Source organism: Lepidochelys olivacea, assembly GCF_965140295.1.
Source record: "Lepidochelys olivacea isolate rLepOli2 genome assembly, chromosome: 5".
Classification (NCBI taxonomy): Eukaryota; Metazoa; Chordata; order Testudines; family Cheloniidae; genus Lepidochelys; species Lepidochelys olivacea.
The window spans coordinates 80,968,939-81,041,027 of record NC_140415.1 but is presented as its reverse complement, the minus strand read 5'-3'; the positions used below and the strand labels follow the sequence as shown (position 1 = coordinate 81,041,027).

General features: G+C 42.4%; 1 protein-coding gene across 2 annotated transcripts; it reads right to left on the bottom strand.

Annotated features, from left to right (window-relative positions):
* Nucleotides 1-17,690: 17,690 nt before the first annotated feature.
* Nucleotides 17,691-70,133, bottom strand: GRAMD2B (GRAM domain containing 2B). 2 transcript variants are annotated; one of them, XM_084628629.1, is made up of 14 exons: nucleotides 69,824-70,133; nucleotides 48,648-48,770; nucleotides 46,744-46,831; nucleotides 45,130-45,196; nucleotides 43,024-43,127; nucleotides 33,776-33,871; nucleotides 32,635-32,706; nucleotides 32,419-32,499; nucleotides 31,640-31,751; nucleotides 27,743-27,865; nucleotides 27,467-27,554; nucleotides 26,746-26,850; nucleotides 22,721-22,814; nucleotides 17,691-18,978 (listed from the first exon to the last, which is right to left on the bottom strand). In XM_084628629.1, exons 1-14 carry the CDS (start codon nucleotides 70,015-70,017, stop codon nucleotides 18,937-18,939), a joined length of 1,389 nt encoding a protein of 462 aa, XP_084484755.1. In that variant the 5' UTR covers nucleotides 70,018-70,133; the 3' UTR covers nucleotides 17,691-18,936. The 2 variants fall into 2 exon arrangements, with proteins under 2 accessions (XP_084484755.1, XP_084484754.1); XM_084628628.1 differs by lacking the exon at nucleotides 22,721-22,814.
* Between the last annotated feature and the right edge of the window lie 1,956 nt (nucleotides 70,134-72,089).

Below are 72,089 nucleotides of genomic sequence, written 5' to 3'. Positions count from 1 at the left end.
GGCACTAGGAGCTGAGAGTGAGAACATGGACGGTTGGAGGACTGAGATGTACAAGCATTATTAGACACCAGGAGGAAGGTCCTATGGTGAGGATAAAGAAGGTGTTGGGAGGAGGCCATGGGGAAGTAGCCCAGGGAGTTGTAGCTGTCACACAGCTGTTCCAGGAGGCACTCTAGACAGCTGCATACCACACGGCCCTGGGCTGGAACCTGGAGTAGAGGACAGGCCCAGGTTCCCCCCCAAATCCTCCAAACTCCTGGTCAGACACAGGAGGAGTTGACCTGGACTGTGGGTTCAGAAAAACAGCCAAGCTGAGGGCTGCCGTGAAGCTCCAAGGCGAGCAAATCTGCCAATAAGTGCAAGACCCACCAAGGTAGAGCAGGAACTTTGTCACAATACACACTACATAAATGTATACTGCTAATGACAAAAATAGACTGCAGGGTGCAGGGGAAGGGGTGGAAGGGAGGTATGAATGATTAAAGATGTATATATTGCAAAGGATGTTGTTCAAGAGGTTATTTCTACACGGGGCAGGTGGGTTGCAAGTACCTTTGCAGTATCCTTTACATAGTTCTCAATGTGTAGTGAGGTCTGGTTGGCTAGTGTTCATGTATCAATGAAATCTTGCATAACGAAGCTGTAAAAGTGCAAATTCCTTTTCAATGTGAAAAGGAGACTACATCTCTTTATTGACTAACAAAATTGTGCTGAACTTTACATGCACCTGGAAGTCGAAAAACTATCTATGAATAAATGAGTTAGTTTGCCAATCCCAGCTGCTGCTAATATATTTTTTCCAGTGTTAGGCATCTGGCCTTAATTTGGAAGTGATCAGTAATGGATACCCTGTATAAACAATTTACACAGAGTTGTCCATAGCATCATTTTTACATTAAATATTTTGTGGGGGTAGTAGTGGGAGGAAGAGAGTGAACTCACCCACCATTATGTAACATGGACAATTTCCAATCTCCTGGAGTAAGGAAAAACACTTGTACAGTGAGCTGTGTGGACTTAATCTTCACTTTGTTGTCCTCTAGGTGGCACTGTTGGTCAGAACAAGACCTATTAAATAGAAGCAGAGTGCATTTGGTTTTTAAGTTCTCCTTCTGAGTCGTGAGGTCACACTGTGGAACAGCCTTTGCATTCATTAGGCAGATGGATAAAAACACCAGCCTCTACTTTTATGAGTGTCTTTTACATTCTGCACAGCTGGGAACATTACTTCTTTAGCTGATAATTACAGCTACTTCACTCTGCTTAAGCCTCAGTTGATTAATACCATTCTTATATAAAACATTAGCTCAAAAAAAGTCAAAGATGAAAATACTATTTCAGTTTAATTGCAGTCAAGCACCCATCCTCCATGGAAAAGGGCAAACCAAATTAAATACCTTATTCCATGCTTTACTTCTATTTGTTTTGGGGATTTTTGTCCCCTTTTCAGTGCAAGAATCCCCCAAACTGGGTTGAGCGCTCTTCTGTGTGGAATAGAAACTGAGAAAATTCCACTTGTGTACCATAGAGGAAGAAATACTTTTCCAGGAATGAAAGTTTTATACCACCTATGTAAATTGGTAATAATAATTTACACTCCCAGAATATCTTCTGTCCAGGGATCTCAAAGCCCTTTGCGAACTATAATGAATTTAGCTTTGCCATTTCATTGAGGTAGGGAAGCATTATTATCCCAGTTTTACAGATGGTGAAATGAAGGCAAAAAGGTTAAGTAACTTGCCAAGATCACACTCAGAGACAGAAAGCCACGAATAAAGCTCTCTTGCCTCTACGGCCTATGTTTAATTCCCAAACCATTCTTGAGTTTTCAAGGTTTTCACCTTGAGGTTTAAAAAACAACCCCCCCCCAACCCCCTAATAGGCCTATGGTCAGCATGTGATTTAGACTAGGCTATAATGATACAATGTTCTGAGCACAATAGGTGTCAAATGGAAATGGAAAGTGTCTGAGGATATTGCTACATATCACTGCATTGTCTTGAACTTTAGTCCTAATTTAGAGCTGGCTTCCTCCTTACTGATGCAACACTTATTTTTCATGGACCATTGATGAAATATTGCAATCTTGATTCCAAAGAGTGAACATTTCTAGGTTCCCAGCACTATCTTTTATTATTAAACGATATTTACATGTAGTGTCATAAGTGTGCATAGCACTTAACCTAGGCCCAGATTGTGAACCCCTTGCTTACTCAAGTAATCCCATTGGAGCCCATGGGACTACTCATGGAACTACTTGCTAGCATGAAAAAAAGGTTCACGATGCCAACTCCGAGTGAGTAAACGCATGATCCCTCCTCCGAAACTGATCACAACACGGGAGGGCTCTAAGGCAGATAACAGGCAGTAGGATGGAAGAAGAAATATGTAGATTAAGGTTATGTGTTTCTTGGGCAGTACATTATACATCCTGCTACAGTACCCAGCACTCTTTTTTTGCCTAGGGGGAGTTTTCGGGGGGGGGGGGGGGTTGGCTTAAAAAGAATTTAGCAGATTATTGTGAAGAAGGAAGATGCATGGCATACAGGATCAGGGAGGCCATCCTAAGCATAGGAGGCAGCTTAAAAGAAGGCAGGAGAGAATTACGGGAGAAGCAGAAAAGGTGACATGGAGAGAGGTGGATTGGTAAAGTTTGGGGTCCGAACACAAGAGTGAAGAGATACAGGCAAGGGCAGAACCTTGAAAGTGAGGATGAGGAAACTGAAACTGATAGGGAGAGAATGATAAAAGGGAGGATGTGGTCATAGTGGTATACAAGACAGATGAGTTTGGCAGCAGTATTTTAGATAAATCTAAGGTTATGTTAGGAAGCTACAGTGGAGAAGGTTACAGTAGGGCAAGTGAGAGATTATCAAAATTTGGACATGGCAGCAGGAATGGAAGGGATGGGACTGATTTTGAGTGTTAAAAAGGAAGAAATGACAAGATTTAGCAAATGCTTGAAAATGATGGTACAGGACACAGAGGAATCAAGCATGACACGTAGGTTACAACTCTGGGGAGTGGGCAAAATTGTGGAACTATCTACCATGATGGTGAAAGAATGGGAGGACTTGGGACAGAGTGAATCATTCTGTTTTTAAGATGTATTCTGACCTTTACAAGAAAAATGACTGCAATATCTCTTAGCCCAGGGCTTGTGTAAGTTTGCTCTGTGGTTTTTGTCAACTCTGATGTAACAATCCATGTATTTCAAACCTGGCTACAGCTGTACATTTGCTAACCTTATATTAGCCAATATTTGCCTAAAATACTCCAGTTTGCATGCTGATTATGTTGTTTGCTATTCCAGTTGATTATCACCAGCTCCTTAAAGAAAAACAAATAGATTAAACTGGGGGCTTAGCTCTGTCTATTCGATATGGACTGTTCCAACAAAAGGACTAGTGCATGGGTTAGGTGTATTTGTTTTGCAAAAGTCTCTTCTTTTTTAAATTGCACAATTATCTGTTACCTATGGTGAAAAATTCATACTTAAATCTGAACATTAACTTATTTCTCCATTTTTTTTTTGTAGCTGGGTTATGAAATTGGCAAGTGGAGCCCTATTAATTTTGCAAATCTTAAGCAACTTGCCCATAAAGTATGAGTTGAACAGGAAATAGAACATATATTTCCTGCCTTCAAGCTGTATGATTTAACCACTAGAGAAGCTGCTGCTTTGTCATAACGTCCGGTTAAACCACAAAGATGTCACAGTACTACTTTTTATCCCTGATGACAACGGGCCTGAGGCAGCTTCTACTAGAGTTAAGGGGAATTCAGGCCTTGTCTACACCATGCGTTAGTTAGTTTTCAACACACTGGCAGGCACTGGGTGATTTGCACCCAGCTGGCGCATATTAAAAGTTCCCTAGCACACATCGATGTAGTCTCATTACAAAACTGCATTATATCAGTGCTTACTGGAGAGCTTCTAGTGTGTGCCAGTGTAACCCATGTACCTCCTGGGTGCGGTGTTCTGTCCCATCTAGTGGCACCGAGACCACTTAGAGAGAGAGATAAAATGAGTCTGCTCTACTGCCTTAGCTAACCGCCAGTTGACTTTTACCTCATGCAGTAGAGGTTCATGCACTAAGCTCCAGAGGCGCCACGTTCGATCCCATCCACTGACAACTGGGGCCTGTCGGCATCACACCAGCAGGGTCCATGAGTACAGTTAGTGCACAATATGCTTGTGTACACTATAATTTGCGCCCCAACTAGTGCACACTAGCACATCCTGTAGACAAGTCCTCCAGTCCATCAGCTCATTTTTTCAGAAGTCCTATAGTCTGAAATACCTTGTCAACAGCAACTATTACATGCCTACTTTTGTTTTAAGCGCTCATAGATTCCAAGGCACCAGAAGGGACCATTTTGATCATCTAGTCTGACCTCCTGTATAATGCGGACCATGCAATTCCCCCAAAATAATTCTTCGAGCACCTCTTTTAGAAAATCATCCAATCTTGATTTAAAAATTGTCAATGATAGAGAATCCACCATGACCTTTGCTAAATTGTTCCAATGGTTAATTACGCTTTCTTTTAAAAGTTTACACCTTCTTTCCATGCTGACTTTGTCTAGCTTCTACTTCCAGTCATTAGACTGTGTTTATACCTTTTGCTGCTAGACTGAAGTGCCCATTATCAAATGTTTGTGATTAGAACAGAGTGTTTGTTCACTCCAGTAAAGTGGTAAGTTGCTTATGTACTGTTTCTTGAAAGGGAACAGCAAACTTAACTTCTTTAGGTGTACCAGGAGAGGGCAGGACACTTCCAGGCAGATGGGTTTTGGGGACATTAGGATGGGGAGTGTGTTTGAGGTCACCTTGCATAAAATAAGTGGGTGACAGAGAGTAGAGTGGGACTGTTTGTGTTGTAGGCAGGTTGCTGGGGGTCAGAGTGCTGAACCCAGGCTGCACAACCCACACACAGGGGCTTTCGTGCTTGTCTGCTGACTGTTGGTATCCAGACTGAGCCACAGCAGCAGAGCATTTAAGGCACCCAGGATTATAGGGCGCGTGGTGACACAATCTTTCACTAATCTGGATTGCACCCCAGAACATCACACCATTGTGTGCTTTATCTGGTAGAACACTGATCCATAAACTTTCAAGATCATTTTCTTCTGAGTTAGCAGTGACTTGGAAACAGGTAATGCCTTTCTTGACACACAGTACCACTTCCCCTCCCTTTTTGCCCACTCCAGCCTTCTTAAATAGGTTATATAGCCATTGATTTTAACATTTCAGTCATGGGACTCATCCCACCAGGTTTCAGAAATACCAACTAGAGCAAATTTATGCTCAAACAAGAAGAATTAGAATTGTTCATTTGTGTCCGATCGCTGGCCATCTTGAAATCACCCATACAGCTGAACCTAGGAGAGCCTCTCTCACTCCCTCGGAAACTCCCCTGTTAGCTGTCTCAGTTCACAGCTCTCTAGTTTGCCTAGCAAATAACTTTTATATCAAATCTCCCTGCTTAGCTCAGCTCAATACCAGAGGGTGACTAGCCATTCAGACACTTCAAAGAGTGGGGTTGATCAAAACTCCAAGGATTAGAGCCTCACGTCCTTTACCAAGGGACCAACAAATGGATCTGTCTCAGCTGCTTACTCAGGGGCCTATGGCCTGGCTACACAACCTATACACAGAGAGCAAACAAACACCAGAAGCCATGGACACTTAGGACAGTGTAGCATTAATAGATATGAACATGTCTGGCAGCAAGTTTCCAGGCAAGTATTGCTCAGTTTAGGTGGTGTTATAAGACACAGGCAAGTGGCTTTAGCCATCTGAAAAGTGCAATGATCTCCAATAAATGTACTACTTGGTATGTCTTATTCCTACTAAATTCCTGGATCAGTCACTCTGTTCTCATTTACTAGCCCTTGAATTGCCCAATGTTATTCAGACTGTTGTGCAAAATGAAATGCTCTTGTTCTTTTCCTCTGAAATCACCTACACAATCATGAACGCTGACAGCGTTAGGAACATTAGTGCCCAGCAGCATTTAACCTTTCAATCAATGACCCTTGTAGAATTTGGCTGCAAAAGTATTAATTTCATTTTCCCCAAGGAATCGCCACATGCAGTGGGCCTGATTTCCTCGCTATGCCTTATCATGTGCAGTCACTTACACCTCTGCAAAGGGTCTATGTTCCTGAGCCAGAATTCTCCACTCACACCAACTCATGAAAGCATTTTACACCCACTTTGACCAGGTGTATGTGATTTTGTGGCACAGCCAGAGCTGTAACTAAGCATTTTAATGCCTGAGGTGAGCTATTATATTTGCACTGCTAGAAGTGATGCGATTTCTGCCTTCCATTTAGCACAGAGGTTTTCAAAGCGTGGAGTGTGCCTTCCTAGCGGGATGCACCCCACAGTTTGAAAACAGTCATCTCCTGCCAGGAGCTGGCAGACTGGAAGCTGGTGGGAGCCACCTGGTCCACTGGGGCCCCTGGCTCTCCACGCTGTGGGAGCTAGGGTGCTGGCTGGCTGCCCAGCAGCCCTCCCTGCCCTGCTTCCCAAGCCAGGCCACCTCTGCACAGCTGAATGCTCCCCAGGCACAGCAGGTGCCATAGCTCCAAGCTGTGCCCCTGACATGCTCTTGCCTGTGCCCCGAAGGAGCTCGGTGCTGGCCAGTGAGACCCCCTGGGACCCGGCCCCTATCCATGGAGCCTGGCTGCCATGGGATGGTCCCAGAGGTGCTCCATGCAGTACTCCTCCCACCTGCCTCTCAGCAGCCTGGTCACACCCCTTAGCCTCCTGGGGACCTGCTATTGCAGCTGAGTCACTGTCTCCACACTTGCTGTGTGCAGAGAGGAACCGCCCTTGCCTGCCCTGCCCCACCCCATGGCTTCCAGGCTCACAGTCACACAGCCCAAGCTCTGAGCTCGGCGCCGTGCCCAGCCCAGGACTTGCTCCTGCCAGCTCTGGAAACCAAGGCCGAGAGAATGGAGCAATCCCTAGGGTTACCATATTTATATTCCCAAATAGAGGACACTGCCAGGGGGAGAGGGAGGTGGAGGTGTGTTTGTGTACTGGGAGGGACATTTGTGGGGTGTTGGAATGGGTTTTTGGAGGGCACTGGAGGGGGTACCTACTGGAGGTGGACTGCCAGTGCTGCGAGGGGGGGATGGGCTGGTTTAATGGTTGCTGCTGAGGGAAAACTGCATGCAGGGTCCCCACTTCCCCACATTCCCGTATCTCCTTCGCTTTCCCATCCCATCCTCCTTCCCCACTGCCCCCCCTCCCTCTACCCACTCCCTTTCCTCTCCTCACTGTTCTCTGCTCCCTCCACTCCCCCAACTCCCACATCCCCCTCTCCTTGCCCCATCCTCCTATCCCCTTCTCTTCCCTTGCCCTATCCCATCCTTGTTCCTTCCCCCTTGCCCTGTCCCCTGCCCTCCCAGGCACTCACCTTTGAACAGAAAGCAGGATGAAGGCCATATAGGGCACTTAGCACATGTAGAAGGGGGAGACGAGCGGCACTAGGACCCAGGAGGTGGCGTCCAGCTGCAGAGGCATTGAGAAGCAGCTCTGGACCAGCCCCTCCACTCCTGGCCAGGGTCTCTGTTTGGGGGGGCAACGCCCCCCAAACTACATCCATGGACTCCAGCCCACGCTGCTGGGCCCAATCCTGTTGGGGGAGGGGTTGATGCTGCTGGGCTGGATCCTGCACGGCCCCATTTTTGCACCCCTTGCCCCGGCTGGCTCTGTGCCCTGGGCAGCTGCCTCTCTCACCCTGCCCTAGTTATGGCCCTGGGCACAAGATAGTGGGGAATCAGGGTCTTTGCAGTTGGAGACCTTTGGCACAGTAGGGTCTCTTGTCCTGTTCTGTATTTTTAACAATACTTTTCAGACATTTTGTCCTATAGAAGGCATGAAGTGAAGAGGCTTTCTTCTCCTCCATCACAGTACAGGAAGTCTGGTCTAGCTGAGCATGTCCAGGTCATAGTTTGGTTAGTGAATCCAGCTGGCTATTGTAACCCACACACCCCCTGGGTGTGGTGTTCTGTCCCATGTAGTAGTGGCATCAAGAGAGAGGGAGAGAGAGGGGGGGAGATATATATAATTAAATGAGTTTGCTCTACAGTATTAGCTAACAGACCATTGGACTTTAGCTCATGCTGTAGAGGCTCATGCAGTAAGCTGCAAAGGTCCCCAGTTCGATTCTGATGACTGGGGTCTGTTGACATTACACTTGTTTTTTTTTCTCCCATAGTGAGCTTTCTAATTGTTTTGTTGATCAGATTGTTCATTTGGACTGAACTGATCACAGCTGTGGCTACAGTGGACAAACACCATGGTTTTACTAGTAATTCACAAAGTTCCATTTTCTTTTCCCTCTCCCTCCCCACCAAAAGCACATTTTAATAGTTTTTGAACATGCCTATGCTTTTGCCTCACGCTTTACTAAGCACAAAAGGGTTTGAATCGCAGTATGATTGATAACCATAGTTAAACAGAACATTAGCCTAATGACATGTAACTCCAGCATGGTTGTTAACTTGTGTACAAGTTTATTCCTTAAAAGGGAACGGAAGTTGCCAGGCTTTAAGTTCAAATGAGTAAAAGACAGACAGGTCCCTCTTGTTCTCATGTGGCTTGTGGCTGTGGCTGTGGAAGCCCAAAGAGAAACATGTAATAGTGAGCTAGTCCTGGGGCATAAGCAGTGCAATTGAATCTGCAGAATAACATGCACATTTCACACCCTCCATGTGTCTGTCCATATGTAGGGTCAAGCAGGCACACGTATGAACCAGAACAAAATCCATATAAAGTGAAAAGGGTGTAATGTATAATTAAGTTGTTTTATTATAGGGGGAACTGTACTTTATATTCTGTGTTTTAACCTTTTTACATACAAAAAAGTACATTTCTGGATTTGGGGGGGATGGAAGCAAAACTCCTCTACTGCTAACAAAAAGACAAAAAAATTATACCAAGGAACCCAGAAACAAATCTGTCCTCCTCAACAAAGAAAATTCAGGATATGCTAATAGCTAATTCAAAAAATAGGAACTGAGTGATTAAGAACTAAAGGGGAAGAAAAAAAACCAGGTAAATAGAGGCAGTGAAATGATTGATTGAAGTACTGTGCTTAGTGTTAAATGAACAAATTAATAACTAGTCACTCACAATGACCAAAGCCATCAACTGGGGAGTGTTGAGAATGTGATCATGGTTTCATACGGGAGAACGCTATACTGCTCTAAACCTCACATATTCATAAAACTATGCTAATATTATACTTGTTATGGCAGACATTCTTCAGATTTAGATATTAAAGGGCTGTGGTCAGTGTTTTAATCTGGTTTCTGATGGTGAGAGGCAATATAACACAAGGTCTTGCCTCTTGTGGAAAAAAAAATTATACATTATCCTCAGCTTCACATCTTATGAGGGCCTGATTCCTGGACTATAAACAATAGAAGAGTAATGAGCAGAGCTGTGTCGGCAGCATGATTTTAGAGCTCAGTACCACCAGAAATCAGTCTGAAATGATTACATATCTCCATTTCTACGTGGAATGAAGTTCTATAATTAAATAGGGAATAAAAAAAGAATAATAGCAGAGCAGTTTTTAAAAAAATTTGCTATGCCAAAACTTTCCAAATCATTTCCACTTACTAGAGGCTGTGGTTGAGTAGTTCCACAGTTAATACAAATAACAGAGGATAGGAGAGAATAGTCTAATACAGCAGTTACTATAAGAGCATTTACTGTTGGTCTCTAAAAAGTGGCTGGCCAAATTATGCTGAATATCTTGTTTTCATTTATTGCATGACATTAAAAGATTGGAATGCATTTAATGTGTTTTTAAGCTAACATAACCATCCTCTGGGTCCCAAAGAGATGTTATGAAGTTGCAAATGGGAAAAGTAGTTTGTGTAATTGTGAAAGGGAGGAGAGCTGGCATAGACATACTTTTTATGAAGATGTAGTTCACATTTGTGAGCCTCCCCTATTTAATAGTATCTGTGTTCTACCACTTGAATGCTTAGAAAAGCTGAACATCTACAAATAAACTATACATCATGATTAAAGACTACTGAGAATTGTTTCTGAAGGGAAAAAAACAACACCACCACCTCTGAGGCGACACCAAAAGATTTGGTGAAAGCGAATGTAGGCTTGGTTTTCAATAGAAGACATGAGAGCAGTTCTGGCAATTACTTTCCCATAAGACTAACTTCCATTGCTACCAACATAATAGAACAAGTTTTGAGGAAAAGTTTGAAGAGTAATGCTGGTAGAAATGGGGACTTGAGTGGAGCTGGATTTGCTTACACCAATAGTGCATTTGGTATCACTTTTCTGAACTTTTAGGGTGAAATCCTGAGTACTGTTGAAGTCAATGACAAAACTCCCATTGACTGTAATAGGGCCATGATTTCAATCTGAGGCCTTTTCTTCACTGGGAAAAAGGTAGCGTGTGTATATGTGTGGAGGCTAACACCTGTTAGCTAACACAAAATAAAATCCTAGTGAAGGCAAGGCCAATGTAGTGTTCGCATGTTATCTCTTTGAGGTAAATCTGGGCTCTCCCCTACTGTGTACCTCAACTGACTAACACTCATGAAAATGACAAACTATATTGTCTACATGAAGATGTTACCAAATATAAGCTAATGTGGTAAAAGTGCTGCCATCCTTTTGGAGCGCTCAGAGAATAAGGGCTTATCTGCATGGGGAAGTTGACTGACAGCTATTTTCCCCATGCAGACACGCCTTAAAAGAACCACAGGTGTAAAGCAGCATGGCTTTATAAAGACCAAACCTCAGCCAGCTAACTGGATAGCTTTTTTGGTAGAATTAGCAAATTAGTTAATGAAGGGGAGACAGTAGATTTAATATTTTGATGTCAGTAAAGCATTTGATGAAATCCCACTTAAAGTAATTCAAATTGGATGGCATGGAAACACTGGGATGTAGATCAGTAAACTGGCTAAAGGGTGAACACAAGGGGTAATGATAAATGGTAAAGTATCTGTTGGGAAAGGTGTCTAGTGGAGTATTACAAGGATCAGCGGTAGGTTTAGTCTTAAAATGTGGGTAACTTGTCAGTACCATGCTCTGTTTCAAGTTGGATACCATGTAGTAATTGTTTTAGACGTAGTTGTTCACATGAGAATCATGAGCCAGTGTCACAAACTGCATTCCATGAGAAAAAGTCAACAGTTCATCACATACGTGTTTGGAATTAAACATTGGTACAAAGTGACTTCCCTGTACGGCTTGCCTCAGCTCCAGCTTTTGTACAGAACAAGAACACACTGGAGGATTAGCATAGTCCTTCAAAGTCATGGGCACTACCATGCTGGTGGAACAGTTCCAGAGCCTTGTTTTGCACCATACACCAGGAACCAGGTACAGCATGTGAGGCTGTAATGAACTGGTTAAGCCACCTGTTAACTCTTTACTTTGGAAAGAGCACTTAGTGCTATCTGCAGATGTATAGATAAGAGCTAGTTTTTAATTTTGCACTTGGCAGCACATCCAAATGATTGCTCTCTAATCTGCTACTAAGTACTGGTAAAGTGCCTTCTCAATGGAAAATTACCTCATCAGTATCATTATGTATGAAATGCAGTTGAAGGGCCCCTTCAATCTACAGTCCTATTTCCATGCTACCTAGGTTGCCAAAGACCAGGAAACTTGTTTATAAACAACTAATGGAGTTTAATATGGACACTTCCATTTCGTCATGACTTGAGTAACTGAGGGACAGCCTTTTACTGGGCTTCCTGTATGACCAACAAGGGTGGGTTTTTAACTTCTCTGAAATAAATGAGTATGTGACTAGTAACCAGATCAATTCAACACAGTGGAAGACAAAGTGTCATGTACATAGGAAAAAGATTACTGCCATTAAACACAATACACAAGATGATTATGCACACTATAGTTTTTGTTTTGCTATTGTTACTTAAATAGGTACCTGAATATTAAGTGAAAGTTGCTCTGGGAAGGAGAGAGAGAATAGAAAAAGTGAGATGTATAGGTGGGAGAGATGTGCATAGCTACACCTTGGGAGGAGATACCTATAGGCTATATGACGTCTTGTAGTAGATCCTTGTTCTTTCCATGATATATAGGAATGCACTCTCCATGGCAGGGCAACCTCAATGGAAGGTAGTGGTGTCACGTCTTTAAAACCTCTTCTCTGGTGGTCTTCCTAAGCTAGAATTTGGAGTGTTTCAGGGCGCACCATGTATGATCTAGTTATTTAGTAAAGCTTTTACCTGTTTTTTAGTAACAGGAGGTTTGCAGGGATGGGGAGGGAGGTTGTTAGTAAGCAACCTACTAATAGGCTACCATCTATTCCCACAATTTTGTGAAACCCTGATTTTACCAAAGTTCGTTCTTCCCTGCATTATAAAATTTCTGCTACAGGTATAGCAGCCAGCAGGAATTTGGGAGGAGCTCACTGATTTCAAGCCACAAATTTGAGAGGCAATAAGTAAGATTAGCCGTTCTATGTATGCTAGCAAATTGAGAGTGTTAAATAAGGGTTCTGCTATTTCTCACCTGGCAAACTGCAATTAATGTGTAGCTGGTGAAATCCTTCCAAATAAAGAAGTCATTGTTATGTTTATAAAAAGCATATGACAGAGTGATAAAAGGCCCAGTTTGTTTGCTTCAGTTTCACTTATAATTAGTCGTCCTTCTTTCATTATCTTTATTGCAGGCTATTCCTCCTTAATAACTTCAAACTCTCAATGCTCTTAAGTGCAGCAGGTCACCAGTAACTGCAGCTGACACGTCAGGTGATAAACTAATAACTGTGCCGAACTAAAGGTTCATCTAGAGATGATCAGATGACTACAAAATCTATAGCTATAAAGGTATGTCTACACAGCAGGTGGAAAGTGTAATTCCAGGTCAAGTAGCCATAGACATGCCTAAAAATAATAACATACACAGCAGTACTGGCAGTGGCTTGGGCTAGTGGCTTGAGTACGTATTCAAAACAGTTGTTCTACAACCTGTCCCCTCTCAGATGTAGAAGGAATGTGATGAATATTCTCTCTCTCTCTCTCTCACACAGAGTCATTTCATGAGCAACTCTGATAGAGATGTAAGGCCCAAGGCAGGGGCAGAAGGGTCCCAACAGGTGGACAAAACCCAGATGGAACAGACAGGTGAAACTCAAGTATTCTGCCTTAACATACCTGGCAATAATCTCACATGTTTTACTGCAGCAGGGGATGATCTGATCTTTATTGACTAGACCAGGTTCAGAGCTGTGAGATAGAGGGCCTACGTGTTCTTACTAAATGAACCTTGCAGAGATTTTATGGGCCCTTTCCCAGCAGCTCTCTATTTCCCAGTCTGGGGAGGGCATTGCACCGTAATTGGCACTTACACAACACCTTTTGGCTCTAATCCCATAGTGCTATTGAAACATTTATAACACACTTGTGAAGTAATCCACCATTATTCCAGATTTACCAGAAACTGAGACACAAATGATTTGCTGAAGGCAGTGTGCAAGTGACACTCCCAGGATCAGAAGACAAGTATGAGTTCTGGCCTTCACCCACAGCAGAGCAGTGCAGCACAGCACTTACTTCTCCTGCATTAGAAAGAAATTAGATTACTTGGATTCACCTTACCTTGAATTGTGCCATCTGGGTTAAAGAGACAAGAGCTACACAGAGATCCTCTTCACCCACCTTGTATCTCTCTAATACAGCCACAACAACATGTAGGTTAAAGGGCAGCTGGCAGCCTAAAGACCTATTAAAATAAATTTGGATTACTCCTTTACTGCTGCAACTGTTTGTTCTGGTCACTGTTATCTCATATATGTGCTTAGAGAACAGTATGGTTAGTGATAAATCTTTAGCTTACCTGCTCTCCTTCCCAGGCTTCTGTAAGACTTCATTCAGCATATTATAAATATCCTCACAAAGCTTTTTCATAGCAAAAACATGACATACTTGCAGTTATCAGGGAGTAATAGATCTGCTGTGTTCAGTGAGTGGCAACAGTTGCTAGGAAGTTCTCTTGATTTTATAGTACCCAATCGTCAGTTCTTAAAGGCACAGTACTTCTATTAACTGATACCTAAAACACTATTACTACCACTTCCGAGTAAACAGATCTGTCTGGTGGGCATAAGGGAGGTGTTGGGGGATATAGAGCCCATTTTCATGTTATGTCAAAACAACAAAACAAAGCAGAAACTGTTCCAGGCTGTTGTGGAACTAGCACAGGGGAGGGGAAAGAGAATCAGTCTTGCCCAATTACCCCATCAGTTCTGGAGATGAAAGCTATGGAAATTCTTTCAGTCCTAATGTACCTGAGGAGGGGATAGACACAGACCCTAGGAAAGTCCAATAGGCCAATTTGCATTTATAACTAGAACTCCAGGAGAAGTGAGGGCTTGTGTATGCATGAGTGAGAGTTCTGGGAAGCTGCTCTGTGTTAGGCTGGTATAATGTGAGAGCAAAGGGTTATGGCTAGCTAGGCACTTATGTAAAATTAATATTGACAGCCCTGTGCTATGGACCAACCTATTCTTTACTTAAATAATTGATGTCATCTTACTTCTTAGCTATTGTTATATTAGCTTTGACTTTTTGTGAGTTTCCTACCCCAAGTACTGTAAATCGTTTGCAATTGTTACTTGCTTTAGGGTTATGCATCCTTTTCAAGGGGCACCATTTCCCCCACCTGCATGGGTGTGAAGTTGACACCACATTGAATCCTTATGGACCATCCTCAATCCTCATGCTGTACATTATTTCATCCCCAGGGTGAGGATAACAAGTCCTTGCTAGAAGAGTACAGTAGGCAGTCAAAATTTTTAAAAGTGGCTGATGGTTTTGGGAACGCAGCTTGTGACATCTTTAGGGGTGTCTGATTTTCATAGGAAGTTCAACACTTTCTGGAAAGCCCCTTTTAAAGGTGCTTCAAATTGGACACCTAAAATCACTAGTCACTTCTGAAAACTTGGGCTTCTCCATTACATTTTCCCCATGAAATTTGTAGGAAACAAAATTACTCTGTAGAGAATTCCAGCAAGTGCATTTTGTATCCATTTGTTTGGTAAGTAGCGTAGTCCTTCTTCCCTGTCCAACTAGTTTGATTTTAAAATCTAAAAGACACCATAAAAACCTCCTGATTAGCAGTTCCTCATCACTAAGTTCAGTAAAGATCTCTTCCAAAGTGGGTGTAATCAGAGCTTGCCTAGCATAAAACCCCTCCCCACTGCACTTGCTGTTAATAGGTAGAACTATTTGGTATGGTCTTCAAAATAAAATCAGTTGACCCTGTTTCTGAGACAACTTTTCTGTGCTTTGTAATTTCAAGAATTGCTTTTAATTGATACCCTCTGCAAATTCAAAGTCAGCTTTTCAGTTGGATGGAGTTACATAGGCAGCTCTGTATAGTCTCCACAAGGTTTAAAAGACACCAGGTTTAGGAATATTGTTCAGATGTATTTGAACACAGACTGTGATAGTCTTTACTCCATCCTGGGCTCTGCTTAGAGGGCTCTCTTTGAATTAAATAGGAGGCATGTGGGCACATCCAAAGGCAACATTTGGCCCTTAGATCTAGATAATGAATTTTTTTTTTTGGACAAATAGTTAATTGCCAAAACATGACTTGAAACTTTATGTGAATTTGACCCAATTAGTTCTCCCTGGAAAAAACTTATTGCAGGCCAGCAAAATAAGACCAAATGTATTTTCCCCATTTTAACTTTTAGCCCAGGGGTTAGGGTATTTGCATGAGATGTGGGAAACCCCAGCTTAAATTCCCCCCACAGAGCAAGGACTTGAACTCAGCACTGCCCCCTCCCAGGTGAGTGTCTCAAAATCATCACTCGGCTATAGAGTCATTCTCTTGTGCTGCCTCTCTTTGGCTCACTGAATGTGTAGGTAGGTCCACAAAGTGGACCAGCTTCAACAGGAGAGATTGAGAGCAATGCCTCCTAAAACAGGCTATAGCCTGGTCATTACAGTGCTAACCTGGGAGACAGCAAATCTGAGTGCTAGGCACAGCTCCAGAGGGGGGGGGATTTAAACCTGGTCTCCCACATCTCAGACAAGTGCAATAACCATGGCCCTAAAGGTTATAAAACAAACATATGCTCACTGTTATTTCGCTTGCCTGAAACAGACTTTTCTGATCTGCAGACAAATCCCAAACGTTTTCAGCACTAAACCAAAACACTGATTTTTTTTTTTGCCTAACTCTACTTAAAGTTGCCTCAAGAGGCAAAAAAATTTAGTACAATCTCTGTTTTGACATCTCTCCAAGTAACGTCATGGAGAAATCTATTACCAGCATTGGCACACAATTCATACTGCAAACTCTGAGGCCCAGGTCTACTGCTGGCCTACAGCTCTTGTAGACCAGGTGTTTCCAGGGGCTGTTGTGGGATGGACCAGGCTGTGTTAGGGTGAGAGGAGATCAGACTGGGGAGATCCAGTGTTTTGGCCATTCCTCACTACCATAATCCTCAGCAGCGGAATCACATTAGGACAGCTATCGGCAGTGTCCTAGCTTGCACTAGGGGCTGAGCCAGCCCCTGGATAAGGGAGTTGCCTCTCCTGTCCCTTGCATTAAATTCTCTGGTGGAAGTCAGCTACTGCCCTCCATTGCACCCATGCAACTCCACTGACCTCACAAGTGAGGGCAGAATTTGGCTCATGTTTGAGAATGTGAGGTGAAAAGTTGTGTGTGGAAATATCTTAAGATGTTTATCAGTTTGCTCAACTAGTAATATTTATACATCTAAGTAAATATGAAAGACCTTCCCAGAAACTTTACAGCCACAAAGAGTACATTCAGTGGAACTTCTGCCATCTGTGTTTCGGGTGGGATGGAAAGTGGCCACTTGAGTGTGGAACTCTAACTTCCAGCATGCTGAAGAGCCAAGCCTTGTGGTGCTCTCTTCACTGTGGTGTGTATTTGTGGGGAAACCACATCAACCTGAAATAGATCCACTGAATGGGAGAGGTGCCCATGTGCACCATATACTACTGTCCCCTGGCTCAGCTGTGCAGATCGCTGCACCTTGCCTACAGGCTGAGGGCGACAGAGGCTTCTGTCCCACATTCTTCAGGCACAGGTTTACCCAAGGTTCACAGCAACATGTTACAAATATTGGCCAGATCCTCACTAGTGCTAGAACTAGGGGTGCTGTTGGGGCTCCAACACTCCTGTGCTTGAAGTAGTAAGAACCACCACATGCATGGTTTCCATCAGCAGCATCCCCACTATAAAAATTGTTCCTGCAAATCCTCAGCTGGTGTAAATTGGCCCTGGTGTTACATGGATTTACAGCAGCTGAGGATCTTCTCCAGTGGCCGGAGATGAGGAAAAATGCATCCACACTGAGAATCTGAATGAAAGCCTTCAATGGAAAGACTCTCATGGCCTGCATTAGGCTTTTGATCAGGCCCTAGCTGCCTTGTGTAGTATGATGTATTAGAAGAAGGTTTGAAAACAGATTCTGGAGGCACAAAACAGATTCAGAGTAAGAGCAACATTTCAGATTGCAAAAACCGGTATCAGCTTTGTTTATGGTATAAAACTAACTGCCACATGTGGAATGTACAAGCAAAATTGTAAGCACCAAACTTTTTAAAAGTTTATTTTTTATTAAACAAAATAAGGTACATTTCACAGAAATTATAAAAATACATATATAAAATCTGTTTACTTACAGGCTCTATCTTATGCTAATCTAAATATTGCCTCATGAAAAACCAACCAACCAACTTGGTAAACCAAAGAGTTAAAATCAACAGTTCATCATTTAAGGCTCTGTGAAAACAGAACAATGTAACAAGAGGGACACCTATTTTTCTTCTGTTCACTCCAGTAGAATAGCTTCTGTCTTTGTATTTTCATTAACTTGACAGTTCCCATTGTGTAAGGGTGATAGACTCTGTGGGATCTTCCGTGACCAAATTAGCTATGGGACTCCCAGTAACTGGAATGGGAACTGCACAGCTAAGACCTCATGCAACCCTTTGAAAAGCTGACAGTGTGTTAGCACTGGAGGGCATCATGAGCAAACTGTGTTACAGTGGTAGATTTAAAATATACTGGAGATTTTAAACTGTGCTTAGGTGGCACCCTGGGCTGCTATCCTTATAAACAGTTTGCAGAAGCTACAGTTCATAGTGGGTGGGGTATTCTGTAAAAATTGTGAGTGATTGCATAGGGCTTGATCTTGTCATCTACTGGTGGCTTAATTTGCATTGAAGTCAATGGGCCAGATCCTCAGCTGGCATTAAGCTGGTATAGCTCCAATGAAGTGAATGGAGTTGTGCTGATTTACACCAGCTGAGAATCTGGCACATAAGGAGAAGAGTGCACTCAGCACCTCAGAGAATCAGGCCCAGAGAGACCAGACATGAAGTTGTTTGACACATGCATAGATTTTGGGGAACTGGGGCAGAAGAGAAGAAAACTAAAAATGGAGTGTTTATTTATAACTACAGTAATATTAGAGAGACAGGTGTCTCTCTCCAAAAGACAACAAGCATTTGCACATGATGGTTCTGTAGCTGTACATCCAGGACCAAATTCTGCTCTGTCACATCCATGTAAATGGAAAAACAAATAGAGATAAAGGGAGTTACTCCAGATTTACACTGGAGTAACCAAGAACAGAATTTGGCCCCAAACTATAAAAATCACATTGTGTCTACTGATGTGTGACTAGCAATGGAAAGACATTATTGTCAGAATACACAGATATATTTTATTGCACAAGAATAAACCACTCTCCAGATTCTTGAGATAGAGGAGCTACTGCAGGAGTCTAAGTGTGGCTTTAGATTAAAAAAAACCGGAACACGAACTCCAGCCTGCAGAGTTCACTGCAGTGTTTGATGCTGCTTATCAGACACAGGAGAATGAGGTATGAAGTAGTCCAGAACATGAAGGTTTCAATCACCATCTTCAAGTAGTCTTTGTAAGTTGTTTTGTATCTTAAAGAAGAACAGAAGGTTCAGATAAACTTACTTCTTATTCACACAGTTAGAAGGCATTCTTCAGTGCAAGTCTGAATGCACCAGTTAATTCTGGCACTGCTATTTATACCCTTTTAAAATGGTTGCTATACTGAAGTCAACCCAACATCCATGTGTATCAGCCAGGTACAGAGCTGTCTCTTGGGTACGGCAAATCGGGGCGACTGCCCTGGGTCTCATGCTTTGTGGGGTCCCCGCACTGCGATAAAATTGTGAGGAGGCAGGCGGGGAGGTGAGGCGGGAGGGTGAGTGGGGTGAGGAAGCGGATGGGGAGGTGAGCGGCAGGCAGCTGGACAAGGAAGAGCCCCCCTACCAGAAACTTCCCCTTCCCCCAGCGCCTCCGACCTGCCAGTGGGCCCTACCAATCAGCGTCTCCCCCTCCCTCTCAGTGCCTACTGCCTGCCGGGAATCAGATGTTTCATGGTGTGAGGAGGCACTAGGGGGTGGGAGGGGAGAGGAGTGAGGGCACAGCGCGCTTGGGGGAGGGGGCAGAACTGGGCAGGGAAGAGACAGGGTGGAGGTGGGAAAAGGTGGGGTGGAGGCAGGTCCTGGACGGAGCCAGGGGGAAGCACTCTCCCTCCCCCCGGCAGATTAGAAACTCTGCACCTTTGTCCCGGGCCCGCACCCTCCTAGGGATGGCCCTGGCCAGGTACAAACTCAGTTGGAAAGCTGGAACTGAGGTGGCAGGACTTAGGAGCACTTTAGGTAAATTCCATAGCTGCCTAAGTTTGAGTTAGTGAAAGAGCAGGGCTACTCCATGAAGAACAGTAAAGTTGGTAAAAAACAAACAAACAAACAACCCCCCCCCCAAAAAAAAACAGTAATTAATTTCATTAAAGTTTTGAAGTGATTTATCAATATGTTGTAATTTTTCAGAATTTCATAATTGATCTTTTTTGATAATTGAAACATGGTGACCATCTTTATAGGTGGCCAAAATCTCAAGAAAACATCTATAGAACTTTTATCAAAAGCCTTTGGGTTATTCAAAGTGGGAAATTCAAAGTGTTTTGGCAAGCTCAAACAGGACAGGCTTCCCCCTCATCCTATGGACAGTAGGACACAATCTACAGATCATGAGGTAAAACATTCTATGCTCCAGAAATTAGCTTCATCCTTTATGTAGAAGCAAGGTGGCAGCCAGCACCAGGGAGAAAACACTGGGCTCTATTCTCTGCCCAGCTGCTTTGTGTTGTTGAAGGCAGTGCAAAGCAGCCAAAATGCTACCCAAGGGAACCATTGGATGTTGCAAAGCTGGCTTAGCCAGCCCTGTGTCTCCTGTTTCTCTCCCCACTTAGCATAAGGCATGTCAAGGTGTTCTGCCAGCGCCTCAGCTGCCGTAGCCACTGGCTACAGATGGTGTAATATGGCGCTGCCTTAAGGCTGCTCTAAAATTATGCCATGTCCAGTCCAGCCCCCAGTTGACCCAGGATCGGGGAAAGTTACCTTAAAGCCACATCATCATACCTCACTCCCCTCCCCCACACTTTCCTGAGGCTCACCAAACAAACACTTTAAGAAAAAAAAGTGGGGATGGGTTCACTGAGGGAAGGGAAGAAAAGAAAAAAATGAAGTTGGCTTCCAGGTTAATATATACAAATTTATCTAGTGCTTGCATTTTAATTTTATTCCCTTTTCAGAAGAGGTGGAGGAGTCAACGGGGATCCTGGGGCTCCTTTATGTGAGGCACACCAGTCCTTTTGGTTTTTAATTTCAAGCATTTGTCTGGTGCATACATCTGGTACGTTTGGCAATCATACTGTATGAAGCCCATCAAAAATAGTCTAGAAGTGCTAGATATTGTGGTACTAAGCCAATGGGAATTCAGTGGCCGACAAGTGTGGAAATCAATAGAGCTGGGAGAACCACAAGATTGCATTCAAAAGAGGTCACTGCAACAGGGTCAAATTCAGAACAGGCTTTTTGAGAGTAGGTTTAAGGCCAGACTTCGGCAAGTCTATGGGGAAGATGTGATGAGGAGAGGAAAGCATACATTAAGTACAGGTACCAGAACTAACTACTTTCCTCACTTAAAAAAAAAATTGTAACATCAGAGCACAATGTCAATCCAGCAGTAAAATTTTCACAAACCACAAACAGCTCATTATTTCATAATATTAACTTAGGTACTTGCTAAGGTTTAGCAACTCATTACTGAAGAGTGCCAGTGCTCCTTTAAGAGAGGTGTGTTGGTATGCAACAACCTCTGCTCAGAGGACGCGAGGACCATTGTGTTGTAAATTGGCAGCAATCCAAGTGTGAAAACAAGCATAGTTAAGGTATCTTTAGGGGTTCAATTCTTTTGGCCCCAGTTGAGCAAAGCATTTAACTTTAAGCATAGGCTCAAGTCCCACTGAAATCCATGAGACTTCAGAACATGCTCATGTGCTTTGCTGAACTGAAGCATTAGTCTTTATATGAGAAATCCCATTGTAATGATTTGGCCTGTGTACTTGGGTCAAGACTGCAGGAGCAGTCTCTGAATATATCTTACCATATAGTGAGTAATCTCCTCTCACTCACTAGTTTTAAACTAGTAAACATTGACACTGAAGTCAATGGAATGACTTCAGATTTACACTGAGGAAAGAATCAAGCCCCATTTCTTTGGTAGCAAAGTTGTTCTGAAACCTTTGACATATAGCTAGCACGGATATTAAGAAAAGTGGAAAATTAGTGGAAAATGTGAATGCATCCAATGAAGTGAGCTGTAGCTCACGAAAGCTTATGCTCAAATAAATCTGTTAGTCTGTAAAGTGCCACAAGTACTCCTTTTCTTTTTGTGGATACAGACTAACACGGCTACTACTCTGAAACCAGTGATATTAAATAATCTCAGTGACATGCAACCTGAAAAGTTTGCTCTTGAAAAACAAACTGTATTAAAGACCTTGGCAAGCTATCAACATTTTAGAAACAAACACTCATGTGATTTTAGTATGTAGGAATTCAAATAAAGGGTTATTACAGTAGAAATACAACTTACATGCTGTGTCAGTGGAAAAAAATGAAACACCTTAGTTTTAATTATCAGTTTACTGCACTTGAAATACAAATGTAACCAATTGAAAATATACCTTCCTGCCTACCCTTCTTTTGTTTGATTTTCCAGCTGGGGAAAGCAAATACATTTAGTTCTGCAATTAGTAAATGGAAGAGAGAAGAGGTCATCTGCAGGGAACAAATGGCTGGTGCATTCATGTTACCAAGCAGTAACAGGCTATTACTAAATATCCACTTTGTAGGTGAACACTGGCATTCCAGCAGCTTTTATTGTTTGGACAAAACAGGCTGAAGAAACAGATCACCTAAGAAAGGTAATATCAAAAATCTGTTGCCTTACCAGCCAAAAATGAAGGTCATTAACTGATCATAAACACAACAAATCACTGGAGGTTTCAGAGTAATTAAATGGCAATTGATCTCTCAACCTCTCATAAGGGAGCACTCACATATACTGACACAGGTGCTCGGGCTTAACTATTAATTTATGCCATTGTCCAAGAACCATCTCACCTCAAGAAGGTGGTGCACACTCTTCCAGAGATGCTGTTCTGAGATCTACAAAAGCAAATCTTTCCCAAAAACTTTTGGGAAAGACAAACATCAGTGGTTTGACAAGGACCTGCTGTCCTCATCATGTATGCTGAGTATTGGGCATTTAAGTACTTGCCTTATTTTATTCATCTCAAAAAATTACCTTTTCCAATTTTATGAGGTTAGCTGTTAGTTCACCACAGAGGGCATCAGCATTAATTTGCAGATGGGATCCCAGGCCTTGTTGCACTGGCTGGCTGTTAAACAAAAGAATGAGATGTGAAGGAGAAAAGCAAAGATGAGGACATGTAATAGAAATTTTATATAGAGAGCAATGAATGATTTGAATGGGAACATTGTTAGTGTGATACTTATTTAGCACAGTATTTCTGTAATGTAATTTGTGCCCCCAGACTACATTCTTTACTAGACTAATTCTACAGAAACCAAGATGGAAATTAAGCATTTTTATTAGTAAAACCCCTCTAAGTATGCTTGTGTCTTATGACATGGATCCAAACAAAGTGGGGAAAAAAAACTGTGGAAAGTGCACATTAGGATCACTCTATATCCTTTAAAAGTTTGGACCACATTGGAATGACTCTCCCTCCATTATCAAAGTGGTTTGAAGGGGCCATAACAGTCTCACACACTCTAAATAAGGGAAAAACCAGTGGATGAACAGCTTTCCAGGCATTCCAGTTAAGGATAAGGCATTTTTCCCTTCTTACTCCTTTAAATTAATAATCAAGAGCCTAACTCTGCCCTCTACTAGATACACACTACCCCCACTGTCAGTGGAACCTGCAGAAGTAACTGAGAGCAGAATTAGACCCTAAATGGTGCAATAGTTTCTCTAAATGGCCTGGAGTGTTTTTGTCATGGAATGTTTTATTCATGGAGGACTGCCTCAGGAAAATGGAGTTAGAAGTGTAACATAACTTGACCCAAGAGATTGGGCCCTTTCAATACTTTGCAGACAGGCCCACCCATTCTGGGTACGGCACTGCCTTGTGTTAAGTTTAGCTTTAGCTTTTTGTTGCTTTCTTTGGCTGCTTGCTTTTCAGGGCGTGCTTCGCCAGCGGGCAGACTGTGTCAACATTTCCGGGTACAACACCTGCTGCTGCAGTTTTGCATGCTGGTTTACTATTTGATTTTTAACTGTTTTTTGCATGCTAGATTAGGAAGGTTCACAGTCACATGGGGGAGAGAATATAGTCCACTCTTGAAAGTAATGCTAAATAAACTAGTCAGTTTCCCCTACTATATCCACCTGTGAACCCCACTAGCTATGGTTTTGGTGCAGCGACTAGGCGTTGCTATGTCTGGGTAGGATCTTAAGTTTCTGGGGCTTAGACCAGTGCTGGGTCAGGAGCCCTAGCTGAAGCAAGTTGTGCTCTGCCCTGCTGTGGAATAACTATTTCTTCTCTAATTGGCTCTCTTAAGGACAGCTATCTCCCTCCTGCTGGGTCCCATTCCTTCCCTGAGCTCGGGAATCATGTGCTTCCAGCAGACAGAATGTAGGAGCAGCCTGGGGAAAAATCTGTATTGTCAGACTTTCATAGAGCCCCCAGCTGCTCTGTGCTGAAGACTAGGTTGCCTCCCGACAACAGGTAGGTGCAGAATGAGGTTGGCAAAGGAAACGTTATTTGTTTTTTTGTTTATAAAAACAGCAAAGAATTGGGGCCTGGAGAGGGAACTATGATGTAACGAGGAGCAGGCCCTGTGTTTGCTTAGGTACCTCAGGAGGGTCAGTGAATTGCTTATAAATATACTATGTACCTCACTGCCTTTTACCCAGGATGATGAATGTTTATTTGGAGGGTCCGAAGGGTTAATCCAAAGTCTCCACACACTACTTACTTTTTATTGCCTTTTCCATTAACTGAGGCCATTGTTTTGGTGCATGGAAATCTATTTTAAACCACCGGAAAGTGCAGATGAGAGTTTATTGGTGTGGTATTGGGATTGTGCCTTCAATGGCTGAGATTACCAGACAGAGTCTGGATGGGGCAGCGTGAAGCTCTTGTTAAGCACAGCCAACTGGAAGCAAACACAGAATAAACTTGATCTCCTGCAAGCACCTTAAGCACTAAATGATCCCTGAATACCACAATGGCTGTACTAGAAATAAATGCTTATTAGATCTGACGTCTTCTATGTTTTTAGTGCAATATAGTCCTATTCAGAGTACATAGTAGTCAGTAAGAATAAATATTAATGAGTTAGTGGATTAGGTTATTGATATTGACATTAACATTAACTGAATTACTTGTATTTTCCTAAAAAGAAAAGGAGTACTTGTGGCACCTTAGAGACTAACAAATTTATTTGAGCATAAGCTTTCGTGAACTACAGCTCACTTCATCGGATGCTGTAGCTCACGAAAGCTTATGCTCAAATAAATTTGTTAGTCTCTAAAGTGCCACCAGTACTCCTTTTCTTTTTGCGAATACAGACTAACATAGCTGCTACTCTGAAACCTTGTATTTTCCTAGCTGCTTCTCCCCTTTCCCCATTAATATATTTTACAGTTTAAGGCTAGGTCTGCACTTAAAAGTTTTGCTTGGAGAGCTATGTCAGTTAGGAGTATGGGGGAAAAAATCAAGCCCCCTACCAACATAGCTATGCTGACAAAGCCTTAGTGTAGGCACAGTTATGATGACAAAAATGTCCTTGAGCTGGTATAGCTTATTTTATTTGAAAAACTGGTATAAGGTATACCTGCAAAAAGACCCAAAAAACAACCCTGCCCCCCCATCTATATAAACTATGTCCCCAGTGGGGGGTTGCCAATATAATTATACCAGTATAGCTATACCAGCAAACCCTTTCTAGGGTAGATCAGACCTAAATCTATGAAGCAAGAAAACAGCCACTGGGGACAAATTTTTCCCCTGACCTGAGCTCTGCATGCTGCTGCAACACTGAGGGAATGGAACTGGGCCACAAGGGTCATGGGAAAATTCCCCTAGCGAACGCACAGCAGACATAAGTGGCCTTAACAATTTCTGGTGGAGGGGGCAGGCCCATAGTGCACAGCACTATGGGGGGTTCCAGCCTGCTCTGAACTGTGTAGCAGTCTATAGGTGCCCTTCAGGAGGCTGCTGTAAATTAAAAGACTTTTTGCCTGCTCTAATTTATGCTGATGATGGCCACACTGGCACTCAGAGCAGTCCAAATTCTTGAGGGAGTAAACCTTTTCCTTTCCTTTGTGCTGCATCACAAAATGGAGTACTGGTGCAGTAGGAGGGGTGTAGCCTGAAGATGAAGGTAGCCCAAACCTTCAGGAACCCTTTTCCCCACAGTGCACACAATCAGACGAACCTGCCTGCAGGTTCTGACCTGTCTAAAGCAGGGATCTCAAACTCAAATCACCACGAGGGCCACATGAAGACTAGTACATTGGCCCGAGGGCTGCATTGCTGAACCTTTTCATACAAAGATACAAAAGCGCCCCCCTCTGCCCCTGGTCCCACCCCCACTCCATGAGGGCCTGCCCCTTCCCTGCCCCCATTCCAACCCCTTCCCCAAAGTCCCCACCCCCTCGCTGCCCCTATTCCAACCCCTTCACCAAATCTCCACCCTAGCCCTGCCTCTTCTCCACCTCCTGCTCTGAGCGCGCTGTGTCCCCGCTCCTCCCCCCTCCCTCCTGGAAAGTCTTAAGTGGGGCCAAAGAACTGTCTAGAGGACATGGTGTGCTGGGGTGTGGGGGGGTGGAAGGAGGAGGAGGTGGAGCAGGGGGTGAGAGGAGCTATGCTGAGCCACAGGAAATAACTCGTGGCCTGTGTGTTTTAGACCCCTGGTCTAAAGCTAGCCAGATAGCACCTGGAGAATACAGGTTTCCTTTGCAGAACAGCCAGTTTCAGGAACTCTGAAATATGCCTCTTTGAAGGGAGGGTACAGTCCAACTCTAGATTGTCCCATAACACCCTGTGTCACCTTTAGTCCCAATTAACTGAAATTTGCTTAAATCCAGGTTATACCTAAATTCTCTTGAAGTACTTTTACCCCAATGCTCCTGAGAAACAGAAGAAGTTATGAGATGAGACTAATGCAGGCTCAAGAACTGCATAGCACTAAATTGTTGTCAATTATCATGAGGTTTTGAAGAAGACAGGTGTCCAGCAGGGCTTAGCGTGTAAAACAGAAGATTATTATTCTCCTTTAAAAATGATGTCTTCTTACTCATTAATATGGGAGGCAACAAAGGAAGCCATGGAGACTAGCTGTTCCTCCAGAACATTGATTTTATATCTCATGTAGAAGGTAGATAGGACTAGGACACAGACACTGCAGGGGAAAAATAAAGGACAAGACAACTGCGTTAGTTGGAACATAGTACCCTCAGACAGATGTATCCAAAAAGAAGTTTGATAATACTTGTCATTTTAAAAATCAGTGAATAAAGTTATTTGTGCACTGTACAATTCCAAGCGTGGGATTTTCAAAGCTGCCTTAGAGCACTGAACTCTCAATTCATCTGGTGCCCACATGTTTCAGGTAACTTTGAAAAATCTCATCCTTAGAGTCTACAGCAGGGCTAAGTGTTATTTGGGTGGACATTTATGTAGTGTTCTTAAACTTAGCTGTCACAATCACCACAGAGGTTTCTCTAGGGCATAGGCTAGAAAATCCACACCTACCCTGGAGCACTTCTTTGAGCAATTTAGAAAGTTTACAAGAAATGGTATTCTTCTGCTGGCTTTTATGCAGCAGAACACATTTTACTGTAAAATCCTATTACTGGTACACAAACAAGGAGGAATGAAGAAACCCGCTTTTAAACATGCTTCTAGTTTTACACTGGGTGGGGGTGCAAGTCCATTGAAATCAGCCCTGTTGTAAGACTGGTGTAATAAAGGTATGAGGAGACTCTGATGGTCTTGGTAAAGAACTGTTCACTTACAGAACTGCATAGATAACAAGTATGTGGTTCAGAGACAAAAATCTGTGGGACTTCACTCTGTGGAAGAATCCAAAGGCTCCAGTCTGTCCTGTTGTGAGAAGAACAGAATTATTTTGATTAAACTGGACTGACGTAGCACAACAAAAGAGACTTTGCAAATATGTGGCAAAGGATGTAAACAGTAAGAGACAGATACCCTACCGATGTAAATTGGCCTGTACTTATGTGGAGCTACACCAATTTATACCAGCTAAAGATCTAGCTTTGGTTCTTTACCATTTCTGGGAATGTTCCTGCCTGTTCCTTCAGGCATATGTTTACTGCATAGGTCTGTATGGATAGACTTTGCTTCTGCCTTGGCAACTTTCAGATGAGTCTGGGTCTCAATGACATGGTAATCTGTCAAAAACAAGATTGGATTTTAAATTAAATGAAGCACAAAGGAAAATGTTTAAGGTCAGCTAAGACAGTTTCTCCCAATATGAAGATCTGAAGGGAAGCCCTTCTGGGATCTGGATACAGGTGGCTTAATTAGAAGATTCATCTTAAGATTTTAGTACAATCTGCATAGTAGTTCAACATTTTACAAGCTTAAAAAAAAAGCAGTGGTGAAATGCTTTGCTATAATGTATTCAAGTTTCAAGTTCCTTTGGCAAGTTTAAAGTTAGATGGCAATGCTCATGAGCATTGCCAGTTATCAGTGAAGAACATGTACAAATACTAGACACAAATATTCTATAGTAGTGATCCAAACCAGTGCAGTAGCAATATCATGAACTTTAGGGCATTGGATCACTACTACTTTTAAAAAGGGTAGCTCCAATAAACACACTTGCTTCCTAATATTCTAAAGGGTGGCTCTCTCTTTTTTATTTAATTAAAATTAAAGTTTTGTTCTTGCAATTGAGTTCTCACAAAATCTGCGTACTTGGAATTTTAAGAACTTGGATGCAGGCATGTGTTGGGCAGAGGCACAAGTGTGTCCACTATTCATTTTTTGTTGGAGGAAAGCAAAAAGGAAATGTTTTTTTTGAAAATTACTCTATCTCCTCTTCAAGAAGGTACAAACAAATATTTAGTCCTAAAAGAAGGTTTCCTATATTATGAGTGGAAGTGACATGTTGATGACATGGTTACTAATCCTAGAACCTCCCCTTTTGAAACCAAGAGCACTGAAAATAATAGCTTGCTATTTTGGTAAAAACCACTATCAGGTCAATGTGACTAAAGCACAGGTTCTGCCATTAGCCACGCACTGACCAGCCATTCTCTATGACTGCCAATTTATTTTGCTGGAAATTGGATGGTAGTTATATTTAGGAATCCAATTAAACTAATTCTATTCAGTTCAGGTTCTTATAGCATACCTGTAACTGTGGTATCTGAGTATGTCGCAATGATGCATTAAGCTAGTTTTTTTAAAACTAAAATGGGATGCTGGGCTTTTACTTGTGAAAGCAGGTTAGAGAAGTGCACTTTGAATAGAGTGGTACAAGGAAGTTCTTAGTTCCTGCAGGACAGAATTCTACACTCTTGAAGCAGCCTAGAGAATGCAAGTATTAGAAAAGCTGGCCATATAACTGGGGAGATAGCCATACTGCCATGTAAATGTGAGCTGAAACTGAAATGTGTTCAGCGGGTGGTAGCAACACAGCAGTTTAGTTGTTGCTCCCTAACACCACCAAATAGTCATTTCAGAAACCCACGTGGTAAACATGGGGGGAAATAAAACTTTGTGGCAAGTAAAAAGCCCTGCTAAATTAAACCTAACCCAGTTAATAGATTCATAGATTCTAAGGCCAGAGGGGACGATTGTGATCATCTAGTCTGACCTCCTGACTAACACAGAACAGTTTCCCAAAAATAATTTAGGCTATTCTAAACAAAAGAGGATTGATACACTGCCTCATTTGAAGTTACTGTTATTAAAATGGCTTTTCATATGATACAGATAATGATTTGGAATTGCAAGGTAGAACACAGAATGGCCCAAGAGGTGTAAAATAACTTAAGTACTAGACACTCAGGGCACATTGGCACTACTTACACTAGTGTAACATAGCAGATTTTTGCCTTATTTCTTTAGATTGCAAAGATTGACACTCCACTATTCCCATTATAATTAAAGGATGCAACAAAATCCTCTCTGCCTCCCGCCTTCCTCATGCAATGTTTTGGGATGACTGGTTACAGAAAGCAATTACATCAAGCAAACACAGAGCTAAGGAAGGATAACTTTGTATATATTGAGGCATTTGCAGATACTGTTCAAAGAACCTTGAGTGAATAAGCTCATATGGCCAAAGCCAGCCTCTTCTAATAAAATGGTGGAAAAACTGAAACATCTGCGATACTTCCCAAGGCTTCAAGGATACATAGTTTTTGTTTTGTCTATCTAGCACCATGACACAAAAGCACATATTTACTTAAACTTATATGGGATAAGGCAGGAATTCAGCTGTTCATATTAGGAATGGATCAGGAGAGAAGGAGAAAGTTACATTGCTACTTGACATATAAAACTGAAAATTAATGCAGTAGACAATACTTCATGAACTTAATCTGGTTTCCTGTACAAACGCATATACAAATCACCCCAGTCACTCGAAGTGAAAAGTAAATTAGGTTCTTGATCCTAGGAACAGAGTTTAATGCCCTTAACTCTGCAAAGACAGACCGAGCCTCAGGGCAGGAGACCAGGATGGCTGCCCTGAGTGCCAACATTGCAGGGTGGCAAGTTACCATGCTTGGGGGCACAAAAAATATTTTGTGCCCTGTGCGACAAAAAACATAGGGCTGGCCCTGTACAAAAAGACTTACAATGTAAGTGCAAGTGCTTCACTTTGCTTCCCAGTGTGAGTAGATAGACACATGCTAGCTCTGCTTGAGTGAATGTGTTAGAAATAGCTGTATAGCTGGGGGTGGCAGCTTGGACTAGGTGCCCAAATACATACCGAAGGGGTCCAGGTGAGTTTGTACTCGGGTGGCTAGCCTGAGCCACTGCCCGTGCTATCAGGGCTACATGGCTATTTTTAGCATGCTCGATTGAGTAGAGCTAATGCATGTCTTGTCTACTCGCCCTGGGAAGCATGCTCTCAGCTGGAGCGTAGACATACTCTGAGAAGCCTAGCAAATGGGAATACCAAGTAGAAATAGGGAAGTGGTCTTATCTCTATATACGGTATTGCTGAGACCATTACTATCTATCTAAGGTGGTTATATAGGTCCCATTACCATAGTAACTGAGTGCCTCATTCTTTAATGTATTTATTTTCACTCCATCCCTGTTAGAAATGCTACTACCCTATTTTGCAGATAGGGAACTGGGAAACGAACTCTAAGGTCCCACAGGAAGTCTGAGGCAGAGCAGGCAACTGAATCCAAATTCCAGTCTAGCACCTTAAACTGGATCATCCTTCCTCTTGCTAGACTACTGGATTCAGTTCGGGCGTTCAAACTTCTAAAAGGAGGTTGAAAGATTGGAATGGATTCAGAAAAGAGCTACAAGAATGATTCAAAGTGTGGAAAATATGCCTGAAGCAAGAGTAAAGCAGCTTGATCTATTAGTGTATTTAAAAGAAGGTTAAGAGGTATCTATAAGTACCTACATGCAAAGAAAGTTTTTGATAGTAGAGAGTGCTCTAATCAGCAGACAAAGGGATAACACCGCCCAATGGCTGGAAGCTGGATGTAATGTTAAAGGCCTACTTATCTTAATTTATCCATCTTCTGTCCTTTCCTCTCCTCCACCCAAACCACACTTTGGGAAAACATAGTGTAGATCTTCATAGTATGATACTTCCTCTCCATTCCTAAATGATTTGATGGGGAATGTGGATATCTAAAGCATGGTCATTAGCATTTGATTTAGCACCCACTGAAATGAATGGTGCAATTCACACCTCAGAACCATTGCTTCAGGCTGCCAGCAGACTTCGGCAGATGTCGTTGCCTTGGTTACACTTGGATTATGTTCTGAAGGTTTTCTTCACAACCCAGGACAGCTAGACACAATTTTTTTAAATCAAAGCTGAGACTCTGGAGAAATTGAGACTCCATCTGTACTCTCAAGGCTAAACTTTCATGTCACCTGACCTTTGGAGGATGTACCCCACATTTTGGAAAACACTGCTCTAAATACTTTCAGTCTTAAAATATTGAGATTATGCTGACCTTGGAAGTGTTCTGATTCAGGGGTCTGAGAGCCAGTACTACTAGACTCTTCCAACTCTTGTCTCCGACGGTGCACTATACCTTCCAGATCTGAGTAGTCTTCATTGAAATCCTGAAGGGACAAAAAAAGTCATGGAAAAGAACAGGCAAGGCCTAAAATTATGAAGATTATTTGTTTTTACTCCATTACTTTGGGTTACCTGTATCTGAAATCTGTACCAAGAGCAGCAGAAATTAAAAAGGTGTCACTCTATAGATGAAGAATTTAGTATAGCTATAGCTTGAACTTTTTGGTTATTGACGTCAGTTCCTGAACAGCAGCTTTTCTTCAGACCAACGAACTGACCCAGCATGTAGGGGAAAGTTTGCAAGTGGAAGCTTTGAGAAGCCTGTTATTCTGCCTTCAGTGGCAAGGGAAGCCACTTACTGCAACTCTAAATTAGCAAAGATGATAGTGAAAGACTGACTGCTGGAAATATAGGCATGTGGAAAGGAAGAAAAATGCAAGTCAGCACACAGCCCACATACAGACCTTAATAACGGGCACTGTTATATACACAGAGCACATATACAGACATCACATCTATTCATGCATCATTCTTGTGGAGAGAAGATTACATCTGTGCTGGTATCACCGACCATTTGCAGTTTATTCAGAGATTTCTGAGGTGACAGAACATGTGTGTGTCAAGCTCCTTCAGTTTGAGACATGAGAAGCGTTTGGACAATTTGGACTTTAATAAATGGAACTTTATCAAAAGCAAAATAAACCATCTTACCAAAGACAGGGTCATAGGGCGATTGGCCCTGAAGCTGTTTTCGGCGGAAGAAGGATTGGGACTGTTGCCAACACTTATATCCTGAAAGGCAATTTTTAAATAAATAATATAATATTTATATATATAATTATAGTTATCTAATTGCTATTCTTTAAAATAAAAAGCAGTCATAAGGAACATAACTGAGCTTCACAAATTCACTCTGTCAATACTTACCTCTAAGTGTCTACAGACAGATTTTAATAGCTTGTAGGTTGTGTCTCTGGAGAGTAAGGAGACAAATATGTACTGAAAGACAAAAGTAATAATTTACATAATTATTGTTTGAAAAAATATTTTGCACTAGTTTCGTCTTATCAATTATTAACAGGGTGCACTTGCTGGTTCAGCAATTACTTTCAAAGGCCTGCAGATAGTAAAGCATGGCCTAGAAGATATGAAGTAAAGAACACAGTTTAAGAGTTTTACAAAGAAATGTGGACAAGGCTTATCATAATTTGCCAAAGCCTGCAGTCCACACCCAGGTAAGATTCAGAAATTTTGCTTGGTAAGGACTATAAGAATAGGTGCAGTATAGTTTCCCCATCCCACTCAAATTGGGGGGTGGGGGGGCGAATCAACTTGCCTTACCCTTCCCTCCCTGGTCAAATTATATTGAAAATCAGACTCCTTCCATTGATATTGTAGGAATTCTCAGATATTTTTAAAAAGACAACAAAAAAGAAGAAACAATCCTGAATACTAACATGGGCTGCTATTATGTTGGAATTGAACTAAATTAGATTGTTACTGGTTAGACAGGAGATCACCAAGCAGAGTCGGAGGTGCTGTAGGAGGTGGGGCTGCTGATCCAGTAGATGATACTTTTCCCTCCAAGCCCTGCTGCCACTGGACAGGCCTCCCTGCAGCTTCATAAAGGGCCCCCAAAATAGGTTCATTTCCTCAGCTGTTTTAGCTCCATCCTGGATTGCCATGTAGTAATCTAGGAGGTTTGCAGGTCCATGGAGAGCTGCTGGTGCCCTGCTTCTCTATACCCCTCTCCTCTCTCAGTACCCTGAAAAGCTGCATCTCCTGTGGGTCCCAGGGGAAATATGATACTCTGGAAGATTGAAGCACCCCTTTCCCACAGGACAGGCAAAGAGAAGGTCCCCTCAGAGGGGTGCTTCAGGCTGTAGAGTTGGTCAAATCCTGCAGGGCTAAGTTTTGTGTAACACTAAAATGGCCACATGGGACTGGTCTGTGCCTCTATATTCTAAAACAGCCACCTGGCAACTGCTCCCTCAAGATTCCACCATGACAAATTCTAGGAATAAGTAGAGAAGAAAGCAAGAGAGGTCAAAGATAACCCCACACTTACCCGGTCACTGACTGTTGCTATGACCAGAGCATTTGGCACCAGAAGGGCAGTTTTGGTTTTCTTTATTAGTGTTATGGAGAGCACAGGAATACTAATCTGAAATGAAATGATCACATTGTTAGAATGCCAAAATAATATAATACTTCAGTCACCTTATTGGTTATATACAAGTAGCAGTTCGTGTGAAAACCAATCCACTAACATAGATCAAGAATGTTGAAACACTAGCTCATCTTTTCCAGGGCCTCGTTTTGATTGTTACACACAATAGGTGTGGGTTGAGGTAAGGAACTCTATTTTTTTTTATCTCACTCAAGTGTAAATGTTAATTCATCAGCTATGTTTTACTCTAACAAGAGTTTGTGAAGCATGTAAGAAACAAAAGCAATTCCCCTCCCCCTTTCTGGGGTCTAGAGTTTTCAGAAGAGGTCTGCATTTATTCTAATTTTGCAGAACATGCGGGTCAGCAAATGGTGTAAAAGAAGCAAGGTCCTGTAGCAGACTATTTAGGAAAAGAAACATTCCAGAACATAGATTGCAGGAGATACAGGTCAAAGAATCAACATATTTCAAACTCTGCCCCACTACTTATACAGTGCCTAGTTTGTGACAAGCAGCTGAGTAAACGGTTCAGATCTTTCAGCATAACTAAAAGGATTTAGCCAATCCATGCTAAATATAAACACATCTCCATGTATGCTGTTCATCCTTTTTGCAAATACACCTGCAAATTATACTTTACATAGGTCAGTACTTTCAATACTTTTCCTTCCTATAGTTCCATACAGCTTCATTAGCAAGATCATATGCTTGATCACAAAGTTTGGTTTCTAATGAGGACTTCTCTTAAGTTTCAGGGTGTTTTAGTTCAGGGGTTTGGTATGGGCCACTTCAAAATCCCATATTACTAGAGGAGCATGAAGGGCAGGCTCTATTTCCAATAAAAGACTGGCTGGTAGCAAGACAGGCAGATGTGATACTTTAGGCTATACAGAGGATGGAATGGTCACCCTGTTAGAATTCCTGTTATTTACACTTCTCTCTGGACTCTGCATCAGTCAGACTAAGGGTATGTCTACACTACAAAATTAGGTTGATTTTATAGAAATAGATTTTATACAGTCAATTGTGTACGTCCCCACTAAGCGCATTAAGTTGGCAGAGTGCGTCCTCAATACTGTGGCTAGCATCGACTTACGGAGTGGTGCACTGTGGGTAGCTATCCCACAGTTCTCGCAGTCTCCGCTGCCCATTGGAATTCTGGGTTAAGCTCCCAATGCCTGATGGGGCAAAAACATTATTGCAGGTGGTTTTGGGTACACGTTGTCAGTCGCCCCTCCCTCCGTGAAAGCAACGGCAGACAATCATTTCACGCCTTTTTTCCTGGGTTATCCATGCAGACGCCATACCATGGCAAGCATGGAGCCTGCTCAGTTCACCGCTGCTGCTGTGAGCATTGTAAACACCTTGCGCATGATCCTGGAGTATGTGCAGAACTGGGCTAAGAGATGCCAGCACGAGGATGATTGTGATGAGGACATGGACACTGACTTCCTGAAAGCATGGGCTGTGGCAATTGGGACATCATGGTGGCAGCGGGGCTGGTTGATACAGTGGAACACTGATTCTGGGCCCGGCAAACAAGCACAGTCTGGTGCGACCGCATAGTGTTGCGAGTATGGGATGATTCATAGTGGCTGCGAAACTTTTGCAGGCATAAGGCCACTTTCCTTGGACTTTGTGAGTTGCTTTCCCCTGCCCTGAAGTGCAGGAATACCAAGATGAGAGCTGTCCTGACAGTTGAGAAACGAGTGGCAATAGCCTTGTGGAAACTTGCAACGCCTGACTACTACCGGTCAGTCGGGAATCAATTTGGAGTGGGCAAGTCTACTTGTGTGGACTGCTGTGATCCAAGTAGCCAATGCAATCATTGACATTCTGTTCTCAAGGTTAGTGACTATGAGAAATGTGCAGGTCATATTGGATGGCTTTGCTGCAATGGGGTTCCCTAACTGTGGTGGGGTGATAGACGGAATGCATATCCCTATTTTGGCACTGGACCACATTGCCAACCAGTATGTAAACCGCAAGGGGTACTTCTCAATGGTTCTGCAAGCACTGGTGGATCACAAGGGACATTTCACCAACATCAAGGTGGGATGGCTGGGAAAGGTGCATGATGCTTGCATCTTTACGAACTCCGGGCTGTTCGAGCAGCTGCAAGAAGGGACTTACTTCCCAGACCAGAAAATTACTGTTGGGGATGTTGAAATGCTTATAGTTATCCTTGGGGACCCAGCCTACCCCTTACTCCCATGGCTCATGAAGCCATACACAGGCAGCCTGGACAGTACTAAGGAGCAGTTCAACTATAGGCTGAGCAAGTGCAGAATGGTGGTAGAACCTGCCTTTGGATGTTTCAAAGCTTGCTGACACTGTTTGCTGACTAGGTTAGATCTCAGCGCAACCAACATTCCCATTGTTATTGCTGCTTGCTGTGTGCTCCATAATTTCTGAGAAAGTAAGGGGGAGACGTTTATGGTGGGGTGGAAGGTTGAGGCAAATTGCCTGGTGCCAGATAGCAGGATGATTAGAAGAGCACAGCTAGGCGCACTGCGCATCAGAGAGGCTTTGAAAACCAGTTTCATGATTGCCAGCCTACAGTGTGACAGTTGTGTGTGTTTCTCCTTGCTGCAAACCTACCCCCTTTGTTGATTTTAATTTCCTGTAAGCCAACCACCCTCCCCCCTTCGATCACAGCTGGCAAAGGAAATAAAGTAACTATTGTTTTGAAACCATGCATTCTTTCTTTATTAATTTAAAAAAAAAAGTGAGATAACTGACAAGGTAGCCCGGGTGAGAGAGGAGGGAAGGACAAGGTCACATTGCTTATTGTAGCCACACTACAAATCAAAACTGTTTGAATGGCAGCCTTCTGTTGCTTGGGCCATCCTCTGGAGTGGAGTGGTTGGGTGCCTGGAGCCTCCCCTCCACGTTCTTGGGCATCTGGGTGAGGAGGATATGGAACTTGGGGAGGAGGGCAGGCGGTTGTACAATGGATGTAGCGGGGATCTGTGCTCTTGTTGGCTTTCCTTCAGCTCCAACAGATGCTTCATCATGTCCACTTGCTCCCCCATTAGCCTCAGCATCGCCTCCTGCCTCCGCTCTTCGCGCTCACTTAATTCTTTCTTGGCCTCTGCCACTGAGTGCCTCCATGCATTAAGCTGTGCCCTATCAGTGTGGGAGCACTGCATAAGCTTCAAAAATATTTTTTTTGCCTTCTAATCTGTGATAACCTCAGGGACGGAGATGATAGAGGGAGCATAGAAACATTTGCATCTGGGGGGAGATAAAAAGGGAGAGTAAAATTTAAGATGATACATTTCTGAGAACAAAAGGGAGACACTGTCATAGTGAATCAAGCAATTCACAGCAGACAGCACATGTGCTTTAGGTACAAGATCGCATTTTGCCTTTTATATTGAGCGCCTGCCGGTATGGTGACATATCACAAATGGCTGGGCAACAGAATTCGGTTTTCAGGCAGCCATGGTAAGCCAAAGGGTAAATGGGGTTGGCTTCTTACAGCTTCATAACCATAGGCGCCGACTCCACGGGAAAAATTGGTGGGTGCGGAGCACCCACCGGCAGCTCCCCGCCCCGCCAGCTCACTTTCACGCTCCGCTCCACCTCCACCCCTGAGCGGGCCGATGCATCCTGCTTCTCCTCTCTCCCTCCCAGCACTTGTGCCGTGAAACACCTGTTTCGCGTGGCAAGCCTGGAAGGGACGGGGGAGGAAGGGGATGCAGTGTGCTTTGGGAAGAGGTGGGGCCAGGGAGGTGCGGAGTCGGGGTGGGGTCGGGGTGGGGCCTGGGTGCAAGCACCCACTGACACCAACAAAAGTTGGCACTTGTGTTCATAACAGATGGGAATGGTTTCAAACTGCAGTGCCATCCTTTCCCATAGCAAGGAATGCTGGTTGGTTTCACATTTAAAAGGAGGGGCCGCGGTTTTCGGATGAATGTGCAGCACACACCTTCTGCCACCCCACTGCATGGCTATTCTCTGGGATGGTCCTTTTTAGCCAAACACAAACAACCCAGCATGAACGGGGTCCTTTTACTGTTCCCTTACAAAAATTCCCCTATTTCAACCAGGTGACCATGAATGATATCCCTCTCCTGAGGCTAACACAGAAAGATATAGACCGAATGTTGCTTGACTACGACCAAAACCCAGGACCATTTGCTGCCATGCTTTGCGCTGCAATGATTCCAGACTTCTTGCTACTGGCAAGCCTACCGTGGAGGACGAAATAAGGCCGCCCTCCCCAGAAACCTTCTGCAAAGGCTTTCAGAGTTCCTCCAGGAGAGCTTCATGGAGATGTCCCTAGAGGATTCCCGCTCCATCCCCAGACACGTTAACAGACTTTTCCAGTAGCTGTACTGGCCACGAATGCATCCTAATTCTTCAGGGCAAATCAAACATTAAACACTATTGCTTTTAAACCCTGTACCGTAGTTACAAATGTGCACTCACCAGAGCCGCCTTTTCCGGCTTCAGGGTCGGGGATCCCGCCTTGGGAGGGTATTGGCTCCTGGCTGCTGGGGAGAACGGATTCACCGCTTGCCTGCTGCGCATTCTCCTCCTCCTCTTCCTCATCCACAAAATTCTCCTTCCTGTTGTGTGAGACTCCCCACTTTCAGGTGTCCATGGACAGTGGTGGGGTAGTGGTAGGGTCCCCCCCCCAGAATGCCATACAGCTGATCATAGAAGCGGCATGTATGTGGCTCTGACTTGGAGCGACCATTTGCCTCCTTTGTCTTTTGGTAGGCTTGCCTGAGCTCCTTGACTTTCATGCGGCACTGCTCTGTGTCCTTGTTGTAGTCTCTCTCAACCATGCCCTGTGAGATTTTGGCATATATACTAGCATTTCTTCTTTTTGATTGGAGTTCGGCCTGCACAGATTCTTCTCCCCATACAGCAATCAGATCCAGTGTCTCCCTTTTGATCCATGCTGGAGCTTGTTTGCAATTCTGGGGGGACTGCATGGTCAACTGTGCTGCTGAGCTTGCCACGCTGACCAAACAGGAAATAAAATTCAAAATTTCCTGGGGCTTTTCCTGTGTACCTGGCTAGTGCATCGGAGTTCAAAGTGCTGTCCAGAGCCGTCACATTGGAGCTCTCTGGGATAGCTCCCGGAGGCCAATACCATCAAATTGTGTCTGCACTACCCCAAATTCGACCCAGCAAGGTCCATTTTAGCACTACTCCCCTCACCAGGGAGAAGTACAGAAGGCAATTTTAAGAGCCCTTTAGGTCGATGGAACGGGGTTGGTTGTTTAGACGCATTCATTTTAAAATCGACCTAACTCGGCTAAATTCGACCTAGCCCCGTAGTGTAGACCAGGGCTAAGACATGCGAGAGATTAGGAGAGAGGGGAATGTGTCTAAAATTTGGCTAATAAATGACCTTTCATAGCACTGAATTGAAAGTATAGTACTGCAAACGAAGAATTATAATAAATTGAAATAGACTTTATTTATGGAATAATCTATTATCTTTTAGTTGTTAGCTTCTGTTTATGAAGGGCCTCTAAGGAAAGCAGTACTGAGACATGAAATGGTCTCTCATTATGTTTTGGCTAACCTGCCTATCATCACCAATGCTTTTGCTTATATTTAGCCTGGGTATGACATTTTGTCATTCACCATTTTAGGGATGGCTAACCAAATGGATACTCTACCCTTGCCCTAAAGGCTAGAGAAGAGGTCAAGGCCACTTTGATCAAAAGCCATTGATAATAAGTTTATTGATAAAAGAGATGGACCTGAATCAAAGCTTCATGTTCAAAACCCTTGAGGGTTTGGGAGGCTTGGATCCAAAATTTGCAACTCTGGCCCACCTCCAGTTCTCAATTTTGTGTGTGTGTGTGTATACATGAACTTCTACTTTGCCTGCTTACTATGCTGTTTTCACATCAAGACCAGAATGCCTCTAACCCACTTCTTTAAAACTCTACTGAAAATTGCCTGTCTACCTCAACCTGCTTTCTTTACCTTTCCCCAGGGATGCTAGAACAATTTGTCTGGTGTGTGTGCGCTGAGAGCCATTGAACCAAACTGTAAACCCTGTATATGATGTAAACCACTTCAAGCCAGGGGGTGCAGAAGCACCCCCAGAACTTCTAATTCCAGTACCTATGCCTTTACCGCTTGTTTGTATCATATGTTGTGTAGTTAGATGGTAAGAATTTCTGAACAGGGCTTTGTTTGTAAATTTTTTCTGGAAAATGACTCCATATCAGCATTATCAAATAAATATATTTAAATAGAAATAGGTCAATTAAAAAGATATTCTGCAAACTTCATCAAATAGAGTAATTCCTACTGTGCTAAAGTTTAATGAAGTTTCTGCTTCATACTATTTTGGTGGCCGATATTAGCTGTGATATCCTAGTTCAAAAAGAGGAAAAAAAAATCTAAGTGGGATGGAATACCCATTTCCTACACTCTTATGCCAGCAATTGTTTACCAGGGAGAAACACTATGAGACCATTTCACTTCTACCCATCTGTGCTATCCATCTGCAATACTCACTGTCCAGAGGACTGAAACTGTGGACAACTTGGAAAAAAACAAGTAGAGAACTACGCAGGACAACCTGATATTGTGATTCAGAAGTGTGATTCACACTTGGGAACCACACTTGTAGTTGTTGCACAGCCCAGAAGAGGGCCTGCTAGGTTCCAGTACCAAGATGTGGCTACCTGGAGAGGCACCAGGAGGAAACCTGCTAAATCATCTTTTGAGGTTTAAACAGCATTGCAATAAAAACCTCTTACTTATTCAACAAATAGGGCTTTGCTACTCAGAACAAATCAGTCATACCAGAACTCGCCACTTATACTTCATACTCTGAGAACTGATTAGTTGAAATAGCTACCTTTCTCAGGGCTTAAAACAATACTACCTTATAGAAACAGAAGTTAGAGATAGAAAACATCCATTAGATTGTGTAGTCCAGCTCCTTTTCAGTAAGGAATTGTTTCTTATGACAACTTTTCCTGTTTTTGGTCAGACTAGTTTTAAGAGTTCCAAGCAATGGAACATTATTATATTATTCCTAATTACATTTCCTATTCTCTTCCCCTTTTTGTTGTTGGCACCTGTGAAATATTTGTAGGCTTATCATGCACGCATACAGGTTCATTAGCTGCTACTTAGCAAAGTTATGAATGTTTATTTTAAGTCTTTTCTTGTAGGTCAGTCCTTCCTGATTGCTAATCATCGTTACTAGTCTCTGAATTCCTTCAATTTCTCAAAAAGAAAAGGAGTACTTGTGGCACCTTAGAGACTAACCAATTTATTAGAGCATAAGCTTTCGTGAGCTACAGTTCACTTCATCTGTGAGCTGTAGCTCACGAAAGCTTATGCTCTAATAAATTGGTTAGTCTCTAAGGTGCCACAAGTACTCCTTTTCTTTTTGCGAATACAGACTAACACGGCTGTTACTCTGAAACCTGTCATTATTCAATTTCTCAGTATCTTTCCAACAGGTAACTTTGGTGCAGTTGCATCACAATCATATACAGAGACACTGTATAGCCCCATGCACTATGATGGGATGTTTCTGTGTCCCATATGTCACCCCCAAACTATAATGTATTTTGAAATCATAACACATTGCTAAATGTCTAATTCTTAACTCTCTTTCCGCATTACTGACTTCCCAGGTTTATCCCTCCCATTGAGTGCGTGTCAGATTACATTTCCTCACGTATGTTAGCTTGCATACTTTAAAGCTGAACTTCAGTTTGGTCCAAAATCTGCCACTGATACTTGTGCTGAGCATCAGCTTACTCTACAAATAGTCTCATTAATTTCAGTGGAACTACATGCCAAGGAAGTTTGTACTCAATGAGCAAGGGTGGCACAACATGACCCTTTTGTTAATTTCAGCTTCCTTATTTGCTCTCTATGGCTGTTATTAAACACTTGTGCCATTTCCCCATTCATGTCAAAAAATTAACTATGACTAAAGCAATCTATTAATTCACAACAAACAGTACCTCAGTTACCTGAGTCATGTAATAGCACACCTTGCAAATGCAATAAGCTACTATTATGAACCACAATTTATCATTCTTTAAATCTATTTTACATTCTGAAAAAAAATTCCTCCAAATATCAGGTGTGTCCTATTAAGGCCTTTGACCTGATTTCCTTCCTGGGCTGATAACTTTTTAATCCATTTCTCTAACTAAGTCAAAAGGTATGGCATCAGCATCCTAGTAATTATAGGACGAGGAAAGGGTGTGCATCTAAATCTGATTCTCATTCAAGGAAATGTACAAGTATTTTAAACGTTCAGAGCACAGTATTCCCACTAAAAAGAACCACCCCCCAAAACTCAGCTACACTGATTTGTTTCAGTGAGAACCCAAGGACAAGAAGTAAGGGCAAAATTCATGTTGAAAACAGAAATCTCTTCAGGCAGGGACCTTCTCTTATTATCCATATGTACAGTGCCTAGTGTAACAGGGCCCAAGACGTACTTGGAGCCTTCATACCTTGATATACAACAACTAGATTAACTTCAAACATGAAAATCTCTTTCCCAAAACAGCCAGTACTGACTACAGGGATAAGTCTGAAACCTCCACAACCCACCTCTCCCCTTCCCAGCATACCCACAGGCAAGAATACAGAGCACTGGGTCCAGTGGCCTCCCTCAGTCACTCCACAGAGGGAGTAACAACAGCGGTTGGGAGAATGTGTTTCCCCTACCTTCCCACGCCTCCTCAACTCCCAAACCACACCCTGTCAATTGTGCTTCTCCTCTTTGTCTCCTCCATCCCCTTTTTATTTCTCTCTTCTCTTCCACTTCTACCCAGACCGTCCCCCCAACACCTCTAGATTTGTAGTACAAGTAATTATAAACAAACATTAAAAAAATTCAGACATGGAACAAACAAGATGTGGGCTTGTCAGTACTGTGATCACTGCATATTGAATGCCTTTTCTTGCTCTCCTCCCCAACTTTGACTTTGGGCTTTTGGGACTGCAAAATGGCTGACTGGTGCTTTTGGATATTACTGCAATATAGTTGTTAGTGTTCAGTAATGCTCAGGCAAGAAGATAAAAGGCTTAACACCACTCGTGCATATTAGAAGAGTGTCAATTTCTAGAAATCACCAAGATCCCAGAGAATTTCATTGCTTTTTGTACACAGAGATGCTACTAACCTTGGTGTCTTTACCAAAGACTTTGGAATGAAAACAAATCCAGTTTTCAGATATAAATAACTTTCCTTGGTACAGAATTTCTTTCTGTAGAGCACAGGTAAAACCTATAAACATTAAAAAGAATAATAAAAAAAGGGAAATAAGGACAATCCAGGGAATTACAGACCAGTCAGCTTAACTTTGGTACCCGGAAAGAGAATGGAGCAAATAATTAACCAATCAATTTGCAAACATCTAGAAGATAATAAGGTGATAAGTAACAATCGGCATGGATTTGTCAAGAACAAATTGTGTCAAACCAATCCGATAGCTTTCTTTGACAGTGTAAAAAGCCTTGTGGAGGTGGGGGGGGGGCAAAGAGGGGGAGAAGCGGTAGATGTGGTATATCTTGACTTTAGTAAAGCTTTTGATACGGTCTTGCATAGCCTTCTCATAAACAAACTAGGGAAATGCAACCTAGATGGAGCTACTATAAGGTGGGTGCAAAACTGGTTGGAAAACCATTCTCAGAGAGTCGTTATCAGTGGTTCACAGTCATGCTGGAAGGACATAATGCGTGGGGTCCCACAGGGATCAGTTCTGGATCCGGTTCTGTTCAATATATTCATCAATGATTTAGATAATGGTGTAGAGAGTACACTTATAAAGTCTGTGGACAATACCAAACTGGGAGGGGTTGCAAGTGCTTTGGAGGATAGGATTAAAATTCAAAATGATCTGGACAAACTGGAGAAATGGTCTGAAGTAAATAGGATGAAATTCAGTAAAAGGACAAATGCAAAGTACTCCATTTAGGAAGGAACAATCAGTTGCGCACACACAAAATGGGAAATGACTGCCTACGAAGGAGTACTGAGGAAAGAGAACTGGGGGTCATAATGGACCATGAGCTAAATATGAGTCAACAGTGTAAAGCGGTTGCCAAAAAAAAAAAAAAAGACCAAACATCATTCTGGGATGTATTAGCAGGAGTGTTGTAAGCAAGACACGAGAAGTAATTCTTCCGCTCTACTCCGCGCTGATTAGGCCTCAACTGGAGTATTGTGTCTAGTTCTGGGTGCCACATTTCAGGAAAGATGTGGACAAATTGGAGAGAGTCTAAAGGAGACCAACAAAAAGGATTAAAGGTCTAGAAAACATGACCTATGAGGGAAGATTGAAAAAATTGGGTTTGTTTAGTCTGGAAAAGAGAAGACAGAGGGGGGACATGATAACAGTTTTCAAGTACGTAAAAGGTTGTTACAAGGAGGAGGGAGAAAAATTTTTTTTCTTCCCCTCTGAGGATAGGACAAGAAGCAATGTGCTTAAATTGCAGCAAGGGAGGTTTAGGTTGGACATTAGGAAAAACTTCCTGACTGTCAGGGTGATTCAGCAATGGAATAATTGCCTAGGGACGTTGTGGAATCGCCATCATTGGAGATTTTTAAGAGCAGGTTAGACAAACACCTGTCAGGAATGGTCTAGATAATACCTAGTCCTGCCATGAGTGCAGGGGACTGGACTAGATGACCTCTCAAGGTCCCTTCCAGTTCTATGATTATTCAGCACCTTTAATACCTGCAGTCCAGCTAGGGTTGCCAATTTTGGTTGGGATGTATTCCTGGAGGTTTCATCACAGGACATAATTTTAATTAAAGATTATTTTTTAATTCCTGGAGGCTCCAGGATGATCCTGCAGGATTGGCAACCACAAGATGAGCAGAGGTGCTTTAAAAATATCCTGTGCTATTCATAAAAATAAATTGATACATCTCTTTAAAGCACATGAAAGAGTTAGTTATCCACAGAAAAATCTTTAGTGCTCAAACCTTCATGAGTCTGAACTCTGATAAACCTTCAAGGTATTAAAAATGCATTGTAAATAGGGATGAGACAAATGAGTTAAGAAGAATTCAGGAAGTTTCTTACACATGCTGTACTCCTCAATGGAAGGTTTTACATTTAAGTTCAGAAAGATACACACTGTGAAAAAATCCATTCAGCTAAACTGCTCTTATAACAGATGTTCTAGATCCACTACGTAAATGAACAACTGACAGCTTCCATTGTCCTGTCATGGATTCACTTTGCATTCTGGGACAGATAAAACAATGGTGTGGTACTTACTTTGCTTCAGTGGCTCTGTAGTTGGAACATCCAGAAATAGCTTGTGATAGTGAGCATTTGCCTTGAACTAAAATTAAACAAACACAGAGCACATTTTGGTTATTCCTTCATTAAAATATATTTACCCCCCCTTAATCTGCACACTTGCTTTCTCCTTTAGCATCCTCTATACCACGGTGGGCAAACGTTTTGGCTTGAGGGCCACATCGTGTGCAAAACTGTATGGATGGCCGGGTAGGGAAGGCTGTGCCTCTCCGAACAGCCTGGGCCCTGCCCTCTATTTGCCCCTCCCACTTCCCGCCCCCTGTCTGCCCCCCTCAAAACCCCAACCCATCCAACCCCCCCGCCCCGTTCCTTGTCCCCTGACCCCCCCCTTCCAGGACCCCTGCCCTTAACTGCCCCCCTAGGACCCCTCCCCCTATTTAATCTCCCCCCATTCCCTGACTGCCCCCCTGAACCTCTGCCCCATCCAACCACCCCTGTCCTCCAACTGCCCCCTGGGACCTCCTGCCTCTGGCCCCAGCCCTCTTACCATGCCATGCTGCCCAGCCAGAGCCAGCCCCGCTGCCGAGCTGCCCAGCATGAGCAGGCAGCCCCGCTGCCCAGAGTGCTGCCTGCGTGGCGGCGGGGGAGGGGCCGGGGGCTAGGCCTCCAGGCCAGGGGCTCAGGGGCCCAGCAGGACGGTCCCCCGTGGGCCGTAGTTTTCCCACCTTTGCTCTATATCTCAGGTACTATGGTGATTAGTGCTACAGAAATGCAGTTAAATGAATAAATACCCCCTTATTCTCAAATTCACCAGTTCTGGAAGTAAAAAATTGCCTTATAGCTCTTCTTTTAAACACCTTAAGAGAAGAGAGCTCAATGCATATTTTATCTGTGTTTGTACAACCTTTATACAACAGAAAGATAGCACTAGTTTTAGTGGTGTGAGAGTGGTACATCCATACTGAGCTTTTCACTAACTTTACAGAGAGAGTCCTCCAGCTCCGCTGTCTGAATAAAGCACTATCTTCTGCAGAGATGATAGAGAAGGAGACACTAGTAACTCCATAGTTAGAGCTGAATTTTCTTCTACAGCTGTACCATCTGTATGTGATGTGAAGAAATTTACAAAGGCAGGGCAGGAGGGGAAATAACACTACTCAACTCTGGGGGCAAAACTACATCCAAACTCCAGCTTAATCAGAGGACAGCAAACAAAAAAACCTCAAAGAACATTTCAAAGTGAGAAATATAGGTTCTAGATGTTGCCACATGAGAGTATCTGCACCAGTAAGTAGATGTGTTATATTTAGAATAGATATGCAAAGGGCAAGGGAGACGAGAGAGAGAATATCCCACGGGTGAACTTTTCCAAAAGAATGACATTCTAAAATCTTTTGAACTAAACTGGAAAAGTCATCTTCTGCTCCTGTTAAAGATTGTTCCTTTGTCTCAAATCCTCAGTGGCTGTACTTGGTAGTAAGGCTTCACCTTTTGCACTTACCATGTTTCACTCAATCTCAAAGGCACTGTAAATATCATTACAGTACAATGAACAGTGCTGTTACTGGGCCAGACAATGATAGTATAGTCATTTACTCTAACTAAAAACACATGTTATCTCTATATTACCTGATTTGAGGCATGTTTTTTCCTTTCAGGCTTGGAGTCACTCTTGATATCTGTTGTCAGGAGGGGGCTGTCCACACTGATCTTTGTCCTGAGGGTAAGAAAACATTCCTAATACCATGCTTAGTGTCATTTCATTAGTTTTATTACCATCTGGATGTATATTTCTGTCTATGCACATATTCATCCTTTGTTAACTGTCATTCTTATTCTCCTGTCTCTTGATGACAGCAAAGTGGATAAGGATAGCTAACATCAATTTCAGAACATGGCAAGTCTCACAGATCGATGAAAAGCCTTTTAACGTTAGAGGGAATGTTCATTTGTGGTTTGGAATAAATTAACTACTGTTCATTTCTTTTGTATACTTTGTTCACCTTATAGGCAAAGACTATGACTTTTCTTTGGAATAGAAGAACATGAGGATGCCCTTACTGGGTCAGAACAGTCTGTCTTCTGACAGTGGCCAATGCTAGATGTTTCAGAAGGAATCAACAGAACGGGGAAATTATCGCGTGATTCGTCCTCTGTCGTCTAGTCCCAGCATCTGGCAGACAGAGTCTTAGGGACACCCAGAGCAAGGAGTTGCATCCATGATCATCTTGGCTAATAGCCACTGATGGACCTATCCTCCATGAATTTATCTAATTTTATTTTAGCCCAGTTATAGTGAAAGCCTTCATGACATGCCCTGGCAATTAGTTTCACAGATTGAAGTACTTCTTCACAAAATGCACAGTCCTTATATATGTTTTTAACCTGCTGCTTATTAATTCCATTGGGTGATCCCTAGTCCTTGTTTTAAGGGAAGTCATCATGTGTGTCATTTGATATATTCACTATTGGATTCAAATCTTGAATGATGGTAAGAATATTGACCCTATCAAAAAAAAAAAACCGAACCAAAAAAAAAAAACACTGTACAGGGACCATCTGGTAAATTTTTCCTGGGACAGAAATGTCTGACTGGAGAGGTGCAGTTTACCGTGGATATTCTTGTACTTCCTCAAGAGTTTTACATGAAGAAGCTGGGAACACATAGTATGTGCAAGAAGATGCAATAGGCTCATGTGTGTTTGCCTCCTAAGCAAATTTGTGATCCTAGGTTGGTTGTTGCATTGGTCATCTAAGGAACAGGCAAGAAGACAAGGCATTAGAACTTACATCCCATGGTTGTGAGCAAGTCATCTAGCTGTTTGACTAGGATTTTAAAGCCATCACAGCCTTTGTTTTGTAGGAGTTATTGTATTCCCTGCCACCCAAACTCTTTGATTTATCTTTTTTATAAGACCTAGTACATCCTGCTACAGATATTTCTATCATTGAACTCTGTTTCCCTGTAAGAATGGTGTGACTGAGGAGCTGAAGAGACAGAAGATTCTTACCACAGGGATCCCATATTAGGGCTCAGTTATACCTTTGTCATGAGTAAAGGACTCTACAACATTGTGCTGCACCAGGAGTAGCCCTGGAGCCAGACACAGCCTGGCTCCCAGTCTCTCCCTGTTCTGCAATGGAAGTAACCTGCACCAGGTCTAGATCTGTGCAGTGTACTTCCCCTGGCATGCCAGTATAACTGTGCTAGCTGGTGCACAGAAGGGCTTTGAAGCCATGGTTCTGCCCACTACCTACCTCATTCTGTCCTCTCCCACCTACTTGTATAGGAGGTTGGATGTAGGCGCCCCAAAGAGGTTGCTCTTCCCCTGAAATGCTCCTTTCTGTGTTCCAATAGCTGGCACAAGTGAGCATCAGATATCCCATTTATTCCCTTGTGCAGCTGCACAAGCAGGGCCACAGTCAGGACCTTATGTGTACTAAATATTTATCTTGTTTCTCACCAGTTTTCTGGGATGGGTCTCAGCATTTTTTATTGCTGCTGTTTCTGTTAGTCAGTTTTCTGACATTACCTAGTGGCGCCAGCTTTTTTCCGGTCATCAAAACATTCAGCCTCACTAGTAGGGGTCTCTGGCAACAGGCTGGGTGATTTTCCACCCTTCTTTTTTTCCTCTGCACCATATTCTCCATCTGAACTGGAGTGAGAGAGAGAGAGAGAGAGAAGTTCTCTTTATCTGAGGGTCAAAAAACAAAAGCCACTACAAGCTGACCTAAAAAAGAAAATTGTCTGCTATGTACTTCAATCATTAATTTTAGATTTTAACATATAAACACTTTAACAATAGGTATTCTTGTATCTTTGACCATACTTGGGAAAACTAAAAGCAAAGCCTCCACTCTTGTTTACTTAGAACTTTAATCTAGTCAGTCTTTTCCTTTCTGTCATACTAACATAGAAACTTAAAATAACCTTCTAGGTCAGCTAATGTCTACATAGCACCAGTCACTGTTGTATCCAAGTTCTCCTTTGAAGATTTTTACTGTTTTGAAATTGACAAAAGTCCTCCCCCCCCATTTTTCTGATCAGTTCTATAAATAGCTAACATAAATAGATAGTTTTTTCTGTTAAACCCTTTCCATGATATGCATTTCAAAAAGTTGTCTTGTTTCCTAGGATGCAGCAAAATGCACAGAGTGTCGCTATAAAGTCTTATCAGGGCATATGGTAGAACCCACCAATAAGCCCCAAGTTAAAGACAACAGTAAAAGAACACAGAGCATTCTCACTAACATGCAGGAAAGTTTAAAAACAAAACAAAAACCAACCAACCAAACAAAACCCAACCCAACCCCCCTATCATTTTGAGAAAAGCACCAATCTAGCCGAGGGATAACTTCAAACCCTACCTATGAATGTGGGACTGCTTTGTTTTCTCGAGCCATGTTCAAATGTCGTACTTTATAACGCTTTCAAAAAAAGCAAACAAGTAGCCTATCTTGTTCCTTGTACTCAAGTGTACAGCAACAGCTCTTAAAATCTATTTATTTGGGAAATTTAATGCCAGCAGAGCTATCAAAATATGAGTATTCAATGTAGAGTACACTTAATGCAAAAATATAACTATTTAGTACACACTGTTGTTTAGTGTCCTGTAAAGAATCTTCAACCACAGACCTGATATCATCTGAGCAACATGAGCTGTAGTATTGAAATTCTAGCACGGGGAAAAATGACCAGAAATTAAAGTGCTACTATCACACAATCAGTCATGTTTGTTTGTGGTTCCAAGTAGTAAAGGAATAAATCTAAACTAAATGAGTTTAGTGCTTCATTGAGTCAAGTAATACAGGGAGTTAGAATTTTTTAAATTTTCTAATCAACCTACAAGCTATATGTTGTGCTTAACACATTCTTTATAGCCAATTATAATAAAAGGAAAATCAAGTTAAGGCAGAGTTCCTCTTAATTGGAACCAACAGGTCCCATTTGACCCTTCAGTCACTACTTACTACAGAGTTTCCATGAAAGCCTTTTTATTGCATTTTATTTGAATGCGAAGAAGCATCTGTCAGGTTTATGAAGGTGACCTAGGTCACAATATAGGATCTGTGTTTAACAGCCTGCATATCAGACTGAAATCCATCTTTCCCATGGCAAACACATATACTACCATACTAATTAAGTTATATAGTAGCCAAATTTAAACAAAAACACAACCCTTTGCAAAATTTGCCCTGATGCTTAATACTATCCTAGAATTTTATATATATATATATGCTCATGGGTTCAAGTCTAAAGGCAAAGGAGGAGGCTGTCCAACCATCTGTATTTTTAAGCCTCTTTCCTCTGTCCCCATCCATTGTTTAAAACTGTACTATTCCACCTTGGAAGTTGATATTGATTTTTTTTTTAAATGAAAAAGGTATCAGTTGAGGGTAGAATCCCCTGGTATGCATGGATTTTAGTTATAAAGTTGCTTAGATTTTTTTTTAGTAAGCTACCACATACATCTCTTATTTTGGGGATAAAATCCTAGAAAGATTAGACATTTTTCAACAAACATCAAGGAAAATAAGAAGGTATGGTAAATGTTGAATCTGTCAACATTAACTGTGTTCCTTAAAAGTGGTCCTGGATGACTTCAATTTTCCAGGGACCTCTCAGTGTAGTATTTATAGATCTGTATGCAATTTTACAATGGTTATACAGATGGCAAGGCAAACACAGTCCAGACCATCAAATGTCATTGGATAATGACATTACACAATGTAACTTCAATTAAAAGTTTTGGCAGATATTTTAAATTACTATACCAAGACCAAGGCCATGTCATTCATATTAGCATTGGCCTTCTCAGACTGACTACAATCTCATATTTTCACTTGGAACTGCACAAAGAAATCAAGAGAGCGTCTATGTGATGTTGGCTGAGTGAGGTCAGGAGAGAAACATTGCAAAATACTTGTGCAAATCTCAGCCAACAACTGATTACTAATGTTTATTTTCTAGGACACAAATAATCAGAGTCTTATACCTTATTTACATAGGGATTTATAAATTTGAAAGCTTGAGAGAACACCCACCTGTTGAGCAACCAGTCCCACACACAGTGAATTTAATGCCTGTGAAAGAGATACCAAATTGACATTTGCTAAGGAAAATTCCATTTACCCACAGAACAGCCAAAGCACAGGGATCAACACAGCAAGTTTCCACACAGTTCCATCAATGGGTGCCAGTTTTACCAGAGGTAACAGCTTTCAGTGACTCTGATCTAACCTGAACCAGCAATCTAGAGGTGTTGGGTAGCACAAACCTTTTACATCAAGAACCCAAACCAGCAGTTTTATTTAGTTTGAGGTTCCAATAGGCATGAACCTCAAAGAGGACTTTGGTCAGGCCCTGGGCTGGCCAGGGATGCTCCCTCCCACTACAGACCAGGTTGTGGCTATCTTACGGGCATAGAAGGGCCTATGGTCCTTTAGCCACTTCTTATGATGGCTTCAGGAGGTAGTCAGCTGTCTCTCTCTCCCTCCATCTCAATGCTTAAGCTTCCCAAGAGAAGTAACTTGCTAGAGAGGGAAGTAGGCAGTGTTGGGATTGGGGAGCGTGGGTGTGCACACACCTTGAATTTAAGTAACCCTTTACTGGATGTAGGATTGTTATTTATATTACTGCCATGTTGAGAGGCTCCTGTGGGAATCAGGTTCACACCAGACTGGGCACTGTAAAAACTATGTAAAGAGGTTACAGTGCTGCTTAAAGAGCAAGTTGACAGGACTTAAGTAGTGACACAAAAACAATAGGGAAGGAAGGATGAGGAACAATGAAGCATCATGCAGTTATTCAGGATTTCTCATGGGACTCAACAAGATAAAGAGAAGTGGTTAAATCTCTGTATAATATACAAATACCCTTTTCACCTCTTCCTTTCTCCTGTAACAACTCATAATAGTGAAATTCCTGCCCTAATCCTTTACAATCTTCAAATCCTTTGCAACCTATGATCCACTGAGTAGTTTTGGTTCCATCTTGTTTTATTTTTTTCTTTCAATTAATCCCTCCTCCCTATTTACTTTAACTGCAGAACGGTGGCATAAATGACTTCACACCTAAAATTCCCTTCCCCTGAAATCGGTCCATCATTCAATCCCTTGCCTTCTCTCCCGACAGCAACTCCACCGTACTACGTTATTCCTGTTACTTGTTCTGAGGGATTTGGGGGGGGGGCTGGGCTCAGCCCAACCTGTTCGCCTTCTCTCTTCACTGCATCTCTAAAAGCAACCAAAGTCCTTTTTCCCCCTCAGGCCTTGCCTCCAGGAAGAAGAGGGAGAGTCCTGCCCATGTATGGATGCACCTGATTAAAGTAAAGAAGTTTAAGGAGACTCCATTCCGGCAAATGTGTGTTCATGGGTCACAGCTACAAATGCCTTCCTACGTATGCTTCATATATACGCTCCACCAACACACTGCCACATTCACCTAGCTCCTGCAATCAGAAATTCCGTACAAAAGGAGTAAATCTTCATTTCCTCTCATATGAATCTACAGATACCAGTTCGCTAAAGCTGAAATCTCTGGAAACTAACTCATCACAGCTGTAAAATATCAGCAATCGCGTGTAATTTCTCTGCCATTTCAGGCGCCTTAGACATTGGTGGCACCTTAGTCCGTCCAGTTCTCTGCCTGTGGCACATAGCCTAGTTTCCTGAGAGTCTCCTTTCAGTTGTTGGATTGAGTGTGGTGGCCTGTTATATACAGGAGATTAGACTTAGATGATCTAGTGTTCCAAAGTTTTGCAATTTGAAGACAAAAAAAAAAAAGTTACGGTAGGTGTTCTTTTGCTTAACAGGATTTTCATGCAAGTGGACCATTCTTTAAATATCAAGGTGAAATGTCAAGATTTTGAGTTTGTTGTGAATATATACATTTAAACGCACAACTCTAACGCTAATAGAATATCTGCTTCAAGATGAACATGCAAAAAAAAAAATCTACCTACTTTTCAGACATGCCACCCCCTTAAAAAAAAAAATCGCTTTCAGGTTTATTATGGCACAAAGGAACTATATTTTAATGTTGGATAGATTCATCTTCACTGATGAGTCACACAATTAAAATGACATCATAAAATTAGGGACATTAAAAGGATATGAACTCTGTGTATTAGAAAAACAGTTGGTTACACTACAGAGAATAATATACACCAAGAATGGAACTGAGGAATGCAAGATTAACTCACAGCAAAGGAAAAAAAGAGCAGAGAAATATATTAACAAAAAGCAGTGTACTGAATGTCTCTCTAATGAAGTGTACCGAGACACATCATTAGTCAGCACATTTAAAAAGTCATGGGAACTAGATCTTGTCTCTTTTATACACTGTATCTAAACACAGAAAACTAGTGACAGACCTGGGAGCCCAAGTTCTTTATGCTACAGAAAGAAAGTTCCTTTTGAACTCAAAAGAATGTCTTCTGGATTAGAACATCAGCCACTCAGACTTGTAGCTAACCTATGCTGCAAAAATTGTATTAAGTTGATTACAATAGAATTTTTCAAAGGAAAACAAATTCAAAGAAAGCTACTATTATGAAGTATAATTGCTACTAAAAACCTCTGGTACATCCTGTTCCCTTTGCACTCACCAAAGGCCACTTTCTGTTTTTTTTTTGGCAGATGTTGAATGAAAGTTGCTTACAAATATTCAGTGTTATTTGACCAACAGGTACGTTAAAAGTTTAATAATAAGCGGCGTTAATGCATTAATTAAGTGTTCTGAGAAAGGTCCAATAAATTTGTTTTTTAGTTCTCAACACATAATTCAGCAAAAATGAAATAATCCCTAAAACACACAAAAGCGTATTATGTAGATTCTTAATATTCTGTAGGTTTGCTCATATTTCCTAGAGTGGCTATTCTCGCCTTCCAAGTGCACCCTCTCTTGGAGATCAAAAGCTATCTTAAGTACTGTCCCACTAACTGCTTGTTTAGTAAGCTGTCTCATCCATTTAGAGCAGAAACATGCTGCTTGGATGACCAGTTCTGAAACTCCACCATCACAAAGGCTGCCATTTGTTCACGTGCAGTGTTTGTTCAGAATTAGAAAATATTCAACAGATTAGAAAGCAACTTCTCCGGTTTGCAATGCCATAACCTCCTGTCTGTATACTGTGCTACAAAATCCCTCCTGGCCAGAGGCAAAGTCCTTTTACCTGTAAAGGGTTAAGCAGCTCAGGTAACCTGGCTGGCACCTGACCCAAAATGACCAACGAGGGGACAAGATAATTTCAAATCTGGAGGGGTGGGTGGGGAAAAAGGCTTTTGTCTGTCTGTATGATATCTTTGCCGGGAACAGATCAAGGATGCAAGCCCTCCAACTCCTGTAAAGTCAGTAAGTAATCTAGCTAGAAAATGTGTTAGGTTCTCTTTGTTTTGTCTTGTGAAATTCGCTGTGCTGGAGGAAATGTGTATTCCTGTTTCTGTGTCTTTGTAACTCAAGGTTTTGCCTAGAGGGATTCTCTATGTTTTGAATCTGACTGCCTGTAAGATTACCTTCCATTCTGATCTTACAGAGTTGTTCTCTTATCTTTTTTTTGTTCTTCTAATAAAGTTCTGTTTAAGAATCTGTCTGGGTTTTTTGGGTCTTAAAAATCCAAGGCTGTCTGTGCTCATCTTGTTTATTCTCAAGCCTCCCTAGGAAAGGGGGTGCAAGGGCTTGGGGGATATTTTGGGGGAATAGAAACTCCATGTGGCCCTTTCCCTGATTCTTTGTTAAATCACTTAGTGGCGGCAGCATTTTACCTAATCCAAGGGCAAAGACTTTGTGCCTTGGGGAAGGTTTAATTTAAGCTGGTAGAAATAAGCTTAGGGGGTCTTTCATGTGGGTCCCCACATCTGTACCCTAGAGTTCAGAGTGGGGAAGGAACCCTGACAAACCCCAATATTTTGACTAGTTTTGAATCCAATCAGTTCTGTCTTGAATGCTGAAAACATTGCCTCTAAAGATAGACTGTCAGGGACTGTCTGTCACTGTCTACCTGTTACCCAGATTACTCTTACTGTCCTGGATATTTAAGGACTTCCTTTGCAACAGCCTAAAGAGATGCTGTTAAATTTAATCTGCCAAGTGAGTAACGTGTGGTACATCGTCCCTGGCCCATGTCTTTATTGGTTGGTGTATGATGAACTGGGAAATATCTGTATTATTTTTATGAATATGGTGCATGCAACTGTGGGTATGTCTGCACTGCAATTAAACACATGTGAGTGGCTGGTGTCCGCTGACTTGGGCTTATGAGGCTCGGGCAGTAAAACTTTGGTGTAGACTTTTGGGCTCAGGCTGGAGCCCAAGCTCTGGGACCCTTCCCCCTCACAGGGTCACAGAGCTGGCCCAACAGTCTACACTGCAATTTTACAGCCCCACAGCTCAAGCCCAAGTCATCTGACATGGGCCAGCTGCAGGTGTTTAATTACAGTACAGATGTACCCTGTGTGTTTAGTTATGAGGGGTTACTTGATGTGGTGTTGTTAAAGAGACCAAGCAGGGAAAGCAAAACGACGACACAGGTAAGAGCCCTTGAGGAAACCATGGGAAGCTGTTTATTGGGGAATACCTCCTTCTGAGCTCCAGCCAAACTAAGAATGATTTACTCTTCCCAAGCCTAGGCCTAGGATCAAACAAAGTTACTAAATCATTACAACACACAGGGCCTAGAAAAGAGGGGGTTTGGGTGAGCCAAGGGGGGCTGCCCAGCAAGAGCTACTGGCATACAAGGAGAGACAGAGAGCATGCTGCAAGCAGGAGAGTGTGCTATTCCCAGCCAGAAATGGAGGTAAGTAGGCTAGATGAAATGTAGCAAAGCTTTCAAGGAAAGGTAAATATAGGGAAAATATATGCATACAGCTTTACTGTTTTTATCCTTCACTTTGTATGCTGTGTACTTGGATAAGAGAATAAATAAATACTTTCTTTTGAAGATGCTGGCTCTATGTCCCTGTGAACTTGTATCGTCACAGGCTGATAGAGAAAGAAGGTTTACAGGTGCCAGCCCCGGTTGGACTTGTTGTGTTACCATGTTTGGTACTGCTGTTTAGAGATCCGGACTAGAGCAATTGAACAATATAGTTCTGGCCAGATACGGGTGAAAAGAGCAAGCCAAAGGGGTATATGTCAGAAGGACTAAAAGAGAAACTGCATTTTGACCTGTAACCATGACAGCTGGCATCCTATCTTTACTAGATAAGGATGTGGTGAGTCACAATGAAGCAGACATGCCACTAACACCATATAAAATCCATAACCATGCTCAGCATTTAAAAGGAATAGAATCTGTTTATTCTGAACTGTCCTGTTGTCTGGAGTTAAACATCTAAGCTCTGTAGCATACACCTATCCTGCTTCTGGGGTATAATATACACACAGGTATTGTGATTTTGACAGTGATTCAGAGAGTAAATACTATTGAAACATGTTCACAACTCCAAGCAGAATACATCTAGACTAAGAGTGAAGAAATGAAGAGCTGCTTAATGGGCCAAACAAGAAACTAAGTAGACCAACGGTGTACTCAAGTGGATGGAGTAAATTTATCTCTGTCAAATTTAGAACACAGTACTCTGGCCAGTACATACAAAAGCCCAAAACTGAGCATCTGATTTTGGAAGGATACCATTTCAGTTGTATGTTGGAGGGGTAAAGTTGTCAGACATATCTTTATACATGTGAGGAGAGAGTGTGTTCAAAGCTTAAGGAATTCAAGAACACTACAACCGGGGGTCAGCTTGTTATTACAAGTGGATACAAAGCTAAAGATAGTGGATGCTCTATTCCAGGGGTTGGCAACCTGCGGCACACGTGCCAAAGGTGGCACGTGAGCTGATTTTTAGTGGCACTCTGCTGCCAGCCAGGGTCCCGGCCGCCGGCCCTGCTCAGCCCTGTGCTGGCTTGGATGGACGGAATCCTGGGCTAGCAGCATGCTGAGCCAGGCTGGCGGCCGGGACCCCAGATCTGGGGTTCTGGCCGCCGGCCCCTGCCAGCCGGTATCGCGGCCACTGGCCTCGTTCAGCCTGCTGCTGGCCTGGGATTCTGTCCATCCAGGCTGGCAGCCAGATGAGTGGGGCCGGCAGCCGTCTGAGGTTCCATCTGCCGCCTGCGCTGCCATTCTGGGATTTCGGCTGCTGGCACCGCTCAGCCCGCTGCCAATCTCGGGTTCTGTTGGGGGGCCCTGTAAAATTTATTACTGGCATGCAAAACCTTAAATTAATGAAGACTTGGCACGCCACTTCTGAAAGGTTGCCGACCCCTGCTCTATTCTTTTCTAGCAGACATTAATGGTCTGCATATCTTCAGTCCTTTTGAGAGCAATGCTAGGAGGCTAATTCTCTCATTATACAAAAAACTCACTGAGCCAAATATAAACACAACAGAGTGAACCTGCTATAGTTGATGTGACTATATTTGAGTTATACCCTCTGCCCTCCCTCCAGCCATCCCTCTCTCTTTTACCAGATCTTCTGAACACCATTGTTTTGCTCAGTGTCAGCCCTTCTCAGCAGTCTGAGAATGCACTGGGCCTATGATTGACTGCATTTCCATGTGTGCCGTAGGTATATTTTGCCTATGAAATGGCTCTTAGGATAACACAGAAAGGATTTGGGGACATTAGCACTGCAGAGTTTGCTTTTGCTCACTGCTGGTGGTTATTTTTTGCTACAGGTTATATTTGTGAGGGTGAGGAAGTAGAGTTATTTGAATATTTATTGATGTATTCTCACTTTGCAGCAGTACCTTTAAACATAGCAATATACAAATTTGGTTTGAAATTTTGGTATCCTTATATAGTATTAGAAAATTTGAATACATTTTAATTTTAAACAAGTAATGAATTTTGTCTAATAAAACAATAAAATTCTCTAGTCATTAAGCATGGACTTATACCTTTTAAAACAGCAAAATAAAACAAAAAGGAAAGGTATCTTATTTTATTGAACTTTTTTAGCCCAGTGGATAAACACTTCACATAATAACCAGATCAAGTCTCACACCATAGTACCTCAGCAGACAGCAGTAAGGTCATTGTGACATTGTGGACATCATTAGCATGTAAATTCTCAGTTCTTAAATACCATCCATTATTAACAGGCAGTATTCCCTGTCTAATCAAAGACAGACTGCTATCAAGTTCTATAGAAAAATAGAAACAAATTCCTTGTGCCATTAAGTGAGAGGCTAATATTTTATAAAAATAAAGAACAGAACAAACCAGGAATGTAAGCCATTCTGGTTGTTCTATCTTTCTTCAGAATGTCCCCAGTCCATCTGTCCACTTCAAAAGTAAATAAATAAATAAACAAACAAATAAATAATAAAATCACTCCAAAACCTCACCACTGCAACTAGCCTCAGCAGAAAGTCCAAGGACAGAGCACTATTCCCGAAATCAAAGCAAGGCCAGATCCTGTGGGGCAGCCAGGCTCCTGGTGGAGCTGAGAGCCTGCACTCTCAGCTCCCCACACTGCCCCCTAAGGTCAGTGGAAATGCTCCTGGTGAGGATAAGTGCCACCAACTGAAGGCGGGTAGTGTGGACATGAACCACCGCCGTAATTACTGTGGTGGCTGTAAATTGACCTAATATAGGTCAACTTAAGGTTTTAGTGTAGACATGCCCTAAGTTTTATTCAAGATCAAGAAAGGGAGAGATGAGGCACCTGGAGGTCTGCGATTCCAATTCTCTTCTGCCAAATTAAATAAGGGAAAAATGCAGTTGCCTGCAGAACCTGCTAACAGTCATACTTACAATAGGGCCTGACAAATATTCATGGTTTATGAAAATCCATGGCTGCCACCTAACAGTGCAGTCATTTGTGGGCATCGTCACAGGAGCAAACAAGTGAGGAAACGAAAGCTTGACTTCATCACTGGAAAGTCTTCTTCACATGAGTGTGAGCCAAGTTTTCAGATTTAGCTGTGCTTATGCAAGAGATCTGTGGCACAAATATGGTAGGTTCTTCTGTATCCTTTTAGCAATGGTTAGTTGTACCAGGTGCTTTTAAAAATACAGATACAAGGAATTCTTTTTTTTTTTTAAACTTAACATATTCAAAGAATTTTAGTGAAAAAGTCCTACTGGCTCCCTTTTTAAAAATGGTATAGTTCAGCACTCACAGTGAGAGATTAGGCTGCTAGATGCAGTGTAATCAGGATCTCTTCTCTTTTACAGCACTTTTTAGAAGGATTCTGTTTTGATATCAGAAAAGGAGTACTTGTGGCACCTTAGAGACTAACCAATTTATTGGAGCATAAGCTTTCATGAGCTACAGCTCACTTCATCGGATGCATAAAGTGGAAAGTACAGTGAGGAGATTTATATACACACAAAAAGAAAAGGAGTACTTGTGGCACCTTAGAGACTAACCAATTTATTTGAGCATAAGCTTTTGTGAGCTACAGCTCATTTCATCGGATGCATACGGTGGAAAGTTTAGAAGATCTTATTATATACACACACAGCATGAAAAAATACCTCCTCCCACCCCACTCTCCTGCTGGTAATAGCTTATCTAAAGTGATCACTCTCCTTACAATGTGTATGATAATCAAGGTGGGCCATTTCCAGCACAAATCCAGGGTTTAACAAGAAGGTCTGGGGGGTAAGAAAAAACAAGGGGATATAGGCTACCTTGCATAATGACTAAGCCACTCCCAGTCTGTATTCAAGCCTAAGTTAATTGTATCCAATTTGCAAATGAATTCCAATTCAGAAGTTTCTCGCTGGAGTCTGGATTTGAAGTTTTTTTGTTGTAAAATAGCGACTCATGTCTGTAATTGCGTGACCAGAGAGATTGAAGTGTTCTCCGACTGGTTTATGAATGTTATAATTCTTGACATCTGATTTGTGTCCATTTACTCTTTTACGTAGAGACTGTCCAGTTTGACCAATGTACATGGCAGAGGGGCATTGCTGGCACATGATGGCATATATCACATTGGTGGATGTGCAGGTGAACGAGCCTCTGATAGCGTGGCTGATGTTATTAGGCTCTGTGATGGTGTCTCCTGAATAGATTATCATACACATTGTAAGGAGAGTGGTCACTTTAGATAAGCTATTACCAGCAGGAGAGTGAGTTTGTGTGGGGGGGGGGGGGGGGAAGGGAAGAAACCTGGATTTGTGCTGGAAATGGCCCAACTTGATTATCATACACATTGTAAGGAGAGTGATAACTTTAGATAAGCTATTACCAGCAGGAGAGTGGGGTGGGAGGAGGTATTTTTTCATGCTGTGTGTGTATTTAATAAGATCTTCTAAACTTTCCACAGTATGCATCTGATGAAGTGAGCTGTAGCTCACGAAAGCTTATGCTCAAATAAATTGGTTAGTCTCTAAGGTGCCACAAGTCCTCCTTTTCTTTTTTCAGAGTAGCAGCCGTGTTAGTCTGTATCCGCAAAAAGAACATGGCTGCTACTCTGAAACCTGTCATTATGTAAAGTTCTATAGGTTGGACTCGCTGGAAGTAAGCAATTGTCTACTAGGCAATTGTCACCTGTGTATCTTCTTCCCTCAGGTGAGAATCTCTTGCTGTTTTGTCAATGGAAAAAGGACAACGTGTCTGTAAAGGCCTCTGGCTTTTTACCTTGTTTGTGAGAAAGCATTGAGTATTTCTCTCCATTTGATTCAGCTATTGCTCCCTGAAGAGCTTTCTTTCTATGGAAAATACAGAGGCCGACAGAAGCTGCTGTACTTGGCTATCTGCCTTCTACGTCCTGAGCCAGAGCTTCTTGTGCAATATAGCATTTGAGGAAATAGCTCTGGCAGAGAACTTAATTGTATCTGGAAGTTGTCAAAGAATACTGGTTAAGACAGTTTTTTTCTTATTGATTTTATCTTTGAAGGTTGCTAGACCAAGCAACAGCTCTTCTAGCATAAGGGCTGGCAGTAACACATGCCTGCATGGTAAATTAAATTTACACTTTCTTCCTCAAGGGCCTGTCAACTCATCTCTCTGGTCATGGGTGTGCAGAGTGGGAAGAGTCAGCTGAGTGGCAGTATTAGATCCCACTGCAACATCTGCTTTGGGAAGCTGTACAGAGTTCATATAATTTATTCTTCAAAGAGATATAGAGCAGCTTCCAAATGAGAGCAGTTTTGTATAGCTTCTCTGATTAAGCACAGTAGGGTGGGTTTGGTTCTCTTGGTAACTGCCTGTTGACAATGAGGATCTGTTCTAGCTTCAGGAAGGAAATGTACCATTATTCCAACTACAGGATAGAAGCGTTTGTGTGGCTGGGGTGGGGAAGAGAAAAGATATTGGTATTATATTTGGACATCAACTGGCAGATATGACACTCAGAGGTCCTGTGGCCACTATTGAACATTAGAAGAGAGCCCCAATTATAAAGCTGCTGTCGGGGCTGTAGGCAGCTAAGTCTAGTGGTTGGAGCAGGAGTTGGAGTCAGGAAGTCGAGCCAAGGGTCAGAGGTGAATTCGGAGACTGGGGAAAGGATCAAGAACAAAAGCAGGAATCAGGAGCAAGGAAAGCAAGTAGGATTCAGGAGTCACACAAGAAGGCAGGGTCCAACGTAACAGCCAGGTAGAGCCCAGTTGTGGGGACAACTTCCTGTGGGTTTAAATAGGAAGCCCAGTCAAATCAGAATTCATGGTGTTTCTCCAATCAAGCCTGGGAAGTCCTCCCCGAGGTCACTTCAGGTTTCATTGTCTCTCCTGCTCAGTGGCAGCAGAGAGGCAAAAGTCAACTGGGGACCCTGTGGACACATCTTGAAGACCTGTAGGGTCATGACAGTTGCCAGAAAAAATTCTTCATAGACAATCTGTGTGTGTAAGAGTAACAGTGGTACAAAAAGGGTTGGAATCTTGTTATTTTAGGAGTTTAGTCAACGGGACTAGCTGGTGTAAAGCAAAAGCCTACATAAACTCATGCTCCTGTATGTGACATACACAGTAAGAGAGATAAGATGGATGATGTAATAACTTATTGGACCTGCTTCTGTTAGTGAAAGACAAGCTCCTGAGCTACACAGAGCTCTTTTTCAGGTATCACATAGTAAGACACAGACAGGCAGCTTTGTACTTTTGTGTGTTGACAGTATACATGACCTGCAGGGCAACCAGGGTAAATTTACATGGCCTAATTTTCAGGAGTACTCAAGAGCTACAACTGCAAATGAAGTCAGACAAGTGCAGGTGCTCAGCACTTCTGAAAATCAGGTCCAGAGCATGCATTATAGGCAAGGCTGGGAGCACTGCCTATTAGTAATATTGCCTAACACTTCCCATTGTAAAACCATGGTATCAGTCCCTTTTAGCTTTGGCAAACTGTTTCAGCTGAAATTTTCTATGCCAGGTATCTGCCTAAGGTGGATTCATTTCTGGGAAAATTTCAGACAAAAATAGTTCAGCCATTTCCAAGACTAAGGCTAGGAAAACACGCATTGTTTTCTCCCTATAAAAATAAATCAGACCAGCTTAATTCTAGTATTTCCTAAGTTGAGGGCTTGCAACCTTAAGTAATGTTCTTTTAAATGTAGTTTTTGCATGTAGTATAAGAGAGGATTATGAACATGGTACTATTGATCAGAGGACACTAAACCCTTCCATTGCAAAGTTCCAAGCATGTAAGTGTAGCATAGATGCACACTTAAAAAACAGAAAAGTGAAGAGCAGACATTTAACGGCTACCGAGCCTAGCTGAAGATTGACCAGGTTAACTCTTCATAACTAGAAACACTAAATTGCAGTCAGCTGCCAAAACCCTTCACAACAAAAGACACCACACACCAACAACCCCACGTATACAGAAAGAGATGGGAGGAGGGTCTTTACCACAGTTTCAAACTCTCTACCCCTTGCATGGCCCTATGTCACACAGCTCAAAGTACCGTGTACTGCCACATGAACGTCAGCAGACGAGGGCCCCCCAATTTTTTCCTTCTCCCAACCCGTGATTATTTATCAAACAGAAATTGAAGTGAGCTGTAGCTCACGCTCAAATAAATTTGTTCATCTCTAAGGTGCCACAAGTCCTCCTGTTCTTTTTTGCGAATACAGATTAACACGGCTGCTACTCTGAAACCTAGAAATATTTACGTTTCCAATTATTATCTACAGTATACATATAATTTTATCTGATATGCATTATGACACTCTCTCTCTACTCCTAGCAGCACACAGTTTTTATGTAATTATTTTCTACTGCTCTTGGAAGCACTTGTTTTTATATTTTCTCTCAGTATTAAGGAATATTTTTGCTTACCCTACCTGTAATGCCCTAACAAGACCTGCACTCATTTTTAAGTTAAAACCCTTCATTTCTTAAAAAGTCTGGCGCACCACGATTAGCAAGACAAAATTTGTCCCTGTGTTGTTGTCATTAGCGCACGGAAGGGACCATCTAATACTACTAGAACCTACTACTCCAGTGCGCTAGGTCACAAATACACACCACATACTGTGTTCAGCAGAAACCAATTATGTCCTGTTTTAACTGGCGTATTGTCTGGAGTTTTCTATCCCAGACAGATTTAGAGAGCATGGACCTGATTCTCTCTTCAGTATAAATCAGAGTGGCTCCATTGAAGTCAAAGGAATTAAGTGTATGTGACAGGAGAATAAGGCTCCATACATTACATACAACGTGAGATCCAGATACTTATGACCACAAGGAATTTGCATCATGACATCAGTGACAGGAATGCCAGTTTGGAAGCAATTTAAGGAATCTTGATGCGTTTAGGAAGAGCTTCAGAGAACAACTTGTCTGAGGACTATAGAGAAGAAAAAAGAGTTTAACGTATGAAATGATGGCACAAGATACTTTAGCTCAGCATTTCTGGGGAAAACCCCATCCCAGAACCATGGACTGTGAGCTTGGCACAGAGGCACAGTGAGAAGAGAGGGATGCTTTTCAAACACCAGAGGAGCGTACACATTGGTTATTTCAATGTGGACACATTTAATGACACTCGTTTAAGTACCGTAGGGTTCTAGACAGATAGTTACAATTACATTTCATAGAAACAGCAACAAGCCAATCCCCAAACAAAGCTTCCATATCTCAGATCCCACAAAACCCTCACACTCCTCAGCCATCCCCAAGTGCTGTTTTACAGACACTGGCTCTGACAAATGCCCCAAGATTAGCGAAGGTAGATTATTGTGGACCAACAGGCATGGGGTAGGACCAATTTCCTGTTCAAGGGGCCCCCAAGGAGTCCAACCAGCAGTCCTCTCTTACAAACCAAAGTACTTCCAGTTGGAGTGCCTCTGCTGATTGTCAACTGCACTGCTTGGGCACATGGAGTGTGGGGGTGGTCTCTCTTACAGACAGCTCCCAAGCCACTGGGGACACAGGCCATGGTGAGCACACTGCCTCAGAGAGATAGGAGCAGCCTGATGGAGGGTTTTGAATATCAGTTGGATTGCATATTCAGTGGGAAGCCAGCACAGATATTTGAGCACGGAGACAGTATTACATAATTACTCCTTTTTTAATAATTGAGCTCTTCTTTCACCATATGGAAATTTGTAAGATTAATTATTATTTAGCAAAGCATCAGAATGGTCCAGTGATTTGGGCACTACCCTGGGACTTGAGAGACATGGGTTCAGATTTATGTCCTGCCACAGACTTCCTGTGTGATCACTTAGCGTTTCTGTGCTTTGGTTTGTTCTCTGTAAAATGGGGATAAATAGCACTTCCCTACCTCATAGGTTTGTTGTGAGGAAAAATACATTAAAGATTGTGAGGTACTCAGATACTATGGTAATGAGGACTATATAGAGTCAGAGTGTTATCCCACCTGTGTATCAGGAAACCCAGGTTCTCTTAAAATTGAAGCTTTGCCAGAAAAGCTTATGGGAAGGGGAGAGAGAGAGAAAAAACAGGTCTGATAGCGTTTTAAAAACATGATCTAATGTCATAAGGATTGTATTACTTGCTTCTGCAAAAACACAACATTACAGAGTTTCAAGTGACATGAAACCCTTTGATGGCAGGGTTTGTTTACATCCTTTGCACTCACAAAGTCACACACTTCCACAATTAATGTGACACTGATCTTTTTTTTTTTTTTAAATATGTTGTCTAGTGCTCTGAGAGTTTTCAGAAATCAGATAAACAAGGCTCCCAACTCCTGCTTTACAAAAATAAAAAGATTGCTGTAGTAAAAATCAAACAAAACACCCTTAAAAGGAGTGTCATTTAAACTACAAATGTGCACTTGATTTTATGTGCTACTGTAACTAGAAGAGGATCTCATAGGTATCTTCTATTTAGACTCACACAGCCTGGGGCAGTCCAAGTGTATGTATTTAGTCTAAAATTCATGTATTATTCTATGCAAAAAATTACTATATGATTAACAAACATAGGTCCCGATTCCACAAGTAGATCCACGTGACCAGACCTTTGCACCATAAAAGCACCATTGAAATTAATAGGGATCCACCAAAATGGATCTGCATGCACAGTCAGGGCCATCAATTGTAAGAAGTCAGTAAGCTCAAGAGTGATTCAGGGAACTTCCCCTCATTTGTATGGGATATAGTTGCTCCCTGCCTCACATGGGAACAGTATTGGGTTTACAATGGCTCCATGGAGCCAGGCCCATGCTCAGAAAAGCCTGGCCTGCTCTGCTTGCACTGCGCCCCGAGACCCCACTGGCTCCCCCTGCTCCTCTCTGCCCCCTGGCTGGACCCCAAGCATCTCTGACTCTGGGCAGTCTCTGCTTCCCACCACCTGTGGGGCCCTACCTGTCTCCTCAGAGCTGAGCCACCTGGGACTGGTGCAGAAGCCTGGCCAGTCTCAGCCAGGTGTGTGTGTGGGGGACTTGACTGGGCCCCTCTAGGAAAGTGTGTCTTGAGGGACCCTGGCTGATCGTGCCACACCAGAGGGGACGGACCGATTCCTGGTCCTGGGACCAGCCCTGGTGGCTCAGCCTGGCAGACACAGTCACCTCCCAGCAGGGCCAGTGAGTGCAGCCAGGAGGCAGAGCATGGGGGAGTGGGGAGTCTGGGGGCGGGGGGGGGGGTGCTGGGCTGTGACAGGACAGGGCAGATGTGTGTGTTGGGGCACTAGAGGTTCTGTGGGGGGGTGCTCGGCAGTTGTGGTGGGGCTGTGGGCTGGGGTGGTGTTGTGCAGGGCGCTGTGCATTTGTGGGGGGGTCTGGGGGGATGCTGGGCATAGTGGGTCCAGGGTGCCTCTGGCCATAGGGAGTTGGCGAGTGTTGGGCGTGGGGTGCTGTGTGGTGTGACATAGGCCCACCTCTGAGAGGAAGAGGCACGCTGGCAGCACAGGGCCAGGTGGGCCACTGTGCATCTGGCAACTGCCAGTTTGTAAATAGTGCCCCTCCATTGGGCGAAGCAGGGCCGCCCCTCCATGTCCCTTTGCCCCTGGCTGGCCCCTCGCTCCGGGGACTAACCTCCCCCTGCCATGCTCCATTGCCTCCATGGGGAGCCCACAAACATGTTTGGCCCTGGGCCCACAAAAGATTAATCCAGCCCTGCATGGAAAGGGGGAAAATGTTGAACATGCCTCTTTCATTTCTGAAGCATTGCCTAAGGAACAAGTTATTTCTACCAATGCATTTCACTGTGGGGGGTATTTTGGCAGTGCACCTGTTTGGATCAGAGATACAAATGTTGGAAGCGTATACACCTTTCCAAAAAATGAGATTGCTGCCTTTCGTGTTCTCCATCCTCCTCAAAGTGTTTACAGGACTGAGACTAGAGTTGGCTGGAAAAAGGAATGATCCTCTTGTGAGAGATTTCAGTGGGTTAGACAAATAATTTAGTTCCAACTCCAGATGAAAAGTCAAAGAGTTAAAATTTTTCACAGGTGGGAACATTCTGAAAAATTCCATTTTAAAGAGAACTGAAACTGAATTTTTCAACTTTCTCCCAGCTCCATAGACAGCTGCTTTTCCACGGTGCCCAACTCCCCAGGAAGTTGGAGTCATGCCCAGGCAGGATGACCCGCTTTCTTGCCTATGTGGTTTCCATCAAAAGTGTCAGCACACTGTTTAGATTCCATCAAAACAGCATTTTCTGACAGGTAAGTGTTGTGTTGGAAAATTTTTAGACCAGCTCTAATCATGATCTGTGATGGGTAACTGGGAACTGTAATTTCCAACAAGGATGAGGCCATAAGGTGCAAAATTCAAACTCTTCCAAATTCATGTTTCTTTGTATCTGGCTATTTGGTTTGAGTAGATCTCTAATCTCTGGGTGGCATGTGAGTAACACTGTTCATAACTTTCTTCAATATTTTAGTGCAAAATAGGGCATCACGTATTTTCAACTTCTCAAGAATATTTTATGTTTGAAGGATCTCAGACTGCTTCACAAGCTACATACATACAGCACACACAGGAAATGCAGCCACCTGTCAGGCAGTAAGCAGAAGCTAAACAGTATACAGCACACTGTACAACTTTTTGGTAGGGAAGGACAACAATGGAAATTTTGACCAAGAAAACCAGAGCAAACCACTCCCTCTATAAGTACCACCATGAGGTCTAGCATATTCAGGCAAAACAGACAGGAGTTCATTTTTAACTGATAGTGCTCCATGTGGTTTGCATCATCAGTTATACATGGAATTATGTATATGTCACAAATTACTTATCTATAAAAAGCCATACAAGGATCTTATCTTGAACTAAACAGAGTGAGGGTAAGACTAAATAGGGAGGGGATAAAGAGCATATTTTGAAATAGTGAAAGATCAGTGTGTTGTGTATGTATTATTAGTTCTTTGGATTCAAAAACATGTAATTACATAAATATATTGAGGAGGTAGAGGGGATGTTCAAACAGCACCCAAAATGATGGTTGAGGTGGGTTGTTCTTCTTTATGAAGGAATGCTGTCGTAAGTGTTAAGAAATTTTAAGGAGGAACTCCCTAATGCAAAGTTAATAAAAACACTGAACTTTTATATGAACTCAAGTTCTAGTCCTTCTGGCCGTCACTGCGTATACACACGCACACACACAGTCTTCCTTTGCTTTTTTTTTATATTATTATTATTATTATTATTAAAATTATTAAAGGTTTCAGATAACATTTTCAAAAGCGCTCAAGGAACTTAGAAAACTAAGTCCCAAGTGACTTTGGATTCTAGTGCCATTGACTTTCACTGATGCGTAAGAAAGGCTTTTGAAAATGGGACTTAGCTTCCTATGTTACTTAAGCACTTTTGAAAATTTTACCAACATCTTTCTCCACCTTCTGCTCCTACCTGTATCACAGACATTTTAACACAGCATTTTTTCCATAGTGAAGAAATAATGATGTGAAAAAACATCATGAAGACATGATTTAAAACAAACACCAACCCTTTCAGGAGGAACACATTTCTAGCCAATCTCACTTATTAATGTTGTATTTGTAATGGCCTTTTTATCTTTAAAGCTTTCCCCCCTTTCTAAAGTAAGCTCAATATGAAAAGGTCACACACTATACAGAGTGCAAGAGCCTTCAAAGATTAAAAAGAACAAGAAATTTAAGTTTGAATGAGTTCCTGGGTATCACTGCCACTAAAGGATATAGTTAACACAGATTACAGAGCTGGAGATACTTATCTTTAGAGCCCTGCGCGGTTTCTATCCGCATCCGATCTGCAAACATGGTCCGCGGACATGCACATCCGCAGATATATGCAGATTTGCAAGGCTCTCCTATACGATTTTTCTGTCCATTTTCCATTAGTCAATTGTTATTACACCTCCCCCACCCCAACTTTGGGATAAAAAGCAACATTTAACCCTTCCCTCTCCTTAAATACTGAGTACCACTAAATTAGGGGAACCGGGGAAAAGGAAAGCAGCATTTTGGTTACCCCAAATGAAACTCTGACCTTTCACTTCAGCTCCACTTACTGATAAGGAGCCTCATTCTAGTATGATTTACACCTGTGTAACTGTACCAAAAAATCAATGGAATTATACCAGTACAAAACTGTTCTCAGGGGAATCAGAATCAGGACTATGATATGCTGCCTGCAAACCAGCATTAGACCCCATAAAGTGACCTGTGCTTTCAAGGAAACTCACAACAAGATGATTAGAGGTTTTTCAGTCTGGATCTAATCATCGTTCCATTACTCTGAATGAAGGTGAACTTAACCTTCCCCAATTTCCTGTTCTGAAGCTGGGGGAGGGGAGGGATTCAAATCACTTTTAGAAAACAAAAGTGAAATAATCTAAGATAGTACATCATTATTACTTTAATGACTAGACTTTGTACAATACAAGCTTTGTTGAAGGCTCCCACTGGATACAAACTTGAAGATAAATTCTGGCAGGCAGAACTCGGCTGACAACATATACATATATTTACAATGTTCCTCAGATAGCATTCTAGTCTCCTAGCTTTAAAGAAAGCCAGACTCAAGTTCTGTTTAGCTCTAGTCGTGGTCTTTGAGTTCCAAAACTGGTCACGTGTAGTTGTACTATAAACAGTTCGCAATTGGCGTTCAAATACTTTCTTAATTTCACATGATCAGACCGAGCCTGCATTCCTGAAACTTTGTAGTCTCTCTACTACGTTCCAGCGCTAACAGCTGTAAAAGGAAACAGCAGAATCATGAGCCAGCCAGTATCAAAAGTTAAGAAACAATGTAAAATTTGTACAGGAATTTTTCCTTTTGATACTGTATAGATAGTTCAGCTCAGCCCACAGCACAGCCAACAGGCGCAGAGACTTTTCACGCAATACATCGGATACTTACAGGAGTAGGACACCTTTGTTTTCCCTTTTATTGACAGCCCTTACAGGTTTTAGTTCTTCCCCATCAGACTGTTGTTCAGTCATTAGCACCGTCTGCAGAAAGCTCTCTGTGACTTTCCGCGGGTCTCCTCCTCTACCCCTTACTACCAACAATTGAAATCGACTCACTCCAGCTTTTACCTCTCTCCCTATCATACAACTCTCTTTTGAAACTCCAGAGAGCAAATTAAGCCCAGCTCTTTGTCTTTGGCTAACCTGAGCAAGCTGAAACTGGTCCTATCAGCGGGACCCAATGGTAAAGGGAAGGCAGAAGAGGGAAAGGGAGGAGGAGGAAAAAAGAAAGAAAGAGCAGAGACCTCCTTTTCTCCACCCCACCACTAGTTGGGGGCGGGCAGAAGGGAAGGCGGGGAGAAAGCCTGTTCAACAAGTCTTTCTGGGAGAGGAAACTAATGAGCCAAGCAGCTGAAAACACGGTGATAACAATTCACAGCTGCTTTACTTTTTAAACCAGATATTTATTGGAATGAAGCTATAAAATACGATTTAATGATGTTAAACATAATTACAAGCACTGACTTTATATAACTCAAGATGTGAGTTACATAAATTGACACAGCACTGAGGCAACACACGCGTCTTTCTAGATTACACCAGGCAGCTAGTCTTTTACACAACTTAAATTATTCAAACAGGATGTTGCCTCATCGGGTACTGCCTCCTGATTACGTTAAACAAAAGGTCCCTTTAATGTTTTATATGGGAATGACAACGACGACAAGAGACGCAAGTGGCCCTGCCATTAGCCCTTTGCTGCCCCAAAGAGCCAATTTTTGTTTATTTTCAGAGCAGACAATAGGCATGAAGCAGTGGTCCCAACCTGGATGACTAATAAGCTGGCCATGATGATTTATAACAGCAGTAATAATGTACTGCATTTTTATAGTGTTTTTCATCCTGCAGGATCTCAAAGTGCATCACAAAGGACACCACTGGTCTTGCAAATTGTTGTATCTGTCTGCATGGAGCTCTTTTGAAATCAATAGTGTTATGTATAGGTACAACAGTTTTCCCATATGTAACAAGTTGCAGAATCAGGCTTCTGTACTTATACATCATGAAGGGTGGCAGTCAGCCAGCAGGCAGTAAACTAAATAATAATTGGGAGTGGGAGGAAGGGGTAAGGAGTGGGAATATTGTTGAAGAACACTGGGACAAACTTCAATCTTCATTTACAAAAAGAGACTTGGGTTCTTTACAGGTGGAAAAAAAAAGAGAGCACATTTTGGTGTCTAAACAAGGCCTGAGAGGGGATAGGGTTTTATTTTCCTGCTTGTACATTAGAAACTCAGGTATCTCTAGACTGAAAATTTTTATGGTGTCTGGAGAATGAGTGCAATGGTGATATCACAAAAGCTAGGGGCTTGATCCTGCTCCCATTAAGTCAATGGCAAATCTCCCATTGATGACAATGGAGGATGATCAAGAGAGTGAAAGTTGAGCAAGGGAAAGCAAACTGTTTAAAATTAATTGTTTTGTGTGTGTTTTTTAATTTGAACATATTTCACTTCAATGACTAATTCACATTTTGGATAAATGAAGTCTCTGTTGAAGTTCATCACCTTTGCTCCTTCAATTAGCATTTTAGATCTCACAATATACATATCTGAGAGCTCCTAAGGTTCTCCTGCAAACCCAGGGAAGATCAAACTCTACATTCCTGATATTTCTAACATAAGCAAACATGGACATTTTGGGTACTTCTCATGAGACACTCAGCACTTCCCAGGTTTATGTTCCAAGATTTACCTGTGATTGTTAATATAGGGAGTACCCTGAAGAAGTCTGCCTATGTGCCAGTGGTATGAACCCTCTATATTAGGATAACTCACTAGAGCTGATGTTTTCATCTATACTGTCTCAGATAAATCTGTTTTCTGCTTCAGTCTAGCAACACTCTAGGTTGGCATGGCAGCCCCAAGAAACCATCTAATATCATGCAACAAATATACAGTAGGATCAAATGTCAGACCCCCCACTTGTACTCAGCAGGATGCTATTGAATTTGCAGGCAGAGAGAAACATTAAATGGCAGCATCTCACACAGGGGCTTCTGCATGCTACCAATGAAATATAAATGAAAGTATCAAAAATATTCCAGATCTCTGATTGTATTTCATAATAGGTAACAGGCCCAGGTAGAAAATATGGTATTTTATGTAAAGAAACTATATATAAGTTTAAAAGTGTGGATTGTATATCTATTTACA

What these genes read in the sequence shown, in the direction of transcription:
- GRAMD2B (XM_084628628.1), bottom strand. Translation starts at nt 70,017, where the DNA reads ATGATAGGGAGAGAGGTAAAAGCTGGAGTGAGTCGATTTCAATTGTTG. An exon ending in CTGTCTGTAGACACTTAGAG is followed by an intron (nt 32,500 to 32,634) that starts GTAAGTATTGAC and finishes ATTGCCTTTCAG; the next exon opens with GATATAAGTGTTGGCAACAG. An exon ending in GTTGCCTCCCATATTAATGA is followed by an intron (nt 18,979 to 26,745) that starts GTAAGAAGACAT and finishes TTCTTCTTTAAG; the next exon opens with ATACAAAACAACTTACAAAG.